A 72,089-nucleotide genomic window follows, 5' to 3' on the forward strand; every position below is an offset into this window, starting at 1 on the left:
CGAAGTGTTGGGTAAGACCATATGGGATAGGCAATGTTAAGAGACGTCTCGACTATATATGTGGTTATGGATTGATACTTAAGGGGAGAAACTCAAGGATGGATACAATGTTTTAAGTTCATTTGGATTATGTTTTCGGTTATGATTGATTTTGATATAAGGTTTTACGTTTGATTAAATATGAGTTGGTTTGATAAAACACTTATTTGATTATAATATTTTATAAGGTTTTGAACTCAAGAATGGATACAAGATTATATATTTTTATGGTTTTGGTTTACTACTTTGACTATATATGAACTTAAGTTTTGAGTATATTTTATAAGGTTTTGATTAAATCCCTTTATCAATGTATATGTGTAGCTATGTTAAGTAAAGTTGGTTTTTGTAGCTGATAGTTTCTTACTGAGATTTTTGTCTCACCTTTTTAAATATTTTAATGTTTTTAGGTGAGAAAGTACATGATATAGAGAAGGTTACCGACCGTTTAGACGAGGTTTGGAAGTTGGCTGCTTATTATTAGAATTATGGTTAGAACTTTGGTATTGCAATTGTAATATAATGATATTGAGATAAATTGGAGACTCCTAAGTATTTATTATTATCTTTCTATTTCACGCCCGATGCCGATTGAGGTCGTTTAGGGTCGGGTGTGACAGTTTGGTATCAGAGCTCTAGGTTAAATTCTTCGGACCTAAGGTGGATAGTAATTGAGGAATATCGATATTTGGTGATAGCTACGAAATAATCGATAGTAATTGAGGAATATGGATATTTGGTGATAGCTAAGAAATAATTTGGAATTTTTTGAGGATTGAGTAGCTAGCTAATGAGGTGTAAAAATGAGATTTGATGGTTAGCAATATTTAGGTGTATGAAAAAATAGTAAATTATTTGATATTTGGTTATATGGGTTATGAGTAAGTCATAGCTTTGGGCTAGAGATATAGAGAATTGTCTATATAGGTGCTGCTGGAAAATCAGATTCGTACCTGAATCTTATGATGTAATTTTCGACCAGATAGAGGCCGTATCTGTCATAGAGTCCTAAATGAAAGTTCTTTATTTTTGTCTTACGTTTCCAAGGATTTTTGGATCGCCTTAATCGGACTCCGTATGAAAAAGTTATGCTGAAAACGGCATATGTTGGTCATTTTAGCGTTAAACCAGAATTTGGTTTTTGCTTTGATTTTTCTCCTTATTTGAGAGACATTGCTACTGGTTTACATGATAAGTTGGTCTTCTTAGGACTATAGGAAATTGAGGAAATGATAAAGTGATAAATTGAAGATAATAGATATAGGATTGAGAAAGATAAAATATGGAGGTTTCATTTAATGAGTTTGGAAGTTGATTATAAATTGGAGATAGGAGTTTAACAAGTTATGGAATCTTAATTTGAATAATGATATCTGAAGTCAAAGTGCAGATCTATTGTTGAACTTTATCGAATTAAGGTTTAAAATTATTGAGAGTTATATAAATGATGTTTCAAGAGATACCGATGTTAGTGAACAATGAGAAGTAAAGTGGGAGAATATATTAGAGTTCATGATTTGATGATTAAATATGAGATATGAATTTTGAGGACAAATTTTGCTGATCTTAAACACAGTTTGAGGTAGGAAATTAAGAGATAAATATGATATAAGAGGATATACATGTTGATAATTGAAAATAGAAGTTATTTTTAGTTCAGGTTTGTGTGATTATGGTTTAAGTTTATATAAGGATCAAGTTGAGTGTTTATAGGTCAAATAAGAAAATCGAATGATATTATAGCTTTTGATGCAAATCATTGATTCGAAATATTTGAAGTGTAAGAAAAATATAATATCATACATATTAGCGGTTCAAACGTTTTTTTTTTTTTTAAGTCTGTAGAATTTGAAGATAGGTGAAATATAATTGATATATATGCAATTGATGGAATCAATTGTGATTTAAATTTATTAAAGTGACATTTGGTGTATGTTAGGAAAACACGAATACAAAGTGTATCATATCATATAAAATTGAATATATGATATTTGAAGTTTTATTGTGGATTTATTGGTGATGGAATTACTAGGTTGACGTTTAGAGTTACTAAGAGTTATATTTAAATGATAGTTACAGTGATGTGGATATGGATAAATGATGGAGTTAATGGAAGGAAACATTAGAATTTGTGGTCTTATGATGAGTATGAGGAATCTTGATGATTAGAAATAACTTCGTGACCTTAAAGATTATTTGAGGAAGAAAATTAAGATATATTGAAGAATATGAATTTCCTGGATGAAATTTCATAAGGTAGGGAGAATTGTCACGTCCGGGTCTAAATTTCTAGAATTTATACCTTGATAGTAGTATATATTATAATTATTGGGTGTGTGATTTTTATTTGGTGTTATAGGAAAAATTTGGAGTTAATTTGAGGGTTTTATATGTAAATTAAAAGTCAGGATAATTTTTAAAAGATTATAGAAAGATGAAGGATCAAATATGATATTTACCATATTTGGATATATCTATTGCAAAAGATTACGGATGATGATCAACATCTTTGTTTATTCTTTTCTTTTTCTCTGCCTCATCGTTCTTTTCATCGTTTCTGAACCGTTTCTTCACCGTTTTTTTGATTTACGGAGATTCGACCGTTCGAATCACTCGAAATTGGAACCATAGTATCCTTATATATAGATCTAAGTCCTAGCCGAAGAGTTTTTGAGTTTCGGCAGTGTTTGGAGGGAAATGTCTTAGACAGAGTTTAGAGGCGAATTGAACGGGTTTGTGATCTTTAATTAGTAGCCAAGGTAAATAAATATCAACTATATTTTGAGTTTTATGTATATATATATATATATTTGAAGGTTAAGCAGGAATTTTGTAAAATTAGGGTTTTTCATGATTTTGCTCTTTATTGTGAAATTATGGTTCAAATGAAGCTATTGATGATGCTTCTATGTGAATTTCAGATTTTACTTGATTATGTTGATTTAAGGCTTAATTTGGTTGATTTACATATAAACATATATGTTTTTGGTTTCAATGTATATATATGTTGAATAAAATGAATTTGATGATTTCTTACGAATTGTTTTTGGATTGAGAAATCTGTTGCGGTTATTGTTGTTATTATTTTGGATTAAAGTCCAAATATGATTTTTATGATACAAAATGGCTAATTGAAGCCAAATGATTTATGGTTATGAAATAGTTTGGAATTTGATTGTGAAATGAAATTTGAGCACGTTATGATTTTATGATTTTATATCCATCGAGAGTTATCCGGATCGGTGGTTTTATATTTGAAGACCATGTTCAGTGAGGGACATGGCCTGTGTACACAGTCTGAAGACCTATTGGGTATGGCAGCGAAGTGTTGGGTAAGACCATATGGGATAGGCAATGTTAAGAGACGTCTCGACTATATATGTGGTTATGGATTGATACTTAAGGGGAGAAACTCAAGGATGGATACAATGTTTTAAGTTCATTTGGATTATGTTTTCGGTTATGATTGATTTTGATATAAGGTTTTACGTTTGATTAAATATGAGTTGGTTTGATAAAACACTTATTTGATTATAATATTTTATAAGGTTTTGAACTCAAGAATGGATACAAGATTATATATTTTTATGGTTTTGGTTTACTACTTTGACTATATATGAACTTAAGTTTTGAGTATATTTTATAAGGTTTTGATTAAATCCCTTTATCAATGTATATGTGTAGCTATGTTAAGTAAAGTTGGTTTTTGTAGCTGATAGTTTCTTACTGAGATTTTTGTCTCACCTTTTTAAATATTTTAATGTTTTTAGGTGAGAAAGTACATGATATAGAGAAGGTTACCGACCGTTTAGACGAGGTTTGGAAGTTGGCTGCTTATTATTAGAATTATGGTTAGAACTTTGGTATTGCAATTGTAATATAATGATATTGAGATAAATTGGAGACTCCTAAGTATTTATTATTATCTTTCTATTTCACGCCCGATGCCGATTGAGGTCGTTTAGGGTCGGGTGTGACAGTTTGGTATCAGAGCTCTAGGTTAAATTCTTCGGACCTAAGGTGGATAGTAATTGAGGAATATCGATATTTGGTGATAGCTACGAAATAATCGATAGTAATTGAGGAATATGGATATTTGGTGATAGCTAAGAAATAATTTGGAATTTTTCGAGGATTGAGTAGCTAGCTAATGAGGTGTAAAAATGAGATTTGATGGTTAGCAATATTTAGGTGTATGAAAAAATAGTAAATTATTTGATATTTGGTTATATGGGTTATGAGTAAGTCATAGCTTTGGGCTAGAGATATAGAGAATTGTCTATATAGGTGCTGCTGGAAAATCAGATTCGTACCTGAATCTTATGATGTAATTTTCGACCAGATAGAGGCCGTATCTGTCATAGAGTCCTAAATGAAAGTTCTTTATTTTTGTCTTACGTTTCCAAGGATTTTTGGATCGCCTTAATCGGACTCCGTATGAAAAAGTTATGCTGAAAACGGCATATGTTGGTCATTTTAGCGTTAAACCAGAATTTGGTTTTTGCTTTGATTTTTCTCCTTATTTGAGAGACATTGCTACTGGTTTACATGATAAGTTGGTCTTCTTAGGACTATAGGAAATTGAGGAAATGATAAAGTGATAAATTGAAGATAATAGATATAGGATTGAGAAAGATAAAATATGGAGGTTTCATTTAATGAGTTTGGAAGTTGATTATAAATTGGAGATAGGAGTTTAACAAGTTATGGAATCTTAATTTGAATAATGATATCTGAAGTCAAAGTGCAGATCTATTGTTGAACTTTATCGAATTAAGGTTTAAAATTATTGAGAGTTATATAAATGATGTTTCAAGAGATACCGATGTTAGTGAACAATGAGAAGTAAAGTGGGAGAATATATTAGAGTTCATGATTTGATGATTAAATATGAGATATGAATTTTGAGGACAAATTTTGCTGATCTTAAACACAGTTTGAGGTAGGAAATTAAGAGATAAATATGATATAAGAGGATATACATGTTGATAATTGAAAATAGAAGTTATTTTTAGTTCAGGTTTGTGTGATTATGGTTTAAGTTTATATAAGGATCAAGTTGAGTGTTTATAGGTTAAATAAGAAAATCGAATGATATTATAGCTTTTGATGCAAATCATTGATTCGAAATATTTGAAGTGTAAGAAAAATATAATATCATACATATTAGCGGTTCAAACGTTTTTTTTTTTTTAAGTCTGTAGAATTTGAAGATAGGTGAAATATAATTGATATATATGCAATTGATGGAATCAATTGTGATTTAAATTTATTAAAGTGACATTTGGTGTATGTTAGGAAAACACGAATACAAAGTGTATCATATCATATAAAATTGAATATATGATATTTGAAGTTTTATTGTGGATTTATTGGTGATGGAATTACTAGGTTGACGTTTAGAGTTACTAAGAGTTATATTTAAATGATAGTTACAGTGATGTGGATATGGATAAATGATGGAGTTAATGGAAGGAAACATTAGAATTTGTGGTCTTATGATGAGTATGAGGAATCTTGATGATTAGAAATAACTTCGTGACCTTAAAGATTATTTGAGGAAGAAAATTAAGATATATTGAAGAATATGAATTTCCTGGATGAAATTTCATAAGGTAGGGAGAATTGTCACGTCCGGGTCTAAATTTCTAGAATTTATACCTTGATAGTAGTATATATTATAATTATTGGGTGTGTGATTTTTATTTGGTGTTATAGGAAAAATTTGGAGTTAATTTGAGGGTTTTATATGTAAATTAAAAGTCAGGATAATTTTTAAAAGATTATAGAAAGATGAAGGATCAAATATGATATTTACCATATTTGGATATATCTATTGCAAAAGATTACGGATGATGATCAACATCTTTGTTTATTCTTTTCTTTTTCTCTACCTCATCGTTCTTTTCATCGTTTCTGAACCGTTTCTTCACCGTTTTTTTGATTTACGGAGATTCGACCGTTCGAATCACTCGAAATTGGAACCATAGTATCCTTATATATAGATCTAAGTCCTAGCCGAAGAGTTTTTGAGTTTCGGCAGTGTTTGGAGGGAAATGTCTTAGACAGAGTTTAGAGGCGAATTGAACGGGTTTGTGATCTTTAATTAGTAGCCAAGGTAAATAAATATCAACTATATTTTGAGTTTTATGTATATATATATATATATTTGAAGGTTAAGCAGGAATTTTGTAAAATTAGGGTTTTTCATGATTTTGCTCTTTATTGTGAAATTATGGTTCAAATGAAGCTATTGATGATGCTTCTATGTGAATTTCAGATTTTACTTGATTATGTTGATTTAAGGCTTAATTTGGTTGATTTACATATAAACATATATGTTTTTGGTTTCAATGTATATATATGTTGAATAAAATGAATTTGATGATTTCTTACGAATTGTTTTTGGATTGAGAAATCTGTTGCGGTTATTGTTGTTATTATTTTGGATTAAAGTCCAAATATGATTTTTATGATACAAAATGGCTAATTGAAGCCAAATGATTTATGGTTATGAAATAGTTTGGAATTTGATTGTGAAATGAAATTTGAGCACGTTATGATTTTATGATTTTATATCCATCGAGAGTTATCCGGATCGGTGGTTTTATATTTGAAGACCATGTTCAGTGAGGGACATGGCCTGTGTACACAGTCTGAAGACCTATTGGGTATGGCAGCGAAGTGTTGGGTAAGACCATATGGGATAGGCAATGTTAAGAGACGTCTCGACTATATATGTGGTTATGGATTGATACTTAAGGGGAGAAACTCAAGGATGGATACAATGTTTTAAGTTCATTTGGATTATGTTTTCGGTTATGATTGATTTTGATATAAGGTTTTACGTTTGATTAAATATGAGTTGGTTTGATAAAACACTTATTTGATTATAATATTTTATAAGGTTTTGAACTCAAGAATGGATACAAGATTATATATTTTTATGGTTTTGGTTTACTACTTTGACTATATATGAACTTAAGTTTTGAGTATATTTTATAAGGTTTTGATTAAATCCCTTTATCAATGTATATGTGTAGCTATGTTAAGTAAAGTTGGTTTTTGTAGCTGATAGTTTCTTACTGAGATTTTTGTCTCACCTTTTTAAATATTTTAATGTTTTTAGGTGAGAAAGTACATGATATAGAGAAGGTTACCGACCGTTTAGACGAGGTTTGGAAGTTGGCTGCTTATTATTAGAATTATGGTTAGAACTTTGGTATTGCAATTGTAATATAATGATATTGAGATAAATTGGAGACTCCTAAGTATTTATTATTATCTTTCTATTTCACGCCCGATGCCGATTGAGGTCGTTTAGGGTCGGGTGTGACAGTTTGGTATCAGAGCTCTAGGTTAAATTCTTCGGACCTAAGGTGGATAGTAATTGAGGAATATCGATATTTGGTGATAGCTACGAAATAATCGATAGTAATTGAGGAATATGGATATTTGGTGATAGCTAAGAAATAATTTGGAATTTTTCGAGGATTGAGTAGCTAGCTAATGAGGTGTAAAAATGAGATTTGATGGTTAGCAATATTTAGGTGTATGAAAAAATAGTAAATTATTTGATATTTGGTTATATGGGTTATGAGTAAGTCATAGCTTTGGGCTAGAGATATAGAGAATTGTCTATATAGGTGCTGCTGGAAAATCAGATTCGTACCTGAATCTTATGATGTAATTTTCGACCAGATAGAGGCCGTATCTGTCATAGAGTCCTAAATGAAAGTTCTTTATTTTTGTCTTACGTTTCCAAGGATTTTTGGATCGCCTTAATCGGACTCCGTATGAAAAAGTTATGCTGAAAACGGCATATGTTGGTCATTTTAGCGTTAAACCAGAATTTGGTTTTTGCTTTGATTTTTCTCCTTATTTGAGAGACATTGCTACTGGTTTACATGATAAGTTGGTCTTCTTAGGACTATAGGAAATTGAGGAAATGATAAAGTGATAAATTGAAGATAATAGATATAGGATTGAGAAAGATAAAATATGGAGGTTTCATTTAATGAGTTTGGAAGTTGATTATAAATTGGAGATAGGAGTTTAACAAGTTATGGAATCTTAATTTGAATAATGATATCTGAAGTCAAAGTGCAGATCTATTGTTGAACTTTATCGAATTAAGGTTTAAAATTATTGAGAGTTATATAAATGATGTTTCAAGAGATACCGATGTTAGTGAACAATGAGAAGTAAAGTGGGAGAATATATTAGAGTTCATGATTTGATGATTAAATATGAGATATGAATTTTGAGGACAAATTTTGCTGATCTTAAACACAGTTTGAGGTAGGAAATTAAGAGATAAATATGATATAAGAGGATATACATGTTGATAATTGAAAATAGAAGTTATTTTTAGTTCAGGTTTGTGTGATTATGGTTTAAGTTTATATAAGGATCAAGTTGAGTGTTTATAGGTTAAATAAGAAAATCGAATGATATTATAGCTTTTGATGCAAATCATTGATTCGAAATATTTGAAGTGTAAGAAAAATATAATATCATACATATTAGCGGTTCAAACGTTTTTTTTTTTTTAAGTCTGTAGAATTTGAAGATAGGTGAAATATAATTGATATATATGCAATTGATGGAATCAATTGTGATTTAAATTTATTAAAGTGACATTTGGTGTATGTTAGGAAAACACGAATACAAAGTGTATCATATCATATAAAATTGAATATATGATATTTGAAGTTTTATTGTGGATTTATTGGTGATGGAATTACTAGGTTGACGTTTAGAGTTACTAAGAGTTATATTTAAATGATAGTTACAGTGATGTGGATATGGATAAATGATGGAGTTAATGGAAGGAAACATTAGAATTTGTGGTCTTATGATGAGTATGAGGAATCTTGATGATTAGAAATAACTTCGTGACCTTAAAGATTATTTGAGGAAGAAAATTAAGATATATTGAAGAATATGAATTTCCTGGATGAAATTTCATAAGGTAGGGAGAATTGTCACGTCCGGGTCTAAATTTCTAGAATTTATACCTTGATAGTAGTATATATTATAATTATTGGGTGTGTGATTTTTATTTGGTGTTATAGGAAAAATTTGGAGTTAATTTGAGGGTTTTATATGTAAATTAAAAGTCAGGATAATTTTTAAAAGATTATAGAAAGATGAAGGATCAAATATGATATTTACCATATTTGGATATATCTATTGCAAAAGATTACGGATGATGATCAACATCTTTGTTTATTCTTTTCTTTTTCTCTGCCTCATCGTTCTTTTCATCGTTTCTGAACCGTTTCTTCACCGTTTTTTTGATTTACGGAGATTCGACCGTTCGAATCACTCGAAATTGGAACCATAGTATCCTTATATATAGATCTAAGTCCTAGCCGAAGAGTTTTTGAGTTTCGGCAGTGTTTGGAGGGAAATGTCTTAGACAGAGTTTAGAGGCGAATTGAACGGGTTTGTGATCTTTAATTAGTAGCCAAGGTAAATAAATATCAACTATATTTTGAGTTTTATGTATATATATATATATATTTGAAGGTTAAGCAGGAATTTTGTAAAATTAGGGTTTTTCATGATTTTGCTCTTTATTGTGAAATTATGGTTCAAATGAAGCTATTGATGATGCTTCTATGTGAATTTCAGATTTTACTTGATTATGTTGATTTAAGGCTTAATTTGGTTGATTTACATATAAACATATATGTTTTTGGTTTCAATGTATATATATGTTGAATAAAATGAATTTGATGATTTCTTACGAATTGTTTTTGGATTGAGAAATCTGTTGCGGTTATTGTTGTTATTATTTTGGATTAAAGTCCAAATATGATTTTTATGATACAAAATGGCTAATTGAAGCCAAATGATTTATGGTTATGAAATAGTTTGGAATTTGATTGTGAAATGAAATTTGAGCACGTTATGATTTTATGATTTTATATCCATCGAGAGTTATCCGGATCGGTGGTTTTATATTTGAAGACCATGTTCAGTGAGGGACATGGCCTGTGTACACAGTCTGAAGACCTATTGGGTATGGCAGCGAAGTGTTGGGTAAGACCATATGGGATAGGCAATGTTAAGAGACGTCTCGACTATATATGTGGTTATGGATTGATACTTAAGGGGAGAAACTCAAGGATGGATACAATGTTTTAAGTTCATTTGGATTATGTTTTCGGTTATGATTGATTTTGATATAAGGTTTTACGTTTGATTAAATATGAGTTGGTTTGATAAAACACTTATTTGATTATAATATTTTATAAGGTTTTGAACTCAAGAATGGATACAAGATTATATATTTTTATGGTTTTGGTTTACTACTTTGACTATATATGAACTTAAGTTTTGAGTATATTTTATAAGGTTTTGATTAAATCCCTTTATCAATGTATATGTGTAGCTATGTTAAGTAAAGTTGGTTTTTGTAGCTGATAGTTTCTTACTGAGATTTTTGTCTCACCTTTTTAAATATTTTAATGTTTTTAGGTGAGAAAGTACATGATATAGAGAAGGTTACCGACCGTTTAGACGAGGTTTGGAAGTTGGCTGCTTATTATTAGAATTATGGTTAGAACTTTGGTATTGCAATTGTAATATAATGATATTGAGATAAATTGGAGACTCCTAAGTATTTATTATTATCTTTCTATTTCACGCCCGATGCCGATTGAGGTCGTTTAGGGTCGGGTGTGACAGTTTGGTATCAGAGCTCTAGGTTAAATTCTTCGGACCTAAGGTGGATAGTAATTGAGGAATATCGATATTTGGTGATAGCTACGAAATAATCGATAGTAATTGAGGAATATGGATATTTGGTGATAGCTAAGAAATAATTTGGAATTTTTCGAGGATTGAGTAGCTAGCTAATGAGGTGTAAAAATGAGATTTGATGGTTAGCAATATTTAGGTGTATGAAAAAATAGTAAATTATTTGATATTTGGTTATATGGGTTATGAGTAAGTCATAGCTTTGGGCTAGAGATATAGAGAATTGTCTATATAGGTGCTGCTGGAAAATCAGATTCGTACCTGAATCTTATGATGTAATTTTCGACCAGATAGAGGCCGTATCTGTCATAGAGTCCTAAATGAAAGTTCTTTATTTTTGTCTTACGTTTCCAAGGATTTTTGGATCGCCTTAATCGGACTCCGTATGAAAAAGTTATGCTGAAAACGGCATATGTTGGTCATTTTAGCGTTAAACCAGAATTTGGTTTTTGCTTTGATTTTTCTCCTTATTTGAGAGACATTGCTACTGGTTTACATGATAAGTTGGTCTTCTTAGGACTATAGGAAATTGAGGAAATGATAAAGTGATAAATTGAAGATAATAGATATAGGATTGAGAAAGATAAAATATGGAGGTTTCATTTAATGAGTTTGGAAGTTGATTATAAATTGGAGATAGGAGTTTAACAAGTTATGGAATCTTAATTTGAATAATGATATCTGAAGTCAAAGTGCAGATCTATTGTTGAACTTTATCGAATTAAGGTTTAAAATTATTGAGAGTTATATAAATGATGTTTCAAGAGATACCGATGTTAGTGAACAATGAGAAGTAAAGTGGGAGAATATATTAGAGTTCATGATTTGATGATTAAATATGAGATATGAATTTTGAGGACAAATTTTGCTGATCTTAAACACAGTTTGAGGTAGGAAATTAAGAGATAAATATGATATAAGAGGATATACATGTTGATAATTGAAAATAGAAGTTATTTTTAGTTCAGGTTTGTGTGATTATGGTTTAAGTTTATATAAGGATCAAGTTGAGTGTTTATAGGTCAAATAAGAAAATCGAATGATATTATAGCTTTTGATGCAAATCATTGATTCGAAATATTTGAAGTGTAAGAAAAATATAATATCATACATATTAGCGGTTCAAACGTTTTTTTTTTTTAAGTCTGTAGAATTTGAAGATAGGTGAAATATAATTGATATATATGCAATTGATGGAATCAATTGTGATTTAAATTTATTAAAGTGACATTTGGTGTATGTTAGGAAAACACGAATACAAAGTGTATCATATCATATAAAATTGAATATATGATATTTGAAGTTTTATTGTGGATTTATTGGTGATGGAATTACTAGGTTGACGTTTAGAGTTACTAAGTGTTATATTTAAATGATAGTTACAGTGATGTGGATATGGATAAATGATGGAGTTAATGGAAGGAAACATTAGAATTTGTGGTCTTATGATGAGTATGAGGAATCTTGATGATTAGAAATAACTTCGTGACCTTAAAGATTATTTGAGGAAGAAAATTAAGATATATTGGAGAATATGAATTTCCTGGATGAAATTTCTTAAGGTAGGGAGAATTGTCTCGTCCGGGTCTAAATTTCTAGAATTTATACCTTGATAGTAGTATATATTATAATTATTGGGTGTGTGATTTTTATTTGGTGTTATAGGAAAAATTTGGAGTTAATTTGAGGGTTTTATATGTAAATTAAAAGTCAGGATAATTTTTAAAAGATTATAGAAAGATGAAGGATCAAATATGATATTTACCATATTTGGATATATCTATTGCAAAATATTACGTATGATGATCAACATCTTTGTTTATTTTTTTCTTTTTCATTTCTTTCTCTGCCTCATCGTTCTTTTCATCGTTTCTGAACCGTTTCTTCACCGTTTTTTTGATTTACGGAGATTCGACCGTCCGAATCACTCGAAATTGGAACCATAGTATCCTTATATATAGATCTAAGTCCTAGCCGAAGAGTTTTTGAGTTTCGGCAGTGTTTGGAGGGAAATGTCTTAGACAGAGTTTAGAGGCGAATTGAACGGGTTTATGATCTTTAATTAGTAGCCAAGGTAAATAAATATCAACTATATTTTGAGTTTTATGTATATATATATATATATATATATATATTTGAAGGTTAAGCAGGAATTTTGTAAAATTAGGGTTTTTCATGATTTTGCTCTTTATTGTGAAATTATGGTTCAAATGAAGCTATTGATGATGCTTCTATGTGAATTTCAGATTTTACTTGATTATGTTGATTTAAGGCTTAATTTGGTTGATTTACATATAAACATATATGTTTTTGGTTTCAATGTATATATATGTTGAATAAAATGAATTTGATGATTTCTTACGAATTGTTTTTGGATTGAGAAATCTGTTGCGGTTATTGTTGTTATTATTTTGGATTGAAGTCCAAATATGATTTTTATGATACAAAAGGGCTAATTGAAGCCAAATGATTTATGGTTATGAAATAGTTTGGAATTTGATTGTGAAATGAAATTTGAGCACGTTATGATTTTATGATTTTATATCCATCGAGAGTTATCCGGATCGGTGGTTTTATATTTGAAAACCATGTTCAGTGAGGGACATGGCCTGTGTACACAGTCTGAAGACCTATTGGGTATGGCAGCGAAGTGTTGGGTAAGACCATATGGGATAGGCAATGTTAAGAGACGTCTCGACTATATATGTGGTTATGGATTGATACTTAAGGGGAGAAACTCGAGGATGGATACAATGTTTTAAGTTCATTTGGATTATGTTTTCGGTTATGATTGATTTTGATATAAGGTTTTACGTTTGATTAAATATGAGTTGGTTTGATAAAACACTTATTTGATTATAATATTTTATAAGGTTTTGAACTCAAGAATGGATACACGATTATATATTTTTATGGTTTTGGTTTACTACTTTGACTATATATGAACTTAAGTTTTGAGTATATTTTATAAGGTTTTGATTAAATCCCTTTATCAATGTATATGTGTAGCTATGTTAAGTAAAGTTGGTTTTTGTAGCTGATAGTTTCTTACTGAGATTTTTGTCTCACCTTTTTAAATATTTTAATATTTTTAGGTGAGAAAGTACATGATATAGAGAAGGTTACCGACCGTTTAGACGAGGTTTGGAAGTTGGCTGCTTATTGTTAGAATTATGGTTAGAACTTTGGTATTGCAATTGTAATATAATGATATTGAGATAAATTGGAGACTCCTAAGTATTTATTATTATCTTTCTATTTCACGCCCGATGCCGATTGAGGTCGTTTAGGGTCGGGTGTGACAAAGGGGTTTACGGTTTTTGGAGCTTTTTACATAAAAAAAATCATATTTTTATAACTAAATCATACTACTAAAATTAATTCTTAATATATCACTATTTTTTATATATCACAATAAAATATGATTTTAAATTCTAATTTAAAAAACTTAGACTCTAACAAATAAACCTTACACTCTTAATTTATAAATCCTAATCTTTAAAATATATTAAAAATTATAATTTATTTAGTTTTAAATAATTCTTAAAACATAGAATATGTAAATTTCACCAATTGTTATTGAAGTGATTAACCCACTATGTAAATTTTCCCAATTTTTATAGCCATATTCTATGTCACTCTCTATTTAGCCAAACCTATTATATACTTATACGTGAAATTTACATGAAAATTCAAATTTAAAAATTTATTATGTTAAATAGTAATTTGAATTACGTAAAACTAATAAAATTATTATTTTTAATATATTTTAAGGATTATAGTTTATAAATTAAGAGTTTATAATATATATTTTTTAAGTTTAGAATTTTTGAATTAAAATCTAAAAATTTAAATTAGAGTATAAAATCATATTTTATTTGTTATATATAAAAAATAGCGATTTATTGAAAATTAATTCTGATGATTCAGAAATACTGTAATAAAAGGAAGATAGGAGTTTGTCTTGCGAGATCAAAACCCATTTTTCAGCCATCGGGAGTTTTTTTGCGAGGAGCACTCTTAGGCTCGAGAGACTTATTGGTACCTGAAACAAACGAGATCCTTGGTCTGGACTCTAGACAAAAAGAGTAGACGCTTTTGAACCTAGAATGAATGAATGTTCAAATAAGTTTTAATTGTAATTTTGTAACAAATTGTGATATTAATATAAAAAAAAGCCTTTATTACTATAATCTAAGGATCAGTTTGTTTTTATCTACTGTTTGTTGTTGGTTGTTGGAAAAAAAGTTGTTTTTCTAAAAAGTATGGATTCTCTGCTTTTGTAAAATGTTATTTTCTAGGGATAAAAGGTAAACAGAAAATCATTAATCAAACATCTAAAACTCTCGTTTTTGAAGTGAAAACGCAAACAAGAATATGAAAATGTTGTACCGAACACCCTAATTGTTTTAGGACCACATAGCTCTAGGTCTGGCATGAGGCCCAAAATACACACATCTAATCGTTTATGAAACAACTAGTTGTGCCCATGCCTACACTTTTAAGTACACATGTATAGGTTTGGGCCTCATATCTTGATTGGGCTATACCCCTCCCTCGTCTCATCTAATTGTTTTCATCAAAGCATTCCAAAACACATTTTTATTTTGTTTGTATTCTTTATTTATTTTTTTTAAAAACCATACCTTATTTATTTATGTTTAGTATATTAGTATAATCTTTCCTGATGAATAGTAGCAATAATGTGTCAGTTATTGCCGTTAATTTGGGAACAATTGAATGTGGACTACCTAACATTTTCAAATACTACAATTAAGGAATCTTGCCCTTTAATTGTTTGGATAATTGGATGGGTCGACAGATATATACGGTAACGTCAATTAAACATTTTATCGTTTATTTCTAGTATTAAGTTTTCTACTTTAGGTTTTGTGGATTAATAATTTTTACATATATTAGATGTATTTAGTTTATTTATGGTTTGTTATTGTTGTTTACTGTAATGATTTATTGTTTGTTGTTGAAAAAAAATTGCCTTTTAAAAAAACATGGATTTCATGCTTTTGTAAAAAGTAATTTTTCAATTATAAAAGACAAACAATAAGTATCTAATCAAACCCATAAAACTTCCACTTTTAAAATAAAAAAACAAATGAGAGTAGAAACTGAAATAACCAAACACCTCTTAGCGTTGCATTAATAATTATCTTAGCTAAACTTTTTCTTAAGAAAATACTCGCATCACATTAATTAAACATCAAAATCATTAGCAATTACATCACGGGACCAACTCGGCTCAATTACAGAGCAAAAATCGTTAGTATTGGAACAGACCCGCCTTGCAACAATATGCGCATCTTTGTTCGCTAAACGAGGAATATACTTGATTGAAAAGTCAAGATTTTCACGAATAATGTTTCTACAATCTAAAATTGACGCACCAAAATAAGATATGTCTAAACAACTAGAATTGATACTATCAACTACTACCACCTTCGCGTCTGTCTCAAACTCCACTTACATCTCGTGTCTAGCAACATAAGAGACTAGCGCGGAGAGCAATTACCTCAACCATTCTGGCATTAAAGATATCGGGCAATATACTGTTGTTACACGCCTGAAACTTGCCCCTATCATCACGAACCACAACCCCTAAAAAAATCTCATCCATTATCTCTTTAATTTGATTTAAATTTTTTGTTAATTAATTATTTTAATTTAGATAATCTAATTATCTTTAAAATTAATTAACAAAATATTAAAATAATCTAAATCAAATTACATATATAAAACTATGTATTGATTTAGTTCATGCAAATTAATATCCAATATTAATTTATTTAGATTATGAGGATCTTTAATCAAATTCAATTTGATTAAACATATTCTTAATTATAAGTAATAATATCCAAATTATTATTTAACTTTAAACTAAAGTACTTTATTGGAATTTATATGTATAATATCTAATGTTATATTATAAAGTTCTAACTATTACATTAAATGATTTGTATATAAAACTATATATAGAAATATATAAATATATTATTTATATATATAGTTTGAATTTATATTTCTAATTAAACTAAACTTCAGATTGAATTTGCCATATTCATTTCTCCCAGTTGGATCAGACTGAAACTGAATTCAATCCAGTTGAATTTGTTTGTCCCGTGTGATTAGTTCCAAGGTGGGGGTTAGAAAGTAATATAACTTTTTCGTTTAATTATTCTGACTTAATCAATTCTTTAAATTACTTAACTCAATTTTGGTCAGCACGGCCGAGAGATGTAAGACAGCTTTAGTCAGACGCTGACTAGAACCGTTTTAAAGAATTGATTAAGTCAGAATAATTAAACGAAAAAGTTATATTACTTTCTAACCCATAAGACAGCTTTAGTCAGACGCTGACTAGAACCGTTTTACATGTGAGTTGGGAATTAACACTTAAGGTCAGCTTCCAACTCAGCACTCTGATTACTCAGTGTCAGCTTATACAATTTATATCCTGAGTAATTTAAGCAAACATCACATACATATATATTGAGAGAAAGGGTTAGAAATTACTCAGCAGATTTATCCTGGTTCGGCCCCACCGCCTATGTCCAGTCCCCAGAGTCCTTCCGGGCTTTTTCAATCCAATACTGAGCTCTTTAAAGGTAGAGCACAAACCGTTTACAATGCAGTTGAATATGAAAAAGTACCGTCCTCTATTCGTCTACTCAACCCCACTAAGCGCTATAACCGAACACTTAGATTTTCTCTACCGCTGAGTACTAAAACCGAGTACTCAGCACCACTCTCTCAATTTTTTACAATTGATACAAACTTGTTCTTTCTAGATGAAGAACACTTTAGATGAATACAAATTCAATCTAGCTTTTACACAGAGATAGAAATTTGGTGTAAGATCTTTTTCTGGTTTGAATGTGCTTTGTATGTATGCTCTTTTTCTTTTTGTAATTCGGCAAACGATCCAAGTGAAGCACTTGTCCTTTTATAGTGAATTTCTGGTGTGGTAATCATTTGAATCTGGAAGTATCCGTTGAATTCAAACGGCTCCTTGCATCATTCACTGGTCAGCATACAGATTTTGCAGGCCAATCCTGTTGTCTGAAATTAGCAGGCGTCAGGCTTGTCTTCTTCCGCCAGGTTCGTCTTCTAGCGCCAGTTTCGTCTTTTAGCTAACGGCCAGTTGACCCATGCGTCTCGAAACTGTCTCCGTGTGTAATTCCAAAGCTTATGTATTGGTGCAAACAGTTGTCGGATCTTGTCTTTTTGCAAACGGATCATTCACGCTGTCATGAAGAACACTCAGCTTCACTTTAATAGCCGTTGTAGACACCGAGTCGGAGGACCTGTGATAAAAACCCACGACAAACGGCTAAAGCGGTTGATTCCATTAGTTAGGAAATTTAAAAATCAAAGGGAAACTCGGAGAGCCGACATGTGATAGCCCCACTAACAAATTCAGCGTCTTCTGAGCAAAGTCGGACATGTTCATCGTCGTATCGATGAATGAGAGGGCCTCGGAAGTCGGGCGTTAGTCGATGAATGACCAATGTCGCTCCCGGCGATAATCGTCGTTCCGTAAATAACGGCGCGCGACGTGTCGAATGCCCGCCCGACGGGCCAGGTGTCGAACGTCGCCCGTCAGACGATGGGTGTCGCTCGTCGAGCGTTGGGCACAGCCCGAGGCTCGTCGACGTCGCCCGACGTTCGATGGGCGGGCGCCCCACGGCGTCGGGCGAACGCCCAATGATCGTTGGGCGGACGCCCAACCGCGTTGGGCGAACGCCCAATGTTCGTTGGGCGAACGCTCGACGAGTTTGGGCGAACGCCCAACGGCTGTTGGGCGCGCGCCCAACAGCAGTTGGGCGTTCGCCCAACAGGATTTGGGCGTCGCCCAATCCCCGTCGGGCGACGCCCAAATTTTTTTTGGGATCCGTGCCTATAAAAGGCACGGATCCACATGCATTAAGGAGGGGGGAATTTTTGGGAGCTTTCTCACTCTAGACATTTTTAGAGAGAGAAAGTCAATTTTTGGGAGAAAATATTTTTATTTTCCTAAAAAATCCAAATTTTCTAAAAGTTAAAGATTTTACCGAAACACCAAAAAAACACCGAAAAATCATAATTCGTGGAATCAACCGACTTCAACTGTAAATACCGATCTTGAGGTATTATCCGAGGAACTAGACTCGTTTTATTTATTTCATTTATTTTGGAGATAGTTTTATTTATTTATTTAGTTATTTATTTATCACATTTATTTATTTTTCCGTATTTATTTAAATTCCGTCACGCATTAAATAAACGTTTGGTTTTGTTTTGAAATAAAAAACCTCGTCTTAAGTCCCAATACGAACCGTGATCCCATTTGAGGGTAGTTCGGGATTAAAACGTTGTATATGTATAGATTTTAGAAAAGTTTTTTTTTTAAATTAACATTTTGAAATAAAACATCGTTTTAGGAGTCTCCGTTATAGACCGTGACCCAATTTGGGTAGTTCGGAGGCCCAAAATGATAGAATAAATTAGATTTAAAACCTTTTAATAAATCTGGAAAGTAGAAGGACTGCTGCTGATATTCTACCATTTCTGTTACTAACAGCAGATTAACGACGGATTTTCCGTCGGTAATCTGCTGGAATCCAAAAATTGCTCTTTTAAACCCATTTTCTTTACTTTTTGACATTTGATCCTTGTATATATAAGTATATAATCATGTAATATATTTTTGAAAATCATTTTTGGGCTATATAACTATTAATTATATATTATATATCTATCTATTTCATCTTTGAAATAATTCACATGGATTTGGTCTTGTAAAGTAATATATTTGTATATATATGTATTTTGCGGTTTATTCAAGTTATATTAGCTATTATTTGGGTGGAGGTTATTTTCTATATATTTATTATTTGAAACTATTTCGGGATAAATGTTATTTTTCTATTCATGAATTTCGTCCATTATTCTTACATATTGAGATAAAAATGTATTATATTTAGTATTTTTCATTTTTATTATTATACCTATATTTAGTTATATAATATAGTATCTTTCACTCGTTTTTCCCAATCTATAGATATATCCTTATTTTTTGATAAAAATGTATATGTATATTCACTCTATTTTTGTATTTAAATGGACATATTTCAAATGTATTAGTAAGGTTTGAATTGTGGATCTAATTTGCTAATTGTTGTAATTATGTTGGCATTGAGAGAATGGAAGTGAGGATTAAGGTGAGTGAAAAATGGAAAATAAACCACAAAAAGAGATTTTAACTTGATTATTTAAACTAATGGTTTCTAGAGGTTCCTAATGTAATTAAAAGGTTTCTCCTTAATTCTTTATCGTTCTCAAAACGATTTCTTAAATATCATGTTTTAAAACCTTAATCTGTTCCAACGACGGATTAAGCGAACCTTGTAATTAAAACCGCTTTCATTGTAAATAACAGAGTTTTGAATCGTTTTCCTAACTAAACAGTTTTGTACAAAAATAAATGGACTTGTATGCTTAATCACGTTTTTGGTTAAAACTTTTTATTCAACGTTTTCACACGCTCGAGTCGTTCCAACGGCGATTCGAGTGCACATCATATAAATTGACGGGGTTTTGAAACGTACTTAAATCGTTCCAATAGTGATTAAGGTACGAACCATGTAAATAAACTTTTTTTTGGGAAGCAAGATTAGCTTAGAGTTAATATATAAATTGAAGCATAAATCACACTATGAATAAATCAATTCTTTCTTCTCCCTCTCTCTCCTATATACTTTAAATTTATGCAAAATGGGTGATTCTTTACTAAAATGGCTTTCAAATAACATGCTCAAAACGGTTTTCAAAGCAAGAAAGAAAAGGTTTCAAATGAATTTTAAACTTAAAGAAATATGCGATTAGTCCGTTATCGCCTAACACGCTAAGTAGGAGGCCGGTGGTTCATAACCGGGCGATGTCGGGGTGCCTAGTAGCCTTTCTCCGGAAAGGAGCTAGCCTTCTCGGCTCGTACCCAAGTTTCCCGAACCCTCACCGGTCTTCCGCAAGGGATCGGTGTTCATTTCCCATTCGTGGGTGGCGACTCTTCCATACTCCAGGCTCCGGTCCTGTCGAGCAGCTTGATTCCGCGATTGGTTGCTTTCGGCGCCAATCACAACATTTGTCGTCAACGGTGTCCACCCCCCGGTCCGCCCGGGCGAGGCCGCGGCACCTACAAGTGGCGACTCTGCTGGGGAAGCGAGAAATTTGATTCCGGAAGGCGTGTATTAAGCCCTTAACGGGGACGAATCATATTATTTCTTTTCGTATGCATTCATAAGCATTGTTGCAAACCTTTTGGGTAATTTCCATGAAACCTCTAGCGAGAGTCCATTCGTCGCTCGAAAGAGGCTAGTGTAAGTTCCCCCTTGCAGTAAGGCGCCAAAGGGTCCCCATCCATTCGTTAGGGGCGAATTTGTGCGGTCTTGTGAGGTCCCGCGATCAGCCGTGTCAGCATATAGTAGCCTTAGAAGTTGCCATAGGATTACCCGTTACCATTTTTTATGTGATAAATGAATCAATTCGTGTTTTCAAATTGCCATGATACGTGTCTAATCCTAAACTATGTAAAGAAAATGAAACGATACGTTAATATATACTCTTGAACCGATATATAAACTACCCCAAAACATCGAAACGATTTGAACTAAAGACGACTTAGTCACCTCGTATGAATGAACTTGTGCGACCCGCCTGGTCCCTTTCCGTGTCTCGAAGAAGGCACATGTTCAGGAAATGCGTTATGATGTAAGCATGTATTAGTACAAATCGGTTGGATATTAAGGATGGTTATATCTCGATTCAAAAGACTATATTAACGATAATCGTTGTTCACATTCTTTAATACGTTGGGATAAAGTGAGATTATGACGAAACGAAAATGAAGAACATTTCTGTTTTGAACGACCCCGTTGTAACGTAAAGAGTTTTGCAAACGTGGCATGTCCTTTCTGAATAAAAGACAAGCTCTTACGTTATACCTAGCGTTGTTCTAAGGAGAAATGGACGTATCCGCAAAAGTGGCTAAAAAAATAAAAAAAATGATGAAACCGACCAAAATCATTCCGTATCTACGATATATGTCAATCCCGAGAGTAGTTAAAGAAAATGAACCAATGCCGTTGAATACGTGCCTCGAACGGGTATATACGCTGATTAAAATCATGAAGTCGAATTAAGCTAAACCGTATAATCGCACCATATGGACGAGACTGTGGGTTTGACTAATGGCTCGATCATTTCGACCGTTACCAAAACTACAAAAAATATGGCCCGGTCTGCGTGTTCGCTCAGTTCGTGCTAAAGTGAAAAGAACGGTAATATCCCTTCTTTGAATAAGCATGCGATTCAACGAAACGTTGATTTTCTATAACCACGCTAGGATGATATATCCCGTAAATTGGAAGAAATGAAAAGTTGTTAATAGCCGAAAGATTATCGTGCGCTCGAATAAGACTCACCGTCTTTCATGAAGCTAAAACGAGCAAGCAGATTTTGACGCTAGAAACAAACACGGTACACGATGAGTCTGTTCCCTAACATAAATCCAAAAGTGATACCATCACTAAACAAACACGTGGTTGCGTCTCTCGATAGATCCAAAAGATCCCGTTGTAATCCAAAAATCGAGACACAAACCCACGCGAATAAAGGGGAACGAGTCATTGTCGATAACGAACGATTGAACCAAAAGCATAACTCGTACCACGTCTAAATCCGAGATACGCTCAGAAGAAAGTCAAAACCCGGACTAACGTATCTCGCGAAATGACAAAAGACGAGTTATTCCGAAAGGACAATCCCATTTGGTCGATATCTTAGTCACTAAACGCTGATACGTTAAAACGAATTGTATTGTTTGATGGATGATTTATTTTTCCGCAATAATCGACGGCATCACGCGTCCCCTGGACTGCAATGTGAGCCCCAAACCAAAATCCTAGGAAAGAGACTTGGACCATCGAGTGTGTGGAGGAATAAGGGTGGAAGAGAGATGTTGTGATACGTGTATTTAGACTAACGTTGGCTCGTCTTAATCTTATATATCTGAAAATAATAAACGCACACACCACGACTCATGCATATAAATCATGCATACAAATCATGCATACATACTGAAATGGGTATTGCTTACGCAGACATCACCATTAAGAGGTCTTGGTACCACGAGAGTAACCGACTAGTCAGGTAGTTTGATCAACTACAGATTGTCAGTTCCGAATCGGCAGTTGTGGCGTCCGAATCATCTTTGTCCGAATCTGCTCAATCTTCTGTCAGTATGTCTACGACCGATGAGAAGGTGGCTGGGTTGGAGACCTCTGTGAACAACATCACCGACCATTTGGCCGCAATCTTAGTCCAGTTGGCTGAACTAGCTACTAAGGATAACAAAGGTGGAAGCAAGCACGCTGAGAATGATGTGAACACTAGTCCCCGCTTCGGGAATGAGGACGATTATCAGGATTATATCCGAAAGCAGCTTGAGAAGGAAAAGGCTAAGGAGGAGGAATGGAAGCAGCACATTACTCAGGAGGTGCAGGATCTACGTGGGGGAAGCTCCGGAAGTCAGGACTTTTATAATTTGAAGAATTGTTTGTCGGCAACTGCTTTGCCTTTGAAGTTCTGGCTCCCTGACATGAAGAAGTTTGATGGAACTGGGGATCCCACGGCTCACATGAACCAGTATGTCGCAGTGATGAAACACACGATCCTGACTGAGGAACAAGTTCTTGGATTATTCAATACTAGGGGGCGGCCCTCGTGTGGTTTCATGTGTTGTCGTTGGTAACAAAGAGAGATTGGAAAGAGTTGGCAAAGTCATTTATCGCTCAGTATAGTTTCAACACTATACTTGAGGTTACGTTGAAAGAGCTAGAGAGCACTAAGCAGCAAGTTGGGGAGTCTTTGTCCGATTTTGTAAGGAGGTGGAGAGCCAAGGCGGCAGTTATGAAGCAGAAGCCGCTTGAGTAGGACCAGATCCGAATGGTAATTGGCAACACCTTGCCGTATATTAAGAATGAGCTGCGGTATATGCCTTTTTCTGATTTCAATCAGATGTATAGTTGCACATTGACAGTTGAGGTGGACGGTGAGCCGAAGAAAGCTTATACTAAGTGGACGAAGTCTGGGTATAGTGCCGGAGGGCCGAGCGCAAATACAGAACCTGCCGCAGTGAAAATGCTTGAACTCAACGCTATCGAGAAAAGGCAATTTTCCAAGTTTGATCAGACCTACGCAAAAGTTTTCGAACTACTGCAGAAAAAGGGATTGTTGAAAGCTCTTACTCCTTATAACAAGGCACAGCCTACCCCGCAGATACAACCTAAGGGATACTACGAGTTCCACAGTAATTATGGGCATAATATCGAGAACTGTGAGAGATTTAAGCACGAGATCCAAGATTTGATTGAGGAGAAGAAGATAGCTGATCCTTCGTCAGCGGACCCTTCCACTAGGCGTAATCCATTGCCTAACCATAGGGTGAGCATGATCGGGTCTGGGCTTGAAGAGAGCTTGGTTATGGAATCCTTCGGGGAAAACGAAGAGGAGTTGTTGGACTCCAATGAGAAGAGTAATGTGGGAAATGGTTTATATGTGTCCTTTCTTGGCAAGGACCAGGCGGACGAACCAATGGATGAAGGACTAGACGGCAGAGCACCGTATGATGAAGATAGTGCCGAAGAGACCGGGGAAGGATCGTCTCGAACTATCATGCCAGAGTTGAGTTTATTCAGTGGGGTGGAGAATCCCGATGTGCACTTGCGCGAGTATATGCATGATATGTTTGTTGAATCCTTTGGGGTGGACGAGGTTGCTCAGTGGTTCCACCATTCATTGATAGGCGAGCCTTTGAGGTGGTTCCACTCATTGCCCGACTCCTACAAGCATGATTGGGAACAGTTGTCCGATCTATTCCTAGAGAAGTACAAGAAAGCTAAGGATAGGACCGCAGAGCGCTTTGCGCTGCAAATTGGACCTATTAAACGTTTGTGTTGAAACACCTTTCCACATAATTTTGATTTGACAAAATTGTTTAAGTATAATTTAAAATACATATTCTAAACATACTAAGTTTAAATGCTTTGATTTATTCTACTAATGTGTTTGTTCAATGTTGAGTTAAAACTGTTATAAGACATAAGAATTAAAAGGCCCAAGCCCAATACGGAAGCCAAGGCCCAAGTCAAACAACTCAGTACAACTCGGCCCGCGTTTGTGAAAACGTTGCCGTTCTGGACAAAACGCAACTCAGCATGAGAAGGATCTAGAAGACCTTCGGGAACAACTTCAAGATGAAGCTGCTGAGTAGATTCGACAAACGTACAAGACAGCAGCTGGCGAAGGAAAACTTCCAGATAAAGTATTTCCACTTTGGGCAAAGTTCAGACGACACAGTATGCTGTCCAGTTGACTTTACCATAAAAGGAAAGACAGTCTGCTGAGCTGACCGAGGACAGAAGATACACAATTCTGATTGGCCGAGAGCTCTGAGCAAGTCAGGATGACAATGACAGGAAGCCATTTCCCTCCAACGGTTATTTCGAAATTCGAAATGACCGATGCCCAGACGTCTCTATAAATAGTGCCATCAGAAGCTTCACTCAACACAGAACTTGATCAAGCCATTACGCTGACCAAATTTCTACACAAGTTCTGCAAGCAAAGAAGCAAAGCAAATCTTACACTACAATTCTTATATCTGTGTAAAAGTCTAGAGTGATTGTTTCAATCGTCTAAAGTGTCTTAGCAAATCTTTGTATAGGACAAAACACTTATCATTTCTAAAGATAGAAAGGAGAGGCTGAGTACTCGGTTTTAGTACTCAGCGAGAGATTAGGATTGAGTAGAGGTATAGAGGAAGGTACTCTTGTCATACTCAGTTGCTAAGATTGTAAAAGGTTTGAGGCTCTACCTTTAAAGAGCTCAGTAGAGGATTCGAAATCTCGAAATGTGTTCCGGGGACAGGACGTAGGCTTAGAAGAAGCCGAACCTGGATAAATCTGCTGAGTGAAGTATTTCTTACCTTTAACTCCTTATATATATTGCTTGCTTAAAATAACCAAAAACTGACCAAGTAAAGAGGTCAAGTTGAGTTGTGCGCGTTGAATGTCTGAGCTCAGGAATAGACTCTAAGTGCTATCTCCTGACTTAAGCTAAGAAACTGACCTAGTCACCAGTTGACTAAGCCAGTATCTTACTGTTTACTCAGCGCCGCTGTTAAAACCTTTTTCCTTAGAAAAAGAAGTCTGCCCTAATTGCAAAAAGTTTAAATAGTTCCTAACCCCCCCCCTTGGAACTATACTTGCAACCTTACAAGGGACCAACAAGTGGTATCAGAGCCTTAAAAGCTCACTGTAAAAGGTCTAACAACCTTGAGCTGATCCCTACCATGGGTGAAAACAGCACTCGGTTTCTCCCTGGAAACCACACAACTCAAATACTGCCTGAGGGGCTGTCCATTACTAGGCCTCCCCTATTCTTCGGGTGAAACTATACCTTCTGGAAGAATAGGATGAAAAACTTCACTCAGGCTACAAACATGAGTGTCTGGCTATCTATAGTCCAAGGCCCATTTGTACCTGTCGAGGTTGTGGCTGGCCAAACAGTTGTAAAAGCTGAGGCCAAATGGACAGAGGATGATCTTAAGAAGCTTCAAAATCACGCTTCGGCTATCAATATGCTTCACTGTGCGCTCGATGCTGCAGAATATAATAAAATCCCAGGTTGTGAGTCGGCACAAGAGATCTGGAAAAAGCTGGAAGTCACCTACGAGGGAACCAATAAAGTAAAGGAGTCCAAGGTGAATCAGCAGATGAGACTGTACGAGCTGTTCGAGATGAACAATGATGAGGGCATTTCAGACATGAATGCAAGGTTTACCAACATCATTAATGAGCTCAAGAGACTTGGGAAAATCTTCACTGAGGAAGAACAAGTCAAAAAGATACTTAGGAGTCTTCCTAAAGACTGGCAAGCAAAGAAGACAGCAGTTGAGGAAGCTCAGGATTTAACCACCTACAAATATGACGAACTCATCGGTTCATTGCTGACCCATGAGATATCCATGAAAAACTTTGAGGTGAAGGAAAAATCTGAAGACAAGAAGCAGAAATCCCTTGTCATGAAAGCTGACTCCACTGACGGGAGCTCAACTGATGATGAGGAGATGGCTATGTTCACAAGGAAGATGAAAAGGCTATTCAAGAAAAATGACAAATACTCAAAGAAGCCTTACAGAAAGTTTGATAAGTATAAAGCTGACTCAAGCGACAACAAATATAAAAAGGACAACTCAAAGCCCATTACATGCTTTGAGTGCCATCAAACTGGCCATATTAAGTCAAACTTCCCCACACTGAGGAAAGACAAGAAGAGTGGGAAGAAGGCAATGGTGGCTACTTGGAGCGACAGTGATGAGTCTTCATCTACAAAAACTGAGGCCACCGAGTCAGCGAAGATATGCTTCATGGCTGACGAACTTGCTGAGCCATGCGTCTCTGAGCATGCTGACCTATCAGATGATGAGGAGCAATCAAATGAGGTAATTTCTCTTCCCCAGCTCAGAAACGATATGGTTAATGCCCTGAGTGATCTCTATACACTTGTCAAAAAGTGTAATAAGAAAGTTAGAGCACTCAGCAGGCGCTGTGACGAAGTGGAAGAGGTCAAACTGAGTGACCTCAGATTCCTTCTTCAGGACAATTCAACTCTGCATGATAACATGAAGATCATACATGAGTCTGTCTCTGAAGTCCAGTCAGTTTCAAAGAAACTGAGAAAGGACGTCACAACTATCCAGAACCAACTAAAGGTTCCAAATAAAAGAAATAGTCCTCTGAGAACTCAGTACCAAGGTACTAAGCAGAGATGGAATCCCCAGCGAAAAGTCCAGTGTAACTTTTGTGGGAAGTTAGGACACACCACTAAGGTGTGCTGGCACGCTCAGCACTGGGGTGCTGACAAGTCAGTGAAACATCCTAAACAGAAGGTCAGTTGTGACTTCTGTGGAAAGAATGGCCATACTGTCCATGTATGTCGCCATAAAATAAAATATGATGCTTTACCTGTTGCACCTAACAAGCAAGGACCCAAAAATAATTGGGTACCTAAAAGTAACTAGTTACAATGCAGGTAAGCCTGAGATGTGCCGAGAAGTCAAAGATGTGGTATATTGACAGCGCATGCTCAAGGCATATGACAGGTGATGAAACTCAGTTCATCATGTTTGAGCGTAAACGAGGAGGAAGTGTAAGTTTTGGAGACAACAAGAAGGGTAAGATAGTAGGGTCAGGAACCATCGCAGGTAATCCTACTATTGAATCTGTCTCCCTAGTCAGCGGACTCAAATATAACTTACTCAGCGTAGCTCAGCCATGTGACAATGGGAGAAAAGTTATATTTGATGCTACTGGATGTAAAATATACGAGGGTAAAACAAATGAGTTAATATTAACTGCCCCTCGAATAGATAATGTCTTTATGCTAGACTTAGAGAAAAAGTTTTCAAAAACTGTGTGCTTAGTATCAAAGGAAGAAAATTCCTGGCTATGGCACAGGAGACTTGGTCATGTAAGCATGGACCTCCTGGCCAAACTAGCAAGAAAGCAATTGGTTGAGGGATTGCCTGAACTTAAATTTCAAGAAGATCAATTATGTCACGCTTGCCAAGCTGGAAAACAAACCAAACAATCTTTTCACAGCAAAAATATTGTCTCAACTAAACGTCCGTTAGAGTTGCTACACTTGGATCTCTTTGGTCCAGTCCAGCCGCTGAGTCTGGGTGGAAGAAGATTTTCCTTGGTCATTGTAGATGACTTCTCTCGGTATACGTGGGTTATCTTGCTGACCAGCAAGGATGAGACCTTTGAGACATTTTCAAATTTGGTTAGAAAAATTGAAAATGAAAAAGACCTAAAATTAGCTCACATCCGTAGTGATAACGGTGGAGAATTCAAAAACCAAAAGTTTGTTGAATTCTGTGAAGCCAGCGGCATTGACCATAATTTTTCTGCTCCTAGAACACCTCAGCAAAATGGGGTTGTAGAAAGGAAGAACAGAACTCTGGTTGAAATAGCCAGGACAATGCTGGATGAGCATAGGCTTCCAAAGTAGTTTTGGGGAGAGGCTGTTAACACAGCATGCTATATTCTTAATAGGGCTATAGTTAGACCTATATTAAAGAAAACCCCCTATGAACTTTGGAAAGGATGAAAGCCCAATATTGGATACTTTCGTGCCTTTGGCTGTAGATGTTTTATTTTGAATACCAAAGATAGCTTAGCAAAGTTTGATTCAAAAGCTGATGAGGCTATCTTTTTGGGCTACTCAACAAACAGCAAAGCATACAGAGTTTTTAATAAACGAACTCAAGTTTTAGAAGAGTCAGTACATGTAGAGTTCGACGAAACTGACCCTGCAGGTAGATACCAGCCGCTGACCGAAGATGATCCACACTCAGTAACCACCACTGACCAAGAACCAGCTACTGAGTCATTCACGAAAAGGCTGACCAAGAGTAAGAGTGAACCTAAGATTACTTTTACTGACCCATCTACTTCTGCAGAGATTGTTGAAACAGAAACAGCACAAGACATAAGTCTACCTAAAGAGATAAGGATTCCAAGAGGGCACTCAGAAAGTGCAATCCTTGATTCTGCTGGGAATACCCTGATGACGAGGAATCAACTCAGGAAGTACCTCAGCAATGTTGCTTTCGTCTCAGTTCAAGAACCGAAGAATTTCGCTGAAGCTGAGTACGATGAATTCTGGATGAACGCAATGCAAGAGGAGCTCGATCAATTCAGAAGAAACGATGTATGGGAGCTAGTGCCTCATCCAAAGAGTCAAAAGACCATCGGAACAAGATGGGTCTTCAGAAACAAGATGGATGAACAAGGAAATGTAGTCAGGAACAAAACAAGGCTTGTAGCTCAGGGCTACAGTCAGCAAGAAGGAGTTTAGCAAACAAATGCAGACTGAGTTTGAAATGTCCATGATGGGAGAACTCAACTTCTTCCTCGGTCTTCAAATTAAACAAGGAAAGAATGGCATCTTCATCAGTCAAGCCAAATATGCCAAGGAGATATTAAAGAAATATGACTTGGAAAATTGCAAGCTAATATCCACTCCTATGGGCACTGACACTGTCCTCTGCGCTGACGAGAATGGTAAGTCAGTAGACAGCAAATTATATCGAGGTATGATAGGCTCTCTACTTTACTTAACAGCCAGTAGACCGGACATTCAGTTTTCAGTATGCTACTGTGCTAGATATCAATCTAACCCTAAGGAATCTCATTACATTGCTGTAAAAAGAATCCTTAGATATTTGCAAAGCTCAGTGAACGCAGGTTTATGGTATCCAAATACTCATGATTTTACACTCATCGGATACACTGACGCTGACTATGGACGGGATAAGCTGGAACGTAAAAGCACCTCTGGAGGATGTCACTTCTTAGGAAGCTGTCTTGTTTCCTGGTTCAGCAAAAAGCAGGCGTCAGTAGCCCTGTCTACCACTGAAGCTGAGTACATTGCTGCTGGTCATTGTGTTGCTCAAGTCCTATGGATTAAGCAACAGCTTGAAGACTATGGTGTTCAAACGAAGATAATTGAAGTCAAATGTGACAACAAAAGTGCAATTGATCTTTCAAAGAACCCAATTCAACACATCAGAATGAAGCATGTCAGCATCAGACATCACTTCATTAGAGACCATGTACTCAAGGGTGAGATCAAGCTGACCTTTGTCCCAATGGACGAACAGCTTGCGGATATCTTCACGAAGCCACTGGCCCGTGAGCAGTTCAGCATACTGAGAGAAGCTATTGGTATGTTTAATCCTCTTCAGTAAATTCCTGAACTAAATGAATATGCATGCTGAGTGAATTACTATGCTGAATGATTGATTGTTTGCTAAGTAACTCATCAAAACTGACTGAACAATCAAATACTGAGTAAACTTGCACACTGAGTAAATTAGTGTAAACTTAAACTTAAAAAATCATCTCTTTATGCAATACTGACCACTCAGAATATCAAACGATTAGTATTCTAAACGCTGAGTGTTATATCCGTTAGAATAAATGCAATAGCACGCGTATAGCCCTAGGATGACGTATACGCCGTATGTGTCATAAATGCCAGGATCTTTGTCGGTTCAAAATCCCGAGGCAAAACTGACACATGGATTCGATTAAATCCACACCACACATTACCTCTATAAATAATGGGAAATTCCCCATTTTTATTCTTTACGCTTATCGAACTCTCAAGCAAAGAAAATTCCTTCTCTCTAAAAATCCATCTAAGCTTTCCCATCCTAAAACCATGACTAAGGTTTCCTACAATACCTCCGGTGCCGGCCACCAAAAGTCCAGCTCCGATGAACCTACAAGGAATCCTCCAACACCCAGCAAAGGACAAGCTGGCCAAACCTCTGGTCAGGGAAAACCCGTAAAGGTCAGGACCTACTCCAAGGTCTTTGAGAATGTCCGCGAATGGAAATTTGAGCCCTCAAGATGGGTCTCTGAAAACTTCGTGCAAAATGAACAACCGTTCTGCGAGTGGATTTCACAGAATGGATGGACTGGACTATTTTCAGTTAGGGATTATACTTACCCTGACCTTGTGAGGGAATTCTACCACAACCTCAAAGTTGCAAATGTCAACACTGACTACCTGTGCACTGTGGTGAAAGAGAAAACCATCTTCATCAACCCTCTCTACATAGGAAATCTTCTAAAGCTAAAAACTGAGGGATCAAGGCTGAGAAGATCGGGAGATCAGGATGGCATTGGATATGAACACAACTTTTGCAAACCTGAGGGTCACTCAGGAGAAGTCTCAGCTTCCTTTATGGGTCAGCACCAGAAAATGGCTCATTACCTGCTGACCTATGTCATCTACCCAAAGATCAACTGCACCACATCAGCAACAAATTTCGAGCAGTGCTTTATATGGCATATGCTGACGTACACTCCCATCAACATGCCGGTCTTTCTCGTTGCTGGTTTCCTTCGAAGCACTGGCACGATACGGCTTGGATCACTCATCACCAGAATCCTCATTGACCATAAGGTTGATCTCAAAGGTGAGGAGAAGACTCGAGGAACTGAGATCACAGCTGCCTCGCTGAGAGCACTAAAGTTTGGACAGCCTTTGAAGAAAGGTAAAGCTGCTGCTGCTGCTGGCCAAGCTGAGGGAACTGTTGAGCCAAAGAAAGGGCGAAGGACTAAGGCCCCAGCTTCCTGCAAAAGGAAAACTGTTGAGACTCCTTCCAAAAACGTTGAGTCTCCAGCAAAAAAGCAGAAGTCAGCTGGAAAGTCAGCTGAGAAATGAAGCAGGCAAGGTGAGCCTGGAACTGAGGAAACTACTGAGCAACCTCAGAAGAAGCAGAAACCTTCTACACTGACTCCCCTCAATGCTATACCAACTGATTTCGTTGTACCGGGTGACTCTCACTTCACCCAGTGTCAACGTACTGTAGCTGAGCATGATGAGCACGATGTACAACTGGATGATCATTTTATCTCCCAAGTTGAAGAAGAACTTGATGGTGATAGCTCAAAGGACGAAAAAGAAGAAGCCAGCGGTCAGGATGACGCTGAGGACTCTGAGGAAACAGCCAGTGAGAATGAGGTTGAGCATGCCGATACTGAGTTGGCTGCTGGAGTTGAGCAAGTACTCGACCAACACACTGTTGATCCAGCTGAAGAGCAAGCTGACCAGCCTCATACTGAGCAATAAGAATCTTCCCCTTCTCACTCAGGAGAACCTGATCATACTGTCACTCCACCTCGTAGAAGGCGAAATTTGGTCAAGGCCAGTGAGAAGCTAGTCAGTGAACCTCCTGTGCAACCACCAACTCTTCCTGACTTTGTCCTCTCAAAGACAACTAAGGACCCTTCTACCGTCAAACTCAAGTTTTTCAAACGCCAATCAACCTCCACTACATCGGCGCCATTAGAAAAGCAAGCCTCTATTTCTTCTCAGCAGGAACATGCCGACCCCAATGCTTCTGCAACATCAACCAGTCAGGTTGAGCCGACTACTGTTCATGCTATTTCCTCTAGCATGGTGCTGCCTCCACACACTTCTGCCATCAGCACAGATAGTATTCGCATTACAACTTCTCCAACTCAACTCTCTGCCGATCAATCAACTATCCCACAAACACAAGTGCAGATTGGTTCATCACTTCCAGTCACTGACCTGGTAACTTCCTTCACTCCTCTTCCTTCTGGTCACACTGATGTCCCTGAAGGATCACAAAGCTATCTGAATGCCACTGAGTCCGGCAAAAAGATCATTGAATCGGTGCAAGCATTAATTAGAGACCTTCAACACTCCACTCCTCCTGCTACTGGCTCTTCAATTCTTGAGACCACCCAGCTTTCCCAAGTCACTCAGCTTCTCAACGAAGTTAAGGGACTCAAAGATCTGCTGAACGTCGTCATATCCTTCCAAGCACAGCAAGCTAAGCAGGATTCAATTGCCAAGCTGGCTGAGATCCAGCTGACAATCGTGCAACACTTGAACTCTCTCCACCAACAAGTCCAGAACTTGTCAGCTGGGCATCCTGACTATGCCACTTCATTTGAAATCAAGATGCTCTTTGCTCAGCTTCATACTGAGCAACTTAAGACCAACGAGCAAATGGTTTCGTACAGTCAGTGCTCGGTAGAGCAAATTGGTGAGGCTATACGGTTGCTTAATCTGAATAAGCAAGAGATGGATACTGACGCAATGATGCAGAATGAGATGCTGACTCTCGCACAACAAACTTTCAACCACATTCGTCATAACAACATTCAACGTCAGTATTACGACACAGCTCTTTTAAAGACTTTTCAACAAATCTTTGTTGGCCTTACTGAAGCTCTTATCTGGCAAGGCAAAGCTCAAGCATTTAGCGTCAATATGCTCAGTGCTGCTGATCTCAAAGTACCCGAAGAGGTATCAGCTGATGGAGTTGCCATCTTTGATGGCGTAAATGAAAGCGCTGAGAAACTTAAGGAGCTGTCCCAAGAACTGACTCGAGCTGTCTTAACTGATGCTTTCAGACTCCCTGAAGTTGACAAAACGGGGGAGAAAGAACATGCAGCTAGAGCTCAGCATGAGCGAAGTTAGTCGTCGCAACACAGGAAAAAGAAATAGATAGGCTAGCTCAGTATAGGCTAAGTCAGTTGTAATCTATTTGCCTTATCCATATATATATTTTGCTGTGTAATCACTGACTTCTATCTATATATCATATCTGCATTCAATTCCTGAGTTATGATATATGTTACTAAGTACTGAGTCATTATGTATCTTCAATTAAATCAGCTATGTTTAATACTTGTAACATTTATTGACTAAATCAAATGCTGATAACATGTTTGACATTGACCTATGTGTTTATAAAACATTCTGATAAGAACTCATTGAACAACAAATTACTCAGCGCGCTCTATATGACTAAACCTTCCGCTTAGTACTGAGTAAATAGAATATGTTGAAATAGCTGACCTATATCTGAAAACTGACCTTAGACTTACTCATTTAAACCTTTAAATGTTTTGAGTAAAACTAAGTCAGTAGCTCAACCCTTACGGGGGAGTTTGCTAAACTATACTAGGTCAACTATCATGGGGGAGCTCATACTGAGTTCCTCGCTGAATAGTTTTGCCAACATCAAAATGGGGGAGTTTGTTGAAACACCTTTCCACATAATTTTGATTTGACAAAATTGTTTAAGTATAATTTAAAATACATATTCTAAACATACTAAGTTTAAATGCTTTGATTTATTCTACTAATATGTTTGTTCAATGTTGAGTTAAAACTGTTATAAGACATAAGAATTAAAAGGCCCAAGCCCAATACGGAAGCCAAGGCCCAAGTCAAACAACTCAGTACAACTCGGCCCGCGTTTGTGAAAATGTTGCCGTTCTGGACAAAACGCAACTCAGCATGAGAAGGATCTAGAAGACCTTCGGGAACAACTTCAAGATGAAGCTGCTGAGTAGATTCGACAAACGTACAAGACAGCATCTGGCGAAGGAAAACTTCCAGACAAAGTATTTCCCCTTTGGGCAAAGTTCAGACGACACAGTATGCTGGCCAGTTGACTTTACCATAAAAGGAGAGACAGTCTGCTGAGCTGACCGAGGACAGAAGATACACAATTCTGATTGGCCGAGAGCTCTGAGCAAGTCAGGATGACAATGACAGGAAGCCGTTTCCCTCCAACGGTTATTTCGAAATTCGAAATAACCGATGCCCAGACGTCTCTATAAATAGTGCCATCAGAAGCTTCACTCAACACAGAACTTGATCAAGCCATTACGCTGACCAAATTTCTACACAAGTTCTGCAAGCAAAGAAGCAAAGCAAATCTTACACTACAATTCTTATATCTGTGTAAAAGTCTAGAGTGATTGTTTCAATCGTCTAAAGTGTCTTAGCAAATCTTTGTATAGGACAAAACACTTATCATTTCTAGAGATAGAAAGGAGAGGCTGAGTACTCGGTTTTAGTACTCAGCGAGAGATTAGGATTGAGTAGAGGTATAGAGGAAGGTACTCTTGTCATACTCAGTTGCTAAGATTGTAAAAGGTTTGAGGCTCTACCTTTAAAGAGCTCAGTAGAGGATTCGAAATCTCGAAACGTGTTCCGGGGACAGGACGTAGGCTTAGAAGAAGCCGAACCTGGATAAATCTGCTGAGTGAAGTATTTCTTACCTTTAACTCCTTATATATATTGCTTGCTTAAAATAATCAAAAACTGACCAAGTAAAGAGGTCAAGTTGAGTTGTGCGCGTTGAACGTCTGAGCTCAGGAATAGACTCTAAGTGCTATCTCCTGATTCAAGCTAAGAAACTGACCTAGTCACTAGTTGACTAAGCCAGTATCTTACTGTTTACTCAGCGCCGCTGTTAAAACCTTTTTCCTTAGAAAAAGAAGTCTGCCCTAATTGCAAAAAGTTTAAATAGTTCCTAACCCCCCCCCTTGGAACTATACTTGCAACCTTACAAGGGACCAACAGTTTGTTGCCAGCTGTCAGTAAGTATAACGGCAACAAGGATCCAATGGAACACCTTCACTTCTACTTGTCGGCCATGGGGCCTTTGGGTTTTAATGAAGAAGAGATCACCAGTCTGTTTTGCAATTCACTAATGGGGGAGCCGCTGATGTGGTATATGTCTCTTCCGATGCGTATCAAGTGCGATTGGGCAGCGATGACCAAGAGGTTTATTAAGGAATATACAGTATGGATGCTTACGAACCAAACATCGGACTCACCCTCTTATGAGACGCCTGAAGCGGTGTTAGCAATGCCCAAGTATGGTGGATATCAGGATCCCGCTGAGCACGCGAAGTTATTCCACAATCATATGTATGACGCCGGATTCCCTCAAAGTGAGTTACACGAACACTTCTCGGAAACTCTCATAGGGGAAGCCTTGTTGTGGCACCTAGGGCTATCAGAAGAAGAAAGGGGTCATTGGATACCTCTTCGGGATGCGTTTGTGTCGAGATATGAAATGTACATTCCGTGGACGGGATCCCTAGAAGATCTGGATAGGATCAGGCAATTCCCCGAGGAACCGTTTGCGGATTACGCTAGGAGGTGGAGGTACCACTACGAGCAGTGTCAAGAAACGATGAGTAATAAGGTGCAGCTCATGTGCATACAGAGAGGCGCTACTCCGATAGCGGCAAGAAGGATGAATAGAGTATTTCTCAGAAATTAATACGAATTGGTTGGCTGGGCTATGTATGGATCGGCAGATTCCTTCTATTTGAATCCGAACGTCCCTCACGTAATGGATCTGATGGTCGTGGACATTTGGGAAAGTTCCTCGGAGGAGGAGGATACCGATCAGAGAATTCCTATCAATATTTGGGATGAATCTGATGATGAGCCGGAGATTGCCGTTATGACAAGATCAGGTTGAGTGGCCGAGGGAAAGGCGTCGATGGTTGAAACTGAGGTGGGAGAAGGATCGGCTCCCAAGCCGGATGATCAAGTCCTCGAGCAGTTGAAGAAAATACAAGCTAAGTCTATAGTGTGGGAAGTCTTGTGCCATTCTAAGTACCACCGTGAGAATTTGATGAAAGAGTTGCAGAATTTGGTCATTTCTACCGATACTGAGCCCGCGGCATTAGTAGGGGCAATCATGGCCCGAAAGAGAACTGAAATCACCTTCACCAATGAAGATCTCCTGGAAGAAGGGAAGGCTCACAACAAGCCTTTGTACATCCGAGCTGAGATAAATGGGAAGAGGACGAGCTGTTTGATGGTTGATGATGGATCGGCCATTAACATGTGTCTGTTGAAGCTGCTATCCAAGTTGGGGATAGAGAAGGGAGATTTGATGGCCTCGGAGACTATAATTCGAGCTTACGATGATAGTCATCGCCACATCGAGGGAGTTTTCAAGGCTAAGCTGAAAGTGGGGCCGCATGAGGAGGAAACTGAATTCACCGTGTTGGATATACCGGTAACTTTTGCTATATTATTGGGACGTCCATGGTTCCACAAGTTGGGGGGTGTACCCTCCACGCTCCATCAAATGATCAAGTTCCCCTACGGGGAGGAGATACTGACTATCCGAGCCGAGAAACTGAGTTCAGTGGCTGCATTGGGAATTGAGCCTCAACTTTTCTCCGGATTCCAGGTTTCTGGGATCTACGAGTCCAGCATGACCACCGATGTGGTAAAGATGATGAAAGGGGGTTTCATCCCCGGTATGGGCTTAGGAGCACACCATCAAGGGTTGCCAGAATCTCCGGACTTCAAGAGTCAGAAAACCCGGATGGGTTTGGGATATGAACTGGGAGGTCCGTCCAACACAGGCAGTGAGGTAAAAGTGGGTCTAAAGAAGTATTTTGTGAATGAGGGCCACATGAAGGTTTATTCTAGAACCCCCGAGTCGTGGACTAGCACCGAAGGAAAGATTCTGCCAGGCTTTGAGATCTTCAACGATGTCACCAGCTGGGGCAAAGGGGAGGCAAGCTGCTTCGTCGAGGAGATCATGATGTTAGATCTGAATGCCGAGGAGCAGGTCATCACAATGGAAGCCACTGTGGGAGCGGTGGACGAGCCCGGTACCTCCAAGGCCTATGAGAAACCCGAGAACCCTATTGATGATAATTGTATTACTGCTTTATTTGAATCTGATGATGTACTCGCTGTAGACACCGAGTCGGAGGACCTATGACGAAAACCCACGATAAACGGCCAAGTCGGTTGATTCCATTAATTAGAAAATTTAAAAATAAACAAAAATCCCGGAGAGCCGGCACTTGAAAGCCCCGCTAACGAATTCGGCGTCTCCTGAGTAAGGTCGGGCACGTTCACTGTTACGATAGTGAGCGATAAGGCCCCGGAGGCCGAACATCGGTCGATGGGCGATGAATGATGCTCCCAACAGCGATCGTTCCTCCGTGAACCGCGGTGCGCGGCACGTCGAGCGCCCGTTCGGCGTGCCGAGCGTCGGACGTCGCCCGTCGGAGAGGGGGCATCACCTGTCGAGCGTCGGGCGTGGTCCGACGCACGGTCAGCGTCGCTCGACGGCCGTTCCGCGACCGCCCGGCCGTGTCGGGCATCACCTGGCAGTCGTCGGACGATGCCCAACGACATCGGGCGGACGCCCAATGCTCGTTGGGCGGACGCCCAAAACCTTTTTGGGATCCGTGCCTATAAAAGGCACGGATCCCCATGCATTAAGCGAGGAGAGGATTTTGGAGCTTCTCACTCTAGAAAATTATTTTTAGAGAGAGAGAGTGAATTTTTGGGAGAAAACATTTTTTTTCCTAAAGAATCCAAATTTCCTAAAAGTCTAATATTTTATCAAAACACCAAGAAACACCCAAAAAAAAATCATAACTCGTGGAATCGACCGACATCAAGCCTTTAATACCGATCTTGAGGTATTATCCGAGGACTAGACTCGTTTTATTTATATAGTCATGAAGTTGTAACTTTCAGTAACTAGAAAGTCTCCATTAATGTCCCATTAATGGCGGTTACTGGTTACCTTTAAGTTGGCGGTTAGCTAATTGATAGCTCATTAATGGTCTTTATTGCCGGATCGGCCCAGCCGTTCTAATGGCGGATTGAGTGCTTATGGAGATTCGCCTCACAGGTTCGCCCGCGGATCTCTTTTGGTGAGTCCTTAGTGATCCGCCCGTCGGATCTCTTTGTTACAATACGCCGCGGTATTCCCGTATCAGGTGATCAACACGTGGCGTTTTTAGACGAATATCTCTTTTGATCCTTGGGATAATATCACAATGTTATCAGAAGCCCCCCCAAAGTTCCCTTAAAGTCCTTTAGGGCTTTTGAGCTTCTTTGCGCACCGTCATGATTACCTGCATTAATGTTCACTCTGTTCGATGCCAATCGTGGGGTGACACGTGTGGCAGGCGCACCGCCCAAGGAGAGAGAAGACACCTTCTTCATTTTTCCTTTTCTCTTTCTTCCTCATTCATTCTTCCTTTCCATTTTCCTTTGCGCCTTCTTTGTAGAGCTTCTTCGGAGTTTCAGAATCCCTTAAGCTTTTATTTTTCATGTAAGTCCATCTTTTCATTCTATATATTGTTTTTTTTTTAATGTTTAAGAGCTCTTCTTCATCCTCCGGGTCAACCTCTGAACTTTTTAATTTGACCTCTCCCTCTGAAATTGTAGTTAGTTGGACCACTTCTTCGTCGGAAAATTCTCTTTCCTCCGAAGGTACGGTTAGCTCCGATTTAGCTGAGTTGCTCGACTCGGCGTGTAATCGCAATCGGACTCGTTTAGGTAGAAGTCAAAATCTTTCTGTTCCTATCACCGGTATTGCTCCGGCCATAGATTCTAGGCGATTTTCCAGGATGGCGGCCTCTTCTTCTGCTCCACCCAGACAAAAGGCACCTCGTGCAGAGTCTACCTCCTCTCGCATGAGTGTCGCGGATCTAGAAGATCTGGCGAGTAGATTTCCATAGATAAATAACTATGAGACCCAACTGGCGGATGCTCATCAACGACCCGCCTGTCCGCCAAGCAGATTCTTGTCTGTGTACTGTAGTCACGTAGAAAGAGGATTCCGACTGCCTCTTCCAAAGATGATGGCGGACATCCTTGCTTACTTTGACATTACTGCTAGCTAATTACATCCGAATGGCTGGTTAGATATTGCTTTAGATTGTTACCTTGCCTCGAACTTAGGGGTAGTATACACTCCTCGTATCTTTCGAGCTTTTCATAAACCGTCGAAGCGAAAGTCTGAGTCTTTCCTCACCTTTGCAAAGTTTGGAGTGTATTCGTCGTTTAGCGGAAAAATGTCCAACGTCCATTGTTGGGACGAAAATTCTTCTATGTAAAGATAAACGAGGGCGAATCTCTAGGCTTTCCAACATTCTGGAATCCCAAACCTTTGCACATGGTGGGAGATATGCGTATATTGACGGATAGTGATGAGGTAGTGGCGGAGCTCATGAAGAGTGTCAAGGCGGAGGCTTGGACATACGCTTACGCCTTAGACTTCATGATGAATGATATTCCCCTGATACGCCGAGAAGGGGAAAAGTTTATTTACTCGAAGATTGCCCAGTTTGATCAAGGTAACTTTGTGTTTTCTTTGAGCCTTGATTTCTTTATTGTTCTCTTTGGCATGGGTTTATCTAAGGCCAATCACGCTCTTACAGAGAAGCGCAGGAAGTTGAAGGAAGATGAGGCTCGCAAGAAAGGGCAAGCGGTGGATCCCCAAAAGGGTGCAGGGAAACGCCTGGCGGATGCAACGGCCGATCCGCCTCTGAAAAAGAGGAAGCCTACAGCTTTTGGCGGTCAAAAGTTTATGGCGGATGCCATGAAATCCACCGCGTCTTTGGTGGAGGGGGAACAGGCAAGTTGTTTTTACTTTAATCTTTTTGCCATACTTTGGATCTAAGTTTTGATCCTCTCATCTTCATGCAGACGGCGAAGCCTGACCTAGGCGGTTACTGGTTCGCCAAGTATGGTACCAGGGGATCCTTGAGAAATGAATCTGTTATCAATGACCTGAACGAGGCTCTAGGTCAGTTGGGCGAGGTACAGAAGAACCAAAATCAGATCCCAGGATCAGCCCATGTTCAAATGGGAAAGATTGAGCTTCTAACGGTTAGTTCCTTCTGTCCTTTGGCTATAAGTGATCCCCTTTTGGCAGCTTTTGAATGAACCGTTTCGTCCTAACAGATGTATACTCGCTTACGCGCCATGGAAGCGGAGCTCCTTCAAGGTATAGCGGATAAGGCTACTATAGAAAAGTTGGAGAAAGAAGTTGCTGACGCCAACGCGAAAGCCGCGTCCGCCATTGCCCTCAAGGATGCCGAGATCCAAAAGCTAAAGGAGAAGATTGAAGCAGATGCTAAGGAGCATGAGGATGCTTTAGGAGATGCAGAGTACATGGCTGGGGAGCAAGCTTTCTATTACGACGAGCTGATCATGGCGTATTTCCAACTGGCGTATCCCGAGATCGATTTTACAGATCCGGAGTTCGCCGTTCCTGACCCAGATGATGTTCTCAAATATAGCAAAATCCCAGACATCAAGGACCACCTCCGCGATTACGTTCGGAAATGGATGAAGGGACCCATCGAGGAAAGCAAGCCTTCTGCCAATGTCAAGCTAGTGGACCTCGAGGAAGTACCTCCAAAGGCGGGTGAGGAGCCGATAACCGATGGCATCCTTCTTCCTGAGGGAACACCTTCTGTGGAAAAGGAAGTCTCCTTGGTGGGCGTATCTGGAGCTGTTGAGAAGGAAGCTTCTCAAGCAGGTGCCTCAGGCAAGAAAAATGCTAAGGAGAATGCTCCTGTCAATGTTTAGTCTTGTTGTTTGTAAAACTTAAGTACAATTGTTTAATCCTTACGGTTGTTATTTATTTTACCTTTACGTTTGCGTAAGTAAATATATAAACTTTTAGGATTTATTTTGGAGTAGGTGGCCAGCCATACTCCATTGCGTGAACCTTTTTTCAAGGTTTGAAGCTATTTTATTCCTTTAGAGGAAGTAAAGCTGCCTTTAGGGATCAACTTGCTACCTATCTTTGAGGTGAAGCGATCCACCTTTAGGACTTGTGAACCCTTCTTTGGGAAGGGTGCAAGAGAGTGTAAAGACCTTGCGTCCAAGGAATGTTTTAACTCTATCTCGAATGGTGATCATCTAAAGATGGATCCACCCATGAGATTGTTCTCCTATATTTGAGGAGAAAAAGTAGCTATGTGATAGCAGTACTTTTTAGTGTGGGAAGCGTTGGATGCCCCCTTCTTTTTGAGACTGGAATATTTATATTGCTGCAAGAAAATACTTAAAAAGAATATGGACAATAGAACAATTGCTTTTTATTGATAGAAGATACGCTTTATTACAGCAAGCGGGTCTCATATGTGAGCCTCATTAAAACCTTTAATAAGAAAAACCTCATGGGAAAAAAGCTTATTAAAGGAAAAAGAGTACTCAAGACCTTGTTTACATTCTATTTTCTGGCGAAGTATTTGCGGAGATTTTGGAGATTCCAAGTGCGCGGCAATGTATTTCCTTCCATGTCTTGAATCTTAAATGTGGCGAACCCAATCATGTCCACTATTCGATATGGACCTGTCCAGGTGAGCCCTAGCTTGCCCTTCCCTTCTCTAGATTGGATTTTGTCGGCCTTGCGGAGCACGAGATCTCCCACATTCAGGTCTACAAATTTGGCGTTTTTGTCATGATAAGCTGCGATCCGCTGCTTGTATGCCGCCATACGTACATATGCCTTGTCTCTTCTATCCTCCACTTGATCAAGACTTTCTTTCAATCTCTGACTGCTTTCATCCTCGCAATAGAATGCAACTCTGTCACTTGGAACTAATATCTCGACTGGGATTACAGCTTCCACGCCATGAGAGAGGGCGAATGGGGTTTCGCCTGTGGCCGTTCGAGGAGTAGTACGATACGCCCATAAGACGCTTGTTAACTGATCCGCCCATTTCTTATCATGCTCACCCAGTCTTTTCTTTATTCCCTTTACGATTGTCCGATTCGTGACTTCGGTCATACCGTTGGATTGTGGGTAATATACAGAGGCGAATCTGTTCAGAATGCCCAATTTTTCATAGAAAGCTTTGAACTCACCACAGTTGAATTGCGTTCCATTATCAGTGATGATCGTGTGTGGAACTCCGTATCTTCCCACAATATTATCTTTGACGAACTCCACCATTCGTTCAACATTGATGGAGGAGACAGCTTCAGCCTCTACCCATTTAGTGAAATGGTCTACTGCCACCACCACGTACTTCCTCTGTCTACGAGTAGGAGGAAATGGTCCAACAATGTCAATTCCCCAGACAGCAAAGGGTCGACCTTCGATGATGGGCCTCTGGAGATGTTTGGCGATATGAGATTCATTCGCATGAATCTGACAACTATGGCAGGATTCCACCAGTTTCTGTGCATCGAGTTCCGCTGTGGGCCAATAAAATCCTGCTAACCTAAACTTCTTCAAGATGGAAGCGGATGCCTCATGGGCTCCACATGTTCCTTCGTGCAACTCCTTGAGAACCTATTGTCCCTCTTCTGGCAAAATGCATTTTAACCAAGGGTGGCTAAAAGATTTTCTGTAGAGGCAATCATTTATTATGGAGAAATAGGCCGCTTTCCTGACTATCCGCCGAGCTTCCTCCTTGTCCGTAGGTAGTGCTCCATCTAACAGATACTGGCAGATTGCCGGCCTCCAATCACTTTCTACTGTCGTGAGTAGGGATACTTCCTCTAAGGTGAAGGCAGGAGCTGCTTTAACTTCGAATGGACATTGTGGATCCGCCCAGTTCTCCTTGCTGGAAGCCATTTTAGCTAGATGATCCGCTTCAGTGTTTGATCCGCGAGGCACATGGATCAATTCCCATTTAGTTTCTTTGGCTTCAACGTGATCCAGCAATTTTTTAACTTCAGCAACGTATTTGGCCAAAACATCATCCTTTACCTCGTAATTTTTGATCACTTGGTTGACCATCAACTTGGAGTCACTATAGATCACGATCCACTCGGGAGTGATCTCTTTCAACAGACGCAGTCCCAATATTAAGGCCTCGTACTCCGCTGCATTGTTGGTTGTAATAAAATCCAATTTTGATGCGTACCGTAGTTTTATATATTGGGGACCTGTGATTACGATGCCTATACCAGCTCCTTCTGTCGAGGAGGCTCCATCTGTATACATCGTCCATTCCCCGACTTGAGTTTTAGGGAGATTCATCCCCTCTTCAGTGAATTCATTCACAAAGTCTGCCAAGACTTGACTCTTTAAGGCTGACCTGCTCTCGTATCGTACATCAAATTCTCCAAGGCGAATTGCCCACTCCATCAATCTCCCTGAAGTTTCCGGCTTTTACAATACCTTCCTCATTGGTATATTCGTTCGAACTATGACAGTATGAGCCTGGAAGTAAGGCCTAAGGCGGATTGCTGTGGTGACAACGGCCAACGCCATTTTATCAAGCTTGGAATATCTGGTTTCAGCATCCTTTAATACTTTGCTTACATAATAGATTGGATACTGTTGGTCCCTAGTAATTAGTTCCAAGGGGGGGATAGGAACTAATGTAACTTTTTCGCTTTTAATTATGCTGACTTAATGTTATTTTAAGAGTTTGGTAACTCAGCGTGTTGGTCAGCACGACCGATTGATTAGTCAGACAGTTTTAGTTCTATGCTGACTAAGACTGCTTAACCTGAGAGTTGGGAATTGACGCTTGAGAGGTCAGCTTCCAACTCAGCACTTAGATTTACTCAGTTTCAGTTTTAACAATTTATATGCTGAGTAAATATCACAAGCAACACATGCATATATATATATATATATATATATATATATATATATATATTGAGAGAAAGAGTTTAGAAGTTACTCAGCACGACTTATCCTAGTTCGGCCTCTCTGCCTACGTCCAGTCCCCAGTTCCTCCTGGGATTTTCAATCCAATACTGAGCTCTTTCAAGGTAGAGCACAAACCCTTTACAAGGCAGTGAGTATGCAAGAGTACGTCCTCTATTCGTCTACTCAGCTCCTACTAAGTACTACAACCCAGCACTTAGATTTTTCTGCCACTGAATGCTTACAACCAAGCACTCAGCATACACTCTCAATATTACAATTGGTGAACACTTGTTCTCTTTTCAGTAAAGAACACTTTAGAAGATTACACAGAATCACTCTAGCATTTACACAAAGAATAGAAGATTTGGTGTAAGATCTTTGTATTTGAGTGCTTTGAAGATTTCTCTCTTGGATTTTTCTTTTTGTAATTCGGCAAATGTCCAAGTGAAATCCTTGTCCATTTTATAGATGAATTATGGAGATTAGACCGTTTGAATTTGGCGTGTCCGTTGATTCCGAAATGGCTCTTTTAGTAGACAGCTTCTGGTCAGCTTCAGTTTTGCAGGCCAATCCTGTCATCTGTTTTCTTCAAGTGTCAGGCATTGTCTTCTTCCTACAGACTTGTCTTTTTGTGGCAGTTGTCTTTTACCAATAATCCATTGACCCATGTTTCTTGGAATTAGTCTTCTGTGTATTTTCGAGGCTTCAATTATTGGTGCAGAAGATTGGCAGACTTTGTCCTTTAGTGAACGGATCCTTCATGTTGTCCTGACTGTCACTCAGCTTCATTCGTTATCTTCGAATGTTCAACTTCCATACTGAGTTCCTTCTTAGTCAGCTCCGTTCTGTTCATACAGTTCTGAAGGAGTCTTCTAATTTAGTCAGCTTCGTTCTGGGAACTTTGAAGGAGACTTCTGAGACTGAGTTCTACTCCACTCAGCTTCTATTCTTTCATGCTGAGTTCCGTTCCACTCAGCTTGGCTTATGCTGACTTTTGTCCTGTCTAACTTTATATATATATTTTTGCACTCAATATTGAACAAACACATTGGTACAATTAAATCAAAGCCTTTAAATTTAATTGCCTCTTAATCATGGATGATTTTGTCAAATCAAAATCTTGTGGAAAGGTGTTTCAACAAACTCCCCCATTTTGATGTTGGCAAAATACATAATTATGGAACTCAGTTATAAGTTACCCCATGTTTGATTTATTTTTGAAATAACTCCCCCGTAAGGGTTGCACATATTGTCTTAACTTAATTCTAAACCTTCCAAGATTTAATTGAATTAACCTTAAGACATTTGTGTATACTGACTTAGTTTAATGTTAAATTTTTCAAGATCTGAGCTAATTGGATTTAAGTCAGTTTTCAAAAATATTAGAAGTATATTGTTACTCAGTTTATTGCATAAGTATTTTAGTGTTAATGTATACCGAGTATTTTTTACTTCTTAATTTGTTTGTTCAATTTTATCAGCCAGGTTGAGAAAATGGTACTTGTCATAGATTAAGCAAAAACATATGAGGAAAGATTCTATGCTAAGTTCTAAACATTGACTAAGCATATCTAGTTCTTCTTCTTTTCCTTCATATTGACCTAAGCTTGATGGTCAGCTCGAGATACTGCTTTGCCTTTATCTTTACTTCCTGGGGCATTATCTCCTTTGCCTTTATCTTTACTTCCTGAGGCATTACCTGCAAGCTGAGTTCCGTCTAGGCTTTTCTCCCCCGTTTTGCCATCATCGGGTATATAAAGGAAGGTTTCGTTTCTAGCTGCAGTGGAGAGGAAATGTGAGTAACGCTGGAGCCTCTTTGTGCTTTCACTCAAGCCATCAATTACAGGGACACTGTCATCTTGGACATGGCGAGGAACCCGGAGAGAGCTGCTAATCATGCTGAGTAGGCATTCATGTGATTTGTTAAGCCAGGTGTGCGCACTGGTGAGTTGAGCAAAAGATTGGTGGTACATCTTTAGTATGGCAGAGTCATAAAACATGCGCTGAGAATTGTTGATGCGCATTGCCTTCATAATTGCTTGGGAAAAGCTCAAGAGTTGACCATTGGAGACTGGGTCAATGATAGGGGTATTTTACCCCTATCTTTTAGCGTGATTTACGGGTTGATTTTGGATAAAATAAATAAGTTTAATTACAAAAATAAAGTGTTTTTGATAAAATAAAGAAATAAAAATAAATCTCGTACTTTCAGTTTATTTTCCTCGTTTTTTATTAGTTTAGGAAATAAAAACGTCAAGCTAACCTGGCTCTCAAGATTTGTATTTCAGGTACGAGAAAGGAGCAAAAATCCACTCCATACGCGGGGCGTATAATCCCCTACGCGGGGCGTGAAACATGGTGTCGGTAATGATTGCCTTATCCGCAGAAGCCATGTGGAACTGACTCAGCATACGCGGGGCGTATGCCACTCTACGCGGGGCGTATGACACATGTCGGCAATAATTGGCCTAATCCTGAAAGTCAGACTGCATTGTCTCCTAGAGTCAACTCTCCATACGCGGGGCGTATCACCATATACGCGGGGCGTAAAAGGCAGTTCTTCAACGTAAAAAGATCAGAGACTCTTTTACGCGGGGCGTACTTCAGTTATGCACGGCGTAAAAGCACCAATTCAAGCAATAAAACTTCAGAGACTCAAACACGTGGGGCGTACTTCAGCTACGCAGGGCGTGTTTGAGACAACTAGACACGGAATTGGTCCACATGCAGGAGATTTCTGACGGAATGGGCACTTACGCGGGGCGTAGACCATTTTACGCGGGGCGTATCATGGGATTTCTGCACTCAATGATGCTGCTCCATACTTGTACTTTGTGAAATTACAAGCTTGCCCTTGCTTGATGTCTATAAATAGGAAGCTCTTGAACTTCATTTGATACCTCATGAACTAAGAAATAATTATACACTAGAGAGCAAACTATACTTGTTTTGTTACTTGTTGTAGTATAGATTCAATTTTTGTAGCTAAACTCTCCACCTCGAGAGCTTGTTCGGTTGTTCCGGCATTCCATCGAAGTTTCGCTCCACCATTCGTCACCAAGCTCGAGAGTTCCACCTCCACGACCTAGGAGACGGCTTTGAGTCCGGTTAGCTAGTTTCAAGGGCGGATTCTCCCCTTTTACGTGCTAATTAGCTTGTACTCTTCCTATGTACTAGGCTTGGTTGTATTCCATTTATATACATTTCATATTTATAATTTCATGATTTATAATCTCTATTTCCCTTTACGAATTAGTGCTTGCTACTTGTTTTGATATTGATAATTGTCTATTGTGTAGGAGAACGCGATTTCCGACGCCATTCGGGCTATCCTTAGGGAGTTATATAGGTGTTGCCCTACCGAAAGTGACAAGCCGGAAACCGTAGGAATTGACAAGCCATGGGACTTACGGGCCCTAGTTTCTAATTCCCCCGCTTTAGACACGCCTTGACTAGGAATCACGTAGTCTAAGTGCTTCACGGGTCGGTCCTACTTCACTTAGTCGTCTTTGCAAGAGCGATTTACTATCCGTATACATTTAGAGTCATTATTTGTTGTGGTTATAACTTATCATATTCATCCCACTTCATAGAGTTTTAGCTACATAAATCTGTGTCGCCAATAGTTAGTGTGTAGTTGTGTCTTACTTTACCCCAAAGTAATCACCGCCTAAATAACATACGAAACCGAGTCGTCTAATACTTGTAATTATAAATCCCGTGGATTCGATACCCGGTCTTAACCGGATTATTACTTGATACGACGGGGTACACTTGCCCCTAAGTAGTCGTAGCGTCTAGTAGAGTTAAGAGCAATTTATAAAGACCACATCCATAGACATAGCACATTCACCGCAATGCACATTTAATCGTCGTAAGAAACTCTACCACTAGATCTACGTCCATCAGTCAACATCCATCTGAGCCTTATTGACGTTAAGTAGACTTACCGCTTCACTCAGTTGGTCAATGGTGCACTGAGAGGTAGAAGATACTAATTCACGTGTACTGGTTAGTTCAGCAGTTAGCTTGGCAAAGCAGTCTTGTAACTCAGCAGAGGTAGCATACTCAGGATTGCCAATTGCGCTTGATTTGGTCAGTTCTGCAGTGAACTTAGCAAAATAGCCTTGAAGCTCAGTGGAAGTTGCATACCCTGGATTAACTTTCGACAGTTGGTGGATTTTGCCTTCAAGCGAGTTCAGATGGTTCACCATTGTGAGTACCAATTCAATCAGCTTTGCTATTTGATCTTGCCTGGGTTGCTGAGCTTGAACGGTGGTCATAACACTTACAAGATCCTTGAGTCCTCTTAGTTCATTGAGAAGCTGAGTGATACCAGACAGTTGGGAGGACTCAGCATGAGAGGATCTAGTAGCATCAGCTTGAGGAGGGTTCAAATCTTGAAGCAAGGACTGAGCAGAGGCAATGATTCGTCGGCCTGACTCAGTAGCATTCAAGTATGTGAATTGAGCAGCATTTGTCTCAGAGGCTGGAATTGAGCTTGATGGTGGTGGAGTTGGGTGTTTGCCAGATTGATCATCTTGATTGGTGACAGGACTTTGATGCAGATTGGCTTTAGGAGCTGATTTATTAACATGCTGTGTTGGAGGTGGAGTTTGGTTAGGCATGTTGACCTGCTCCACTTGAGTGGGTGAAGTTGAAGCAGGATTTGTTCCATCTTGAGCAGTTGGATTTGGATTTTCAAAGGTTTTGGCTTGTTCCTCATCATGAGTAACAGAGGCTTATTTTTGCACAAGATCCGTTGGAGGAGACTCAGGCTCATTATCATGGGAGAAATATTTGAGCTGAATTTTGGAGAGTTCAGCATCAATATCTTGAGGAGGAGAGTCTGCAAGGAGGTCAAGAGCTGGAGTCTTATGGGCTTTCTTCTTGAGCCGCTTGAACCTTGTTTCTTTAGGAGGAGATGGGTCAGTATGAATATCCTCCTCATCAGTATCAACTGTCTCTTCTTCCACAGTTGGATTCTCATGTTGCTCAACGTGATCCTCCACAGCAACATTTTCTTCTTCCTCAATTCTCCGCTCAGCATCATCCTGATGTTGCTCAACATCAGTAGGTTATTCCTATTCGGTATTGACTTCTTCCTCAACATGAGTTTCTTGCTCAGCATCCTTGACCGGCTCAGCATGAGTTTGGTCTAGGTCAATTCCATGACCTTTTGGAGGTACAACCCAATCCAAGGGATTAGCTTCAACTGTCTTTGAGGTATGACCCTTCTTCCTTTTCATCAAAGGGGATTCCGGAGTTCCCTCTTCTTCATCCTCGGGCTCTTCTGGCCTCTTTCTTTTCTCTGCCGACTCAGCTTTCTCCTTAGCCTGGTCAGTATCAACATTCTTAGCTCTGTTCATAGCCCGCTTCTTCCTGGGCACTGCGTCAATATCTTTTGCACATGTTGCCAGCGCTTTTCTCTTCTTCTTGTCCTTAGGGGACTCGGCAGGAGCCTCCACTTCTTTCTCAGGCTCATGCTCAGGCACATCTTCCTGTTCAGCTTCATCATGCTGAGTTCTACTCCACTCAGCTTCTATTCTTTCATGTTGAGTTCCGTTCTACTCAGCTTGGCTTATGCTGACTTTTGTCCTGTCTAACTTTATATATATATTTTTGCACTCAATATTGAACAAACACATTAGTACAATTAAATCAAAGCCTTTAAATTTAATTGCCTCTTAATCATGGATGATTTTGTCAAATCAAAATCTTATGGAAAGGTGTTTCAACAGATACTACTGGCCATCCTCTTCCCTTATCATGACCGTGCAAACAGCTTTATCTGTAACCGAGACATACATGTAAAGATTCTCACCTTTCAAGGGTCGGCTCATCAAGGGCGGTTCTGTGAGAAACCGTTTGATTCCCTCGAAGGCTTTTTTGCAATCATCGTTCCATTCAAATGCCTTTTGCTTCTTGATCACCTCATAAAAGGGCTGACATCTACGGGCCGAACATGAGATAAACCTGCCCAAGGCTACGATCCGCCCGTTAAGACGTTGCACTTCCCTGATATTCTGTGGCACTTGCATCTCCAGAACGGCCTTGATCTTGTCAGGATTTGGGCTCACTCCTTTCTGGCTAATCATGAATCCTAAGAACTTTCCATACGTTGCACCAAAAGTACATTTTTCCGGGTTCAGTTTGATGTTGTGATGTCGGAGTACGCCCAGTACCTCCCTTACATCATCTGCATGCTTTTCCACAGTGGTACTCTTGATGATCATATCATCTACATAGACAGAGTAGTTATCACCTTTACTTTCTGCGAATATTTTATTCATCATCCGTTGATAGGTTGCACCTGCGTTCTTAAGCCCAAAGGGCATGACTTTGAAGCAATAAGTGGCTTGGTGAGTCACGAACGAGGTTTTGATTCTATCTGAAGGCTCCATTGGGATTTGGTGATAACTCGACTTTACGTCAGTGAAAGAGTACATGGCGTGTCCTGCGGTTCCATCTACGAGGATATCAATACATGGCAAAGGGTAGTTGTCTTTGGGACAAGCTTTATTGAGATCTGTAAAGTCAATACACATGCGGTATGATCCGCCCGCTTTCTTGACTAGAACCACATTCGCTAGCCATTGTGTATAAAGTACCTCTTCGATGGCATCCGCCCGCTGGAGCTTGGTGATTTCTTCTTCTATCACCTTCTACCTTTCAAGACCATGGTTTCTTCGTTTTTGGGCTACCGGAACCGCGTCTTTGTCGATGTTGAGTTTGTGAGTGATCACATCTGGACTAATCCTGGGGAGGATCTCATCTTTCCATGCAAAGACGTCTTCTGCCTCATGGAGAACCTTGGTGATTGCTTCTTTAATTTCTCCCTTGAGCCTTTTAGCCATTCGTACCTGTTTTTCATCCGCCATGAGGTACATCTCTGTTTCGCCCAAGGCCATTGTGACGAGTTCTTCCTCCTCGTCGTCTTTAGACTGGGGGTGGATCATTAAAGATGCCGAATACATCTCTTGAGCTACCTTTTGGCTTCCACTGATCATTACACCGCCCTTGGCTGTGGGGATATAAAGAGTTAAGTGGCGTATGGAGATAAGGGCTGCTGCTTCGAAGATAAAGGGTCGCCCAAGGATAATATTGTAAGCTAACTGGCCGTCCAGGATAGAAAATTCCAGATCGCCTTTCCAGACTTGATCTTCATCTGTTAACTCACAATCTAGTGTTACCTGGCCTTTTGTTTGGATGGTATGTCCTGTCACCCCCAGGATGTCCACTACGGTGGTTTCCACTTGGATTGGGTCGACCATAAGCTTGGCAAATGCTCCTCTTGTGATGACATTGCACGAACTCCCGGTATCGATCATCACTCTTTTCATCTCCCAGCCTTCCACCATCATAGTAATGACCAAGGTATCCGCATGAGGAGAGATCTCTGGGCCAGCATCTGCAAAAAGGCGATTAAGTGATGCCTTGTCAAGAGCAGTGGTTCTTGCCTTTTTCAGTACAGGTTGGTACCCAGGTCCGCCTGCTATGACATTGATGGTCCCTTTTCCTTTCTTCTTCGGATCATCTCTGGATCTATCACCATCTCCCTTCTTGCCATCATTTTGGACGAACCGGTCCAATTTGCCTCTCTCGATGAGATGTTCTATTTCTCTGGCTAACTCCCAACATGCGTCTGTGTCATGGCCATTTTTCCTGTGATATTTGCAATAATTTTTGGGATTTTTCCCAGTGTTAGTGTACTCTTCCCCTTTTGGTTTGGGGTATGAAATGCTCCGTTTGTGCTGGCTGTTCTCTATCCACATTAGCACTTCGCTTTTAGAGGCATTAAGAGGTGTGAAGGACGTGACGAATGCCGATTTGTTCTTAGAGCCCCTCCGCCGGCTTCTAGAGGAGGAATCCTGGTGCTTGTCTTTTTCCCTATCTCGGTGGTGAGATTCGCCTTTGTCCTTTCTAGGCGGAGATAGTGATTCTCGGCGAATGCCGTCTACCTCCATAAAGTCCTTGCATCTTTCGATTAATTCTGCCATATCTCGGGGCTTTTTCCGAATTAAATCTTCTTGCAAGCTTTTACATGTGGTGTTTTTTTGCTAGAGCTTCCATCGCTATGGAGACATCCACATCGACAATTCGTATGCATAATTTATTGAAATTGCCTACATACTCTCGAAGGGGTTCGTTCGCCTTCTGCTTCAATTCGAAAAGCTTTCGTGATTTGACCACTGGAGGAATACATCCGGCGAATTTCGCACAAAACTGCCTACTTAATTGATCCCAGCTATCGATAGATCCAGGAGGTAAAGATTGGAACCAATCATAAGCGGGGCCTCCTAAGGTGGTGATGAACATCCGGCATAAGACCGCCTCACTAGCACGGTTAAGGCTGAGCAACATCCGGTACTTTCTTGCATGGGCCTCTGGGTTGTCCGCCCCTATGTAAAGGGGTATATTTGGTATTTTAAAATGCCTCTCCGTTTCCTCAGCTTCGATCCACGCCGTAAAAGGCGAATCACAGTTGGCGAATGGATTATGTCGGGCATCCTCTTCATTAATGCGGAGCACCGCAGCTCTAACACGATCATCAAAATTCTCCGGCCCTACCCTGGGGCATCCTCTTCGTGGCGAACGACTCGGAGGTCTCCTACGGGGAGATCTACTTGGAGAAGATGACGAGCTGGAACCAGATGACGGATCTGATGGCGAACGTCTGCCTCCACCACCGTGTCCGCCACCACCTTGTCCTCCACCTCCTTGCCCGTTACCACCTTGGCCTCCACCACCTTGGCCACTACTGCCTCCATGGTCTCTAGAAGGAAGGTGCCTACCCTCTCCTTGGTGTGGCGGTGGCGGTGGCCTATCTGAACAGGGCGTCTCTACTGGCCTCTTACTTTGTCTACGACCAGTAGATGGGGGTGATCTACCCCTACGGGAGGATTTTGGTCTCCTAGGCGAAGGTGATTTCGACCGCCTACTTTTCTCTTTTCGACGCTTTTTGTGTCTTCGACCTTCCGATCCGCCCTTAGGGAGACTCGACCGCGGGCAGCTTGGATTAGCTGATCCACCCAGATTCATCCTTTGACTTCCACCTGCTTCATCAGAAAATAATTGCCGATTGAGTGGCGGGTTATTACCAGCTATGGTAGTAGTCACCATGGAATCCGTGGGTTGAGCTTGGAAGAACGAAGAATCATGGGTGCCAGATCCAACAATGGCTTGTTGCCATTGAGATGACATAGGGTTGGTGCACCGAAGCTCTGGTACTATCATGAACGACCTTAGGCGTCTCTCCATATCAGGACCAAACGCTCTTCCTATGGCTCCCGCACATGTCTCAACGAATGCATCTGGCGACAGACTCCTTCCGTCCTGAGTTGCTGGAGTGCTCCCATCAACGCGCCCAGCGCTTGATTCAGGTTGGCTTGAGGGTGTTACCAAGGGCGTTTCAACCCCTGAGGAGGGGTTCTGTTCTCCCTTTGTCATATCTTTTCTAATGTGAATGGAAACCCTTTATTTGATTAAGGATTCCACGCTCACCGCACCAATTGATGACTCGTGGAGAATTTCAGATGAACTTCCGTCTCTGTGGGGGCGTCGTTGGGTTCGACGGGGGGAAGCTCCGATGCCAAAGTCTGTAAGGAAGAACAAGAGAGCAAACTGAATTGACAAAGGGTAAGTGAATGTGTACCTTAATAGCCTGAGACATAGGCTATATATAGTCATGAAGTTGTAACTTTCAGTAACTAGAAAGTCTCCATTAATGTCCCATTAATGGCGGTTACTGGTTACCTTTAAGTTGGCGGTTAGCTAATTGATAGCTCATTAATGGTCTTTATTGCCGGATCGGCCCAGCCGTTCTAATGGCGGATTGAGTGCTTATGGAGATTCGCCTCACAGGTTCGCCCGTGGATCTCTTTTGGTGAGTCCTTGGTGATCCGCCCGTCGGATCTCTTTGTTACAATACGCCGCGGTATTCCCATATCAGGTGATCAACACGTGGCGTTTTTAAGCGAATATCTCTTTTGATCCTTGGGATAATATCACAATGTTATCATTATCTAATGATTATTTAGGTATTTACTTATTTTTGTACATTTGGGTATAATTTACATTAATTTGGTTTTGTAAAACTATATGTATATATATATGTGTTTTCTTTTTATTGTTTTGGGTGAGTTACTCTCTACATATTATTATGTACAAAAACTATTTTGGCTTAGGTTTAATTTTCTTATTTATGAATTTTATTCTCTATCATTACATTGTTTCTTAAATCAAAATCAAAGTGTATTTTAATTAGCATTATCTTTATCTTCACTTATATATGTATTATTATTTTTCTTATCATATATTTAATCTATATATATTATTACTATTTTTGTCGTTCTTGTATATATGTATAAATATGTACATTTATTCTCCTTTTGGACTTTTATATGTATATATTCTTTAAATGTATTTGGGTTGGGTGAGTTTAGACTAAATTTGTTAATTGTTGTAATTAGAGATTAATTGAGTAAAAAAAAGGGAAAACAAACCACAAGAAGAGAGTTTAATTTGCTTATTTAAACTTAAGTTTTCTAGAAGTTCCTAATGTAAATAAAAGGCTTTTTTATCACTTTAAACCATTTCCTAAAACATCACGTTTTAAAACCTTAATTCGTTCCAACGGCGGATTAAGCGAACCTCGTAATTGAAACCGTCTTTTAATTGTAAATAATAGAGTTTTTGAATCGTTTTCCTATCTAAAATGATTTTGTACAAAAATAAATGGACTTGTATGCTTAATCACATTTTTTGGGTTAAAACTTTTTGCTCAACGTTTTCAAACGCTCGAGTCGTTCCAACAGCGATTCGAGTCGATGTCATGTAAATTAACGGGGTTTTGAAACGTACCTAAATCGTTCCAACGGCGATTAAGGTGCGAACCATGTAAATAAACTCGTTTTTGGGGGAATGAGATTAGCTTAGAGTTAGTGTATAGTTTGAAGCATAAATCACACTGTGAATAAATTAATTCTTTCTTCTCCCCCTCTCTCTCCTATATACTTTAAATTTATGCAAAATGGGTGATTCTTTACTAAAATGGCTTTCAAATAACATGCTCAAAATGGTTTTCAAAGCGAGAAAGAAAAGGTTTCAAATGAATTTTAAACTTAAAGAAATATGCGATTAGTCCGTTATCGCCTAACATGCTAAGTAGGAGACCGCTGGTTCATAACCGGGCGATGTCGAGGTGCCTAGTAGCCTTTCTCTGGAAAGGAGCTAGCCTTCTTGGCTCGTACCTAAGTTTCCCGAACCCTCACCGGTCTCCCGCAAGGGATCGGTGTTCATTTTCCCATTCGTGGGTGGCGACTCTTCCATACTCTAGGCTCCGGTCCTGCCGAGCAGCTTGATTCTGCGATTGGTTGCTTTCGACGCCAATCACAGCATCTGTCGTCAACGGTGCCCACCCCCCGGTCCGCCCGGGCGAGGCCGAGGCACCTACAAGTGGCGACTCTGCTGGGGAAGCGAGAAATTTGATTCCAGAAGGCGTGTATTAAGCCCTTAACGGGGACGGATCGTATTATTTATTTTCGTATGCATTCATAAGCATTATTGCAAACCTTTTGGGTAATTTCCGCGAAACCTCTAGCGAGAGTCCATTCGTCACTCGAAAGAGGCTAGTCTAAGTTCCCCCTTACAGTAAGGCGCCAAAGGGTCCCCATCCATTCGTTAGGGGCGAATTTGTGCGGTCCTGTGAGGTCCCGCGATCAGCCGTGTCAGCATATAGTAGCCTTAGAAGTTGCCATAGGATTACCCGTTACCATTTTTGATGTGATAAATGAATCAGTTCATGTTTTCAAATTGCCATGATACGTGTCTAATCCTAAAATATGTAAAGAAAATGAAACGATGCGTTAATATATACTCTTAAACCGATATACAAACTACCCCAAAACATCGAAATGATTCGAACTAAAGACGACTTAGTCATCTCGTATGAATGAACTTGTGCGACCCGTCTGGTCCCTTTCCATGTCCCGAAGAAGGCACATGTTTAGGAAATATGTTGTGATGTAAGCACGTATTAGTACAAATCGGCTTGGTATTGAGGATAGTCATATCTCGATTCAAAAGACTATATTAACGATAGCCGTTACTCACATTCTTTAAATACGTTGGGATAAAGCGAGATTATGGCAAAACGAAAACGAAGAACATTTCTGCTTTGAACGACCCCGTTGTAACGTAAAGAGTTTCATAAACGTCGCCCATCCCTTCTGAATAAAAAAGAACTCTTACGTTACACCTTGTGTTGTTCTTAAGAGAAATGGATGTATCCGCAAAAGTGACTAAAGAAAATATAAAAAAATGAAACCGACCAAGATCATTCCGTATCTGCGATATATGTCAATCCCGAGAGTAGTTAAAGAAAATGAACCAATGCCGTTGTATACGTGCCTCGAACGAGTATATACGCCGCTTAAAATCATGAAGACGAACTAAGAAACCGCGTGATTGCACCATATGGACGAGACTGTGGGTTTGACTAATGGCTCGATCATTTCGACCGTTACCAAAACTAAAAGAAATATGGCCCGACATGCAGTTTGCTTAACTCGTGCCTAAATGAAAAAGAACGGTAATATCCCTGCTTCGAATAAGCATGCGATTCAACGAAATGTTGATTTTCTATAACCACGCTAGGATGATATATCCCGTAAATTGGAAGAAATAAAAACTTGTTGCTATCCGAAAGATTACCGTGCGCTCAAATAAGACTCACCGTCTTCTCACGTAGCCAAAATGAGCAAGCGGATTCTTGTCGCTAAAAACAAACACGTTATGCGATGAGTCCGTTCCCTAAAATAAATCCAAAAAAAGTGATTTCATCACTAAACAAACACGTGGCTACGTCTCTCGATAGATCCAAAAGATCCTATTATAATCCAAAAATCGAGACACGAACCCACGCGAATAAAAGGGAATGAGTCATTATCAATAACGAACGATTGAACCAGAAGAATAACTCATACCGCGTCTAAATCCGAGATACGCTCAAAAGGGAATCAAAACCCGAACTAATGCGTCTCGCGACATAACAAAAGACGAGCTATTCGAAAGGACAATCCATTTGGTCGATATCTTAGTCACTGAACGTTGATACGTCAAAACGAATTGTATTGTCTGATGGATGATTTACTTTTCCACAATAATCGACGGCATCACGCGTCCCCTGGACTGCAATGTGAGCCCCAAACCAAAATCCTAGGAAAGAGACTTGGACCATCGAGTGTGTGGAGGAATAAGGGTGGAAGAGAGATGTTGTGATACATGTAATTAGACTGACGTTTGTTCTTCTTATCTTATATATCCGTAAGTAAATAAACGCACACACCACGAATCATGCATATAAAATCATGCATACATACTAATGGATGCCGTTCGCGCAGACTTCATCATTAAGCGGTTGTGGTTTCGCGAGAGTAACCGGCTAGTCAGGCAGTTTGATCAGCTACAGATTGACAGTTCTGAATCGGCAGTTGTGGCTTCTAAATCATCTTCGTCCGAGTATACTCAGTCTTCACCCAGTATGTCTGCGACCGACGAAAAGGTGGCCGAATTGGAAAACTCTGTGAACAACATTAATGATCAATTGGCCGCAATTTTGGCCCAGCTAGCTGAGCTGGCGTTGAAAGATAACAAGAGTGGTAGTAAGCGCGCTAAGAATGAGGTGAACACTGGTCCCCGCTTCAGGAATGAGGATGACTATCAGGATTACATCCAGAAACAACTTAAGAAGGAGAAAGCTATGGAAGAGGAATGGAAGCAGCACATCACTCAGGAGGTGCAGGATCTGCGTGGGGGAAGCTCCGGGAGTCAGGACTTTTATAACTTGAAGAACTGTTTATCGGCAACTTCTTTGCCTTTGAAATTCTGACTCCCTGACATGAAGAAGTTCGATGGAACTGGGGATCCTACTGCTCACATGAACCAGTATGTCGCAGTGATGAAACACACGATCTTGACTGAGGAACAAGTTCTTAGATTGTTCAATATTTACCTGGAGGGGGCTACCCTCGTGTGGTTTCATGCGTTGCCGTTGGTAACAAAGAGGGATTGGAAGGAGTTGGCAAAGTCATTTATCGCCCAATATAGTTTCAACACTATGCTTGAGGTTACTCTGAAAGAGCTGGAGAGTACTAAGCAGCAGACTGGGGAGTCTTTGTCCGATTTTGTGAGGAGGTGGAGAGCCAAGGCGGCAGTTATGAAGCAGAAGCCGCTTGAGCAGGATCAGATCCGAATGGTAATTGGCAACACTTTGCCGTATATCAAGAATGAGCTGCGGTATATGCCTTTTACCGATTTCAATCAAATGTATAGTTGCTCCTTGACAGTAGAGGGGGATGGTGAGCCGAAGAAAGCTTATACCAAGTGGATGAAGTCTGGATATAGTGCCGGAGGGCCAAGCGCGAGTACATAATCTGCTGCGGTGAAAGTGCTTGAACTTAATGCTATCGAGAAAAGGCAGTTTGCCAAGTTTGATCAGACCTACGCAAAAGTTTTCGAACGGTTGCAGAAAAAGGGATTGTTGAAAGCCCTCACTCCTTATAATAAAGCACCGCCTACTCCGCAGATACAAGCTAGGGGGTACTGCGAGTTCCACAGTAATTATGGGCACAATATTAAGAACTGTGAGAGGTTGAAGCATGAGATCCAAGATTTGATTGAGGAGAAGAAGATAGCTGATCCTTTATCGGCGAACCCTTCCACTAGGCGTAATCCGTTGCCTAACCATAGGGTGAGCATGATTGGGTCTAGGCTCAAAGAGAGTTTGGTGATGGAATCCTTCGGGGCAAACGAAGAGGAGTTGTTGGACTCCGATGAGCAGAGTAATGTGGGAAATGGTTTATATGTATCCTTTCTGGGCGAGGAGCAGGAGGATGAACTGATGGATGATGGAATAGACGACGGAGCACCGTATGATGAAGATAGTACCGAAGAGACCGGGGAAGGGTCGTCTCGAACCATTATGCCAGAGTTGAGTTTATTCAGTGGAGTGGAGAATCCCGATGTGCACTTGCGCGAGTATATGTATGATATGTTTGTTGAATCCTTTGGAGTGGACGAGGTTGCTCAGTGGTTCCACCATTCGTTAATAGGCGAGCCTTTGAGGTGGTTCCACTCATTGCTCGACTCCTGCAAGCACGATTGGGAACAGTTGTCCGATCTATTCTTAGAGAAGTACCAGAAAGCTAAGGATAGGACCGCAGAGTGTTTTGCGCTCCAAATTGGGCCTATTAAACGTCCGTTGCCAGCTGTCAGTAAGTATAACGCCAACAAGGATCCAATGGAACACCTTCACTTCTACTTGTCGGCCATGGGGCCTTTGGGTTTTAACGAAGAAGAGATCACCAGCCTGTTTTGCAATTCACTAATGGGGGAGCCGCTGATGTGGTATATGTCTCTCCCGATGCGTATCAAGTGCGACTGGGCCGCAATGACCAAGAGGTTCATTAAGGAATATACAGTATGGATGCTTGCGGAGCAAACACCGGACTCGCCCTCTTACGAGACGCCTGAAGCAGTATTAGCAATGCCCAAGTATGGTGGATATCGGGATCCCGCTGAACATACAAGGTTATTCCGCAACTATATGTATGACGCCGGGTTCCCTCAAAGTGAGTTACACGAACACTTCCCGGAAACTCTCATGGGAGAAGCCTTGTTGTGGCATCAAGGGCTATCAGAGGAAGAAATGGGTCATTGGATACCTCTTCGGGATGCGTTTGTGTCGAGATATGAGATGTATGTTCCATGGACGGGATCCCTGGAAGATCTGGATAGGATCAGACAATTCCCCGAGGAACCGTTTGTGGATTACGCTAGGAGGTGGAGGTATCACTACGAGCAGTGTTAAGAAACGATGAGTGATAAGGTACAGCTCATGTGCATACAGAGAGGCGCTATTCCGATGGCGGTAAGAAGGATGAATAGAGTGTCCCTCAAGGACTATGATGAGCTGATAGGCTGGGCCATGTATGGATCAGCGGATCCCTTGTATTTGAACTCAAACGTCCCTCACGTAATGGATCTGATGGTTGTGGACATTTGGGAAAGTTCCTCGGAGGAGGAGGATGCCGATCAGAGAATTCCTATCAATATTTGGGATGAATCTGATGATGAGCCGGAGATTGCCGTTATGACAAGATCAGGTCGAGTGGCCGAGGGAAAGGCGCCAATGGTGGAAACTGAGGCGGGAGAAGGATCGGCTCCCAAGCCCGATGATCAAGTCCTCGAGCAGTTGAAGAAAACACAAGCCAAGTCTACCGTGTGGGAAGTCTTGTGCCATTCCAAGTACCACCGTGAGAATTTGATGAAAGAGCTGCAGAATTTGGTCATCTCTACCGATACTGAGCCGACAGTGCTAGTAGGGGCAATCATGGCCCGAAAGAGAACTGAAATCACCTTCACCGACGAAGATCTCCCGGAAGAGGGGAAAGCTCACAACAAGCCCTTATACATCCGAGCTGAAATTAATGGAAAGAAAACTAGTTGTGTGATGGTTGGATGGATCGGCCATTAATGTTTGCCCGCTGAAACTCTTGTCCAAATTGGGAGTAGAAAGAGGGGATTTGACTGCCTCAAAAACCGTGATCAGGGCCTATGATGATAGCCGTAGGCACATTGAAGGAGTCTTTAAGGCCAAGCTGAAAGTAGGGCCGCATGAGGAAGAAACTGAGTTCACTGTGCTGGATATACCAGTAACCTTTGATGTGTTGTTGGGACGCCCATGGTTCCATAAACTAGGAGGTGTGCCCTCCACGCTCCACCAAATGATCAAATTCCCCTTTGGGGAGGAGATAATGACTATCCGAGCCGAGAAGCTAAGTTCAGTGGCTGCATTGGGAATTGAGCCTCAACTTTTCTCCGGATTCCAGGTTTCTGGGATCTACGAGTCCAGTATGACCACCGATATGGTGAAGATGATGAAAGGGGGTTTTATCCCCGGTATGGGCTTGGGAGCACACCATCAAGGGTTGCCAGAATCTCCGAACTTCAAGAGTCAGAAAACCCAGAGGGGTTTGGGATATGAGCTGGGAGGTTCGTCCAACACGGGCACTGAAGGAAAAGTGGGCCTAAAGAAGTATTTTGTGAATGAGGGTCACGGGAGAGTTTATTCTGGGACTCCCGAGTCATGGACTAGCACCGAAGGAAAGATTATGCCAGGCTTTGAGATCTTCAACGATGTCACCAGCTGGGGCAAAGGGGAGGCAAGCTGCTTCGTCGAGGAAATCATGATGTTAGATCTGAATGCCGAGGAGCAGGTCATCACAATAGAAGCCACTGTGGGAGCGGTGGACGAGCCCGGCACCTCCAAGGCCTATGAGAAACCCGAGAACCCCGATGATGACAATTTTATTACTGCTTTATTTGAATCTGATGATATACTCGCCAATACTATCAATGAAATGAATTCTGATTTTGCTTACTTGCTTGATGTTGATTCTGATCATTCCATGCATTCTCATTCATATAACATGCCTACATTTGAAATCAATACAATAGAAATGTCAACTTTCAATCTTGGCACGGATGAAAATCCTAAACTTATACAAATTGCTCAAGAATTAACTAGTGAAGAGAGGAAAGAATTTGAGAGAATAATTAAAAAATACGAAATAGTGTTTGCTTGGACATACGAAGACATGCCGGGAATCGATCAATCAATCATAACTCACCGTATTCTGACATACCCCGATGCTAGACCCGTGAAACAGAAACTCCGACGCATGAGGCCGGAATGGGCAGATAAGATCAGAGAAGAAGTGAAGAAACAGTTAGAGGCAGGTTTTATCGAAGTAATCGACTACCCTCCGTGGGTCGCCAATGTAGTGCCAATCGCGAAGAAGGACGGTAAAGTGAGAATGTGCGTCGATTATAGAGATCTCAACAAGGCTTGCCCCAAAGATGAGTTTGTGTTGCCTCACATCGATGTATTGATTGACAGTGCAGCGTCAAGCGTCTTGCACACGAATGTGGACGGCTTCATGGGCTACATGCAAGTTCAGATGGCCGAAAAGCACAAAGCAAAGACCTCGTTCACAACTGAGTGGGGGACGTACTGTTATAGAGTAATGCCATTTGGTTTGAAAAATGCTAGGGCAACTTATCAACGGATGGCTACAGCACTATTCCACAACATGATACACAAAGAGGTGGAAGTCTATGGGGATGACATGATGGTCAAGTCGGAGACAAGAGAGGGGCATTTCACCGCACTTGAGAAGTTTTTGGCCCGAATTGCAGAATTCAAGCTAAGGTTGAACCCGAAGAAGTGCTTCTTTGGCATTTCATCAGGGAAAATCTTAGGCTACGTGATCAGTAACAAGGGGATCGAGGTGGATCCCGACAAGGTAAAGGCCATACAGGAAATGCCGGCAACAAAAAATGAGAAAGAAGTGAGAGGATTTCTAGGGCAGGTTCAGTATATCAGTCGGTTCATAGCACGACTCACGGCGATCTGCGAGCCGATCTTTAAGCTGCTACGGAAAGATCAACCCACGGTTTGGAATGATAAGTGCCAGCAAGCATTGGAGAGTGTCCGGAACTATTTGTCTAATCCACCGGTTTTGAGACTGCCTAAACTTGGAAAACCACTTCTCCTATACGTAGCGATCGAGGAGCGATCAATTAGGGCAATGCTGGCCCAGGAAGGGGACACCGGTGTGGAGCATGCGGTGTATTATCTGAGTAAGAAGTTCTTGGAATATGAGCTTAAGTATAACATGATCGAAAAGACGTGCGTGGCAGTAGTATGGCTAACAAAGAAACTGCGGCACTATTTTCAATCTTACAAAGTCATCATCATTTCCCGGATGGATCTCGTGAAGTATCTGTATCGAACTCCGTCTCTAATAGGGAAGCTAGCCCAATGGTTGTTGCTCTTGTCCGAATTCGACATCAAATATGTAACGAAAAATGTTATTAAGGGGAGAGCCGTAGCGGAATTTCTGGCCAATCAGCCTCTAAATACGGAAGAGGAGGAGATAAACTATGATTTCCCAGATGAGCACTTGAACGCAATAGAAGTTATACCATGGAAAATGTTTTTCGATGGAGCAGTTAACTCGAATGGAGCCGGGGTAGGAGTGTTGCTTGTCTCACCGGAAGGAGAAAGGATTGCGTTCGCCCAACCTTACTATCAATGAAATAGAGGATTCCTGGGGCAGGATCAGTATATCAGTCGGTTCATAGCACGACTCACCACGATCTGCGAACCGATCTTTAAGCTGCTACGGAAAGATCAACCCATGGTTTGGAATGATAAGTGCCAGCAAGCATTGGAGAGTGTCCGGAACTATTTGTCTAATTTACCGGTTTTGAGACCGCCTAAACTTGGAAAACCGTGTTGGGGTTTAGTGTCCTATAGACAATTGTTCTAGGATACAAACTTAATGTAAATGAATTGTTCTTTATATCATTTGTTTAATGAGATATATGTTTTATAACTATATAAAGGCAATCCCTTTTAAGCACTAAATAAAGTCTAATAAAAGAAAATCCGTAAGTTTATTTAAAGTGATTATAAAGTGTTCATATAAGTATGAAGTGAGACAAAACTTTATAGTAAACTGATAAACTTAAAACCACCCCAAGTCAAGTGATATGTTTGGGATTAACATATCACTGTTGAGACTTGTATATAACAATGTCTTCTGTCCGACAGAAAGCTGATCTCACAAGCTTCATATATACAGATATCTGGACAGTTACATAGATCCGATGAAACGTTGTTCATTAGGATTGGGGATCCGATTTGAGATAACAGGATGGGTAGATTCATCCTTGTCACCTGTTCATCTCATTGGTATTAATAGTCATAACTAATCCTCAGACTCAAAGGAATATTAATTGGTATTCTGGATTACGGAATGTGATGCTTTGACTCTGGTGTAACACGATCCTTAACAGAGATGACTCTGGGGTGTGAACAGTAGACGTTGGGTATCACAGGAAGTGATTGTGGAGTCGTTATATATTGGATTGAGCATTTATCACTCCCGATAAATGGGAGATACATCCATGGATCGCTTGTGGAAGACTCGACTCTAAATCCTTGCAAGGTGATAGCTTAAGAGTAAGAAATACAGATTTCACTTAACCTATCTTTTTGAGTTGACTCGGCCTGTACAAGTAAAACGAACGTCTCGCTATATGTGACTTGACATCACCCATAGTCATAAGATTCAGTTCAAGGATGTAGTTGATAAAGGATCGAATTATACTGTAACTAATACGGAAAGGTTAACGACAGAATCAACATGTCTTCTTATAGCTCTGGGGGAATGATTACGGACTTGCTAATCACATACTCTGTACATCATTCCGTTATGCAAAGATTAAATATAATTCTTTGAAAAGTAATTTAATAACGTTGCATACGGCTACAAGCAATAAGAACCTAATGGATCACACATAAGACTTGGAACCTAAAAGAGAGATAGATGTTAATTAATTGATAGAAGCCCAATTGAGCCCAATAAGGCCCATGGACATAAGGGGGTCGAAATTCATGTAGTAATATACATGAATAATTAATTTGATTTTGTTAATCCTAATTAGATTAGGAATATGAATTAAATTAATTAAGAGATAATTAAGTTAGGAGTTTTAATTAGATTAATATACTCCTATTATTATCCAATAAGGTTATTATTATTATCCTTAATATATTAGATATATAGTGAGATAATAATTAAGAATTCTATTCCGAATGGAATTCCTATTCAGTAACCTAATTCTATCTAACTAGGGATTAGATACAAGAGATTATAAATACCCCTTCCCTTGAGATTTTCGAAATCCAAGAATGCCATACCCTACTGTGATTTTCGAAAATCACCTAGTATAAGAGAGAGAAAATTCGACACCCCTAGTTCGAGGACGAGATTTCTCTACGGCTTCGTTTGATCAATTGATTTTCATCTATTTCTTTTATCCTTGATCTTGTGTTGATTAGTTAGAGGCAATCTACTTTGGTTGCTATTCAACGGTTGATTCCAAATTAATCTTCCCGTGTTTTATTTCGTGTTTGGGAACTCGAAGAAGAAAAACAAACAAAAGGGAGAAATTCGTTTTACTACTCCTACATCAGGTCAGTTCACGATTTCGCGGATTCCCGGAGATTGAACCGTCGGATCGTCGCGATTTTTGGACAGAAGCTTCTAGACATATTCTTCCACGTTTCCACCGAAGGGATTGTCGTTCGGAGGTCTGAAAGGTCTGTTTCGGATAGGTGAATATTGGTAGACAATTTCTATCTCTTTTGAAGTTGTGGGCACTTCGTTTGCAACGGTAGATAGAACTTCTAAAAGGTATTTCTTCTTATCCTTCTTTATATGAAATAACGGTTAACGGATCTTGTGGTTAAATGGAAATAGGTTAAAATTTTTATATTTCCGCTGCTATAACTTAGCCTAATTCCCAACAAACCGCTTCTCCTATATGTAGCGATCGAGGAGCGATCAATTGGAGCAATGCTGGCCCAGGAAGGGGACACCGGTGTGGAGCATGCGGTGTATTATCTGAGTAAGAAGTTCCTGGAATACGAGCTCAAGTATAATATGATCGAAAAAACATGCGTGGCCGTAGTATGGTTAACAAAGAAGCTGCGGCACTATTTTCAGTCTTACAAAGTGATCATTATTTCCAGGATGGATCCCGTGAAGTATCTGTACCGAACTTCGTCCCTGACAGGGAAGCTAGCCCGATGGTTATTGTTATTGTCAGAATTCGACATCGAATATCTAACGAAAAAGGTTATCAAAGGGAGAGCCGTAGCAGAGTTTCTGGCCAATCAGCCTCTAAATGCGGAAAAGGAGGAGATAAACTATGATTTCCCCGATGAGCACTTGAACGCAATAGAAGTTATACCGTGGAAAATGTTCTTTGACGGAGCGGTTAAATTGAATGGAGCCGGGGTAGGAGTGCTACTTATCTCACCAGAAGGGGAAAGGATTCCAATGGCGAAGAAGTTGTCGTTCCCTCTCACTAATAATATGGCCGAGTACGAAGCATGCATCTATGGGTTAGAGTCACTAGCGGCACTGGGAGCGTCATATGTCGAAGTCTGGGGTGACTCAAAGTTAATTATCGAGCAAGCCCAAGGAAATTGGGAAGTAAGAGAAGAGAGATTGCGCCCGTACCTAGATCAGCTAGGGGGGTTAGCACAGAGGTTCAGTGAGTGTCATTTTTATCATATCCCTCGAGCGCAGAACCAAGCGACGGATGCTTTGGCCACGTTGGTGTCAGTTTGGGATAATCCTCGGAATCTCGCCTCAAAACCTCTGGTGTTGAGGAGGTATCACAAACCATGCTATGAAGACGTGATGTTATTGGGAGCGGATGAAAAGCCTTGGTATTTCGATATCGTGAACTTCATGAAAAGTGGAACGTACCCGGCAGAATCAGAACTTAGGGATCAGGCTGTGATCAGAAGGTTAGCTCATTAGTTTGTCATCCACGATGATCTGCTTTACAAAAGGCACATTGATGGGTTATAATTGAGATGTTTAGACGAGGGAGAAGCCCGTGAAGCGATGGAGTCAGTGCATTCGGGAATTTGTGGAGCCCATATGGGAGGAGCAGTGTTGGCAAAGAAAATCATAAGGCAAGGCTTCTATTGGCTCACCATGGAAAGAGATTGCAATGTATATGCGAAGAAATGCCATGATTGTCAAATCCACGGAGATTATAATCACTTGCCAGCTATGGAACTACACGTGTTGGCACCCATTTGGCCGTTTGTAGCTTAGGGCATTGATATCATCGTTGAGGTGAGGCCTAATGCGTCAAATGGACACAAATTCATTGCAGTTGCCATTGATTACTTCACCAAGTGGGTAGAGGCAAAATCGTTTGGCAAGTTGGGATCTAAGCAGATGAGGAAGTTTATCGAAAAACACCTAATCACCAGGTTTGGGGTGCCTCACCATATGATCACGGACAACGGGGTTCAGTTTCAAGGAGAAGTGAAAAGTCTCTTCCAGGAATACGGTATTGAGCATAATAGATCCTCTCCATATCGCCGGCAAGCTAATGGTGCAGTGGAGGCGGCTAATAAGAACCTTAAGAGGATTCTCGTTAAGACAGTGGAGTCACACCGGAATTGGCACGAACAGCTTCCGCTTGCTTTGTGGGCCTATCGCACGACCGTTAGAACATCTACTGGGGCAACGCCATTCTCCTTAGTGTATGGGGCAGAAGCAGTCCTGCCGATTGAGATTGAAGAGCGATCGTTGAGAATCGCGGTAGAAGCAGAAATTCCCGAAGCGGAATGGGTGAAGTAGCGGTATGAACCGTTGGCATTGGTCGACGAGAAAAGAATGGAGGCCCTTTACCATGTGCAGCTGTATCAGAGGAGGATGGTCCGAGCCTTTAACAAAAGGGTTAAGGTTAATCCTATCAGAGAGGGAGACATGGTGCTGAAACAGATCCGGATGATGCACACCGACCGTAGGGGCAAGTTTAGGCCAAACTGGGAAGGACCATTTCTTGTAAAGAAGATACTAAGCAAAGGAGCGGTGAAGCTAACTACTACGGACGGCATGGAGTTCTCCGAACCTACCAATCTGGATAGGCTTAAGAAATACTTTTCGTAAATAAGGAAAAAAAGAAAGAAATAAAAATTCCCGATAGGTTGAAAACCCGTAAAGGGCGACCTATGCAACAATAAGGGACATCCCAATGGGTGAAAAACCGAAAGGGCACTCATTTGAAAATTCCGGGATAATAAAAGGAGAGTTGAAAAATCGCTGGGATCTGAAAATCGAAAAAAGGCGGGTCCTGGTAACAGTAGTTATATCTTGAGCAATTATAAAAATAATGTATAAGCGGCTAAGTATTTCTGTTGTTTGTAAATAAATAAAGGCATGAATATATTTGAAGAGGATGATTGGAATCATTATAATCTACTGAATGCATTGTATTATGAATCATGACTTATACATTTCCTACCTCTTTCACATAAAAAGCCTACATCCTATCCACCCCTCTCCCTATATACAAGTTATACATCGGGGTAACACTAATGAGAAAACTACGAATAATGGGCCTATCAAGGAGGAAAATCCCAGAAGTCCTCGAAGTCCCTCAGATGTGAAGCCTGCTCCGTGGCTAAGGCCTCCTCGGCAACCCGACGACCCTCCTCAGCGGCAAATCGCCCCTCGGTCTCCACTCGCATCATCTCCACCCAATAAGCATCTCTCTCTCGGTAGACGCGTCCGACCCTAGCATCGGCATCCCGCTGTGACTCGTTGAACCGCTGATCATTAGCATGAAGATCGCTCTGCAAATAAAAAAAAAAAAAGAAAAAAAACACCAAAATAGACAACAACGGAAGTTATACATACATAGGCGCATCACATGCATACATTTCACTACACTATAACAAAATAAGAATACTTACCAGGTGGTTGGCGCAACGCAGGTTGAGCCGCTCTCGAAAATAATCGGATAATCCCACGAAGTCGGTGCACGTCTCCCTCGAGGTATGGAGGGCATCAGGGGGATCGAACGACACCATCAAGGTGAAAACCGGAGGGGCTGTCTCAACGCCGGAGTAGGCCACGCCCGCCTCGCCATAACGAACCACCGAATACTCTCTCCCTGAGGTCGGGAAGGGTGCGCCAAGGTAGAGCTGCTCTGGTTGGGCGGTGCCTGAGGACTCGCCCGCATGATATGAAGGCTCGCTCGCAGATGTCCGGGCTCGGGTACTATCAAAAAAATCCGACGTCCAAGCACTCCTCAAGGAACCCTCCTATAAGCAAAGGCAAAATGAATACCCCTAACTATCTCGTAAATAAAGAATAAATAAGTCAAGCACTCACCGGAACCTCCTCTAGGCCAAAGACCTCAGCGACGGCCGCCGCCGAGAACACGTCCTCCACAGGATCCACGTCCATCGTGACCTCAGGACGGTCCATCGGAGTCAATAGTGTCGATAAATAGTGGGCGCGACCCCCTACATGGTCCCACAAGTCCCGAGGCGCAAATCGGCGAGTCAAATCACGATGTATCTCCTGCAGGGGCATGATCCTCACCGTGAACATGGACACGGGGATCTCACCTGGAGTCCAATATGTGGCGTCAACCCCGGTAAAACTCCTGTCGCCCAAATACCACGCTCGCACGCACGGGCCGGTGAGTACACACTACTGCCCTTGGATGCGGGTGACATAGGCGTAATCGGGACCGAAGTCGAGGTCGTCCCATCTGAAAGAGATCTGAAACATAAGAAAAGTCAGACAAGAACGAATAAAAATCCAGCATAGTCAGGAGACGTTCACCTGTCCCAGGCTCCGTGTGTCAATCCATGATAGGAATCGTGCCACCGTCCGCCTCCTCTCGACGCTCAAGTCAAAGTCCCTCCACCTTGCCATAAGTGGAAGCGTAGCCTCGCGCGGTCTACTCATGCGGGCGCTCGGGAGAATCCTCCTCTCATAGGCCCAAACATGCTCGTAAAAACCGGCGTCAGAAGCAGAAATCATGAAAAGAATAAAGGACAAGCCAGGGATAGAAAACGCACCAGGAGGGCGAAAGTATAACCACCGAAGTCCTTGTGCCTCCGGCAAGTCAGATCCAGGAATCGGTAAAGGTACGCCAAGCCAGCTCCAGTCCAATCGTATGAGGACACCGCATCTAAGTCACGGAAGGCCTGGATGAGACCTGCATGTATGGTCCCGCTCTTGGTGCGGAAAACCGTCTCGCCTAAGGCATACAAGAGAAAATTACGAGTGGCCCGATCAGTATCGTCTCGATCACAAAAGTCTCGACGACTCAACAAGCTGTAGGTGGTGATAAACTTCGCCGGTGTAGACCCGGCACCTGTGAAGACTCCGGGGCCAATCAATGCGGCCACTTCATCAGGGTCGACCCTGGGACGCACCATATCGTAGCAAAGAGGGACCGGAGTACCACTACCTCGTAATCCGGTCAGTAGGGAAAAGTCGCGGGGCGAGATCGTCATCTCTCCAAACGGAAGGTGAAAGGTGTGAGTCGAATCCACCCACCTCTCACAAAGGGCGTGCAAGCCGCACTTATCGCACACACTGTTGGCACGAGGCAGCGCCAGAATAAAAGGCTCGAAACCCAACCCTCGCACGCGGGCTCTAACCGCCGTCGGAAGCAAGGCATACCAGGAGTGGATGCCCTCGGTAGATCCAGTAACACCAATAATCTAGAAGAAACGGTACAAGTGAGAGATGGACTAAGCCTAAGTCATTATTCCTTAAGTGCCTCACTTCTGATAGAAATTCAGTTTACCTAGTCATTCTTTAAATTTCGTTTAAATTTAACCTAGCAAGTTCTCGTGGTTAAGATAGTCATTCTCTAGAGTTTCGTCCATAGGGTCATTTGTTTAGGGTTTAATTTGATTCATTATTCTTTGGGGTTCCACTCTCTCGCGTGCTTGCGGAGAGCTTAGGCCTATACAAGTTTTTAAGGATAGTTTAGCATATATTCACGTTTTTACTATTCACGTGCACTATTCACGTTTTTACTATTCACATTCGTTGTTCGTGTTTTTACTATTCACGTGCACTATTCACATTTGCACTATTCATGTTTTTACTGTTGTCATGCATTGTTCGCATTTTTACTATTCACATGTATATAGTTCACATTCTTTCCAAAAATCGTAAAGTATTGCTCACATGCATAAGAGTTCGTGTTTTCTAACTAAAAGGCCTATAACCAGTTTTAAGGGTTAGCATGCGAACAACGTTCAAATGGGGTTGCTAAAGCCTAGAAGTCTTGACAAGTAAAAAATAAGGAGGTACTTACCCGGTTAATGTTGGTCCGACTAAGGTGAGAATCAGGGTTCTGGAAAGGAACCACTCTAGCCAAGTCCTCGAAAACTGCCTCCATACCCTTCGTGCCATCGTATCTACTCGACCCCATCACAAAAATACTCTAATGTTAGTGAGAGAGAGAGAAGAAGAGAGAGAAGGTGTGGGGTTGGAAATGAACCCCACCACCTTTTATAGGAAGAGGAAATGACATATCCGTAATAATGAAAAAGGTATGACGTGACATAAAAGTAAAAAGTAAATAATTAATTACCGGGTGCACAGATCTCCGATTTGCAGTCCGTTTCAGCCTGCGTTTCTGCCAGATGGTGGCCAATACCCCAAGGGGATGACTCCAGATGACAGCCAAAATTACAGAATAGTGGCGCTAGTTAAAATATAGACAACAGTCAACAGAAAAATAATTTTTAGTCTAAAGTGTTCTAGACGAAAGGATAAGGACATTCCTATCAACCACTCCAGTACACGAGACAGTATCTCCAGTCAAAAATACAGACACAGTGTCTTAAAAATTGCTAGAGAGAGCCATTTTACCTGCGGTCGATTTAGAGACCAGGGTTGCTAGAGAGAGCCATTTTACCTAC

This window comes from Euphorbia lathyris, chromosome 1 (genome assembly GCF_963576675.1).
Source record: "Euphorbia lathyris chromosome 1, ddEupLath1.1, whole genome shotgun sequence".
NCBI lineage: Eukaryota > Viridiplantae > Streptophyta > Magnoliopsida > Malpighiales > Euphorbiaceae > Euphorbia > Euphorbia lathyris.